This window comes from Zingiber officinale, chromosome 4B (assembly GCF_018446385.1).
Source record: "Zingiber officinale cultivar Zhangliang chromosome 4B, Zo_v1.1, whole genome shotgun sequence".
NCBI lineage: Eukaryota > Viridiplantae > Streptophyta > Magnoliopsida > Zingiberales > Zingiberaceae > Zingiber > Zingiber officinale.
This window is the reverse complement of record NC_055993.1, coordinates 120048134-120120222: the sequence shown is the minus strand read 5'-3', so window position 1 is coordinate 120120222 and position 72089 is coordinate 120048134. Positions and strand designations below refer to the sequence as shown.

General features: G+C 39.3%; 1 protein-coding gene and 1 pseudogene across 1 annotated transcript; one reads left to right on the top strand and one right to left on the bottom strand.

Annotated features, from left to right (window-relative positions):
* The first annotated feature begins 40772 nt into the window (after positions 1-40772).
* Positions 40773-45415, top strand: LOC121976280 (pyruvate kinase, cytosolic isozyme-like). The gene is made up of 4 exons (XM_042528375.1): positions 40773-40923; positions 41108-41370; positions 43528-43989; positions 44316-45415. The coding sequence occupies exons 2-4, from the start codon at positions 41113-41115 to the stop codon at positions 45126-45128; spliced, it is 1533 nt and encodes a 510-aa protein (XP_042384309.1). The 5' UTR covers positions 40773-40923; positions 41108-41112; the 3' UTR covers positions 45129-45415.
* Positions 45416-51070: 5655 nt separating this feature from the next.
* LOC121976279 lies at positions 51071-63623 on the bottom strand (annotated as a pseudogene).
* Between the last annotated feature and the right edge of the window lie 8466 nt (positions 63624-72089).

The following is a 72089-nucleotide window of genomic DNA, read 5'->3' as shown; positions in this document are numbered from 1 at the left end:
CCTTGAACTCTTCCTTAGCCTGGTTTGTGTCGTCTCATGCCTTAGCCAGCTCCTGGCGAGCAATCGCAGTCTTTGCCTTGGCTGTTGAGAGCTTCGCCTGCACAAACTTGAGGGTAGCCCGAGCCGCATCCACCTGCTTTTGAAGGGCGGCCTCCCGATCAGCGTTGGCAGACAGGTCTTCCGTTTTAGCGGCTAGGTTTGTCCTCAGGGAGGCATGTGCCTCTTGGAACTCCCGCAGCTGTGAGGAGAGGTCGGTAACCTCTACATCCCTCGTCTCAAGTCAGCTAGGATTTGAACTCGCTAGTCTTCAGGATGATTTTCAAGGACTGCACCTTCTCCGACTCTGTGTGAGCGGGCGGTTCGAGCTTGTTCCTTTGCCGTTTGCAGGTGAGACTGAATCAGGCTCTCAGGGGTCGTTAGGTTAAAGATGCAGCTCATGGATGCAGGAGATGCTAGCTCTTGAATTTGAGCCCTCAAAGATTCGTTCTTCCAATGTAAACCAGCTACATATTGGGAGAGGCTCAATCCCATGACACAAGTCTATAAAGAGCGCAAGCAAGATTAGCAGTATTCCAAGGACATGAAGAGGAAGCAGATGAAACTTACTGACACTAACCATTGAGAGAATTGGTCGGCCAGACCAGTTAGGGACCAAAATCTGGTCGGTAATGCTCTTCCAGGAATCGGCCAGGGCACCATAAAGTTTCACCTGACCATAGTTGGGAGAAGTGCTGGAGGAAGGGAGGGGACCCAGCACTTGGAGGGATGATAGTTGAAATGAAGAAGTGAAGGCATACCATCCTTTGAGTCGCTCCTTAGGGCAAGAAGAGGAAGCAGGAGTCGAAGGCGGTTGCTGGCTAGAGGATGAAGGAACAGAGGGCGTAGAAATCTCGGGTTGGCCTCCTACTCGGGAGGTTGCCTGCTCCTGGATAGGGGTAGGGATAGGAAAGGAGGCTGCAGCCTCCGACGAAGTGGGAGCGCTTACCCTAATGGGAGTTTTGGCTTTAGAGGATGCCCGCGACATAGGTTAGTACCCCAAACTCTTGTCCCAGTGCGAGTTATAAGTGAGCATACTCTCACGACCAACGACCTCTCGGTCGGGACTCCAGACTCTCATCCCAGCGCGAGTTATAAGTGAGGTTGATCTCACGACCAACGACCTCTCAGCTGGTGTCTCAGACTCTCACCCCAGCGCGAGTTATAAGTGAGCATGCTCTCACGACCAACGGCCTCTTGGTCAGTGCCCTAGACTCTCGCTCCAGCGCGAGTTATCAGTGAGCATGCCCTTACGACCAACGACCTCTCGGTCGGGACTCCAGACTCTCGGCCCATTGCGAGTTATAAGTGAGCAGGCTCTCACGACCAACGACCTCTCGGTCGAAGTCCCAGACACTCACCCTAGCACGCGTTATAAGGTAGCATGGTCTGGTGCTCCAACAACCTCTCAGTCAGGATTCCAGACTCTCGCCCTAGTGCAAGTTATAAGCGAGCATACTCTCACACCCCAACAGCCTCCCGATTGGTGTTTTATACTCTCTCCCCCGCGCTAGTTATAAGAAAGCAAGGCCTTCACTAACTACCTCTCGATCAGTATTTTAAGGTCACCACCTTAGGGGTGATAGATAGGGGCGACCCTTTCCATGACTCAGCGAATTAGTTCTTTTGGGGGCAATTAGCGTCACTATCATCACATAATTCGTGGATATTCAAAAACGCTCTTTCTGTTAAAGATGTCTGCATGAAGCAAGAGAGTTTCATTGGGAAAGGAATAAAGAGACAGACCTTGACACCCGACATTCTCTGACATCGGTCTGGCTCCAGAGGTACATATTGTCATATAAAAAGAGAGGTCCTCTCCCTTGAGCAAGTACACACACACATTCATACTTGTCTTCTACAGTTCTTTTTTCCTTCGTACACTATTCTTCTGGGGAAAAAGACCTGACTTGAGTGTCAGAGGGTCTGCATCGGAGATTTTTTCCTTGGTTTCTGGTCTCTAATGTTCCGTGTGCTTGTATGAGTGTGCACAAGGCCTAAGTACTTCTCATCTCATCACCACTGTCTTTGAGCTCCACGTGGGGATTCGTCTTGCCGGTGCACATACGCTAGGTGTGTCTAGGTCACCTCTCCGTCAACACCAACACCATCTCAGCCGGTCTTCGTCTGACTCAGATTCTGGATAGGATCAGCCGCGACAGAGGCCGATGGAATGGATCACACAAGTTGGATGTGTGCGCAGCGAAGGCCCTTCTTGAAGAAGGCAGTTGATCCTGTCCGAATGCTGAATCAACGGACGCTAGGCACGTGGCGCTCCCGGCTGCTGACGTGGATCTTCGACTGGTTGCATGAACCTCCGGCGAACCTGCAAAGAAGTCGGGCCGGGAAGGGGTTCCCGGCGGCGACCCTCCGACGCTCAAGTCAGGCAAGCAAACAGTGAAGAAAGTGGCTCCAGAGGTCTCGAATGTGTACTTCCGGCGAAGTATGCGGCTCTTTATATAGAGCGGCGAAAGAGCTCCTGCACGTCCACCGAGGCGCATACGTGTCCGCAACCCATACCTCGGTATGTGTCTGTCAGAAAGCTTACCTGACGCCATACTGCTACAGTCCGAGTATGTCCTTGATGGGACAACAGAACCCCTCGTTGTCAGACTTGGAGTATGGCCTAGCCATAGGACTTGACGGCTGTCAGAAGGTGTTCTTGTCTATCTCTACCCACCACAGGTCGGGACGTCCGTCCGTCCGGCTGGACAGGGAGTTCACGCGCCGGCCGGACGGACCTCATCTCACGCCCTGGCCGGACGGAACTCCCCTCCCGTCCGGACTTCCATTTACTTCGATATGCTGGGGAGAATTTTGGTAGGGTGCTATGTAAGGACTGTTAACAGCATATCACCTTCTCTTAGGCCTTCCGCTCGGCTCCTTGCTACTGTTCCACTGAGCATCGGAACCCCGACTCCCGCCGGGGCGCCTCTTACTGTCAGATATTCCTCGATCGACCGGCCGGGAGGTTCCGACCGGCTCAAAAAACGTCTCCGATTGGCCACCTGGCCCTTTGACTTCCGCGGGGCGTTGACCCCTCAAAATAGGGGTCCCCGGTTCTAACCGCCGGATCACTTGCCTCCCCCTCGAATCTAGTCGAAGGAGGCGAAGTCCGACTGACTGGACTGCCGATCTGACTGAGTAATGACCGCTATATTAATCCGCTCGGACAGGCTTAGGGAGGCTCGTCCGTTCGGCTGTATTTTGCCCCTTCCTTGTATTTTCTTGGAATCTATGCCCACTTCTTTCCCCTACTGCCCCTCGCGTGTGGTGCGCACGGTAAGGGGCGCTCATTAAATGCGACCAGTATCATGCTGACACGTGGCGATCGTGCGTTTGTCAGAGTATGGCGGTGGCGTCACTTCCGATGGGACATCCGTCGTTTGAAATGAACGGCTGAATGATGGCCTCGTTTTTCACGACCTGGATCGGACGGCTACGGTCGTTCGACGCGAACGTTATAAATATCGCGGCCTCTTCTCTCCGCCGCCTTATTGCTTCATCGACCTCGGCCCTCACGCGACTCTTTCTGCTCCGGCGATCTTTATTCCCCGTCTGCTTGGTGCGCTCGCCATCTTCTTCCTTTTCTCGATCTTCCTCGTACCCATAAGCCTTCCAGCTACCCGCCTCCTGTACTGCTTCCTTTTGCATTCTATCGGCATTTTCTTTTAGTTTTTCTGTCACTCTCGATCTTCCTCATACCCGTAAGCCTTCCAGCTACCCGCCTCCGGTACTGCTTCCTTTTGCATTCTATCGGCATTTTCTTTTAGTTTTTCTGTCGATTATCGCTTCTGTTTCGCCCATGGCGAGCACTTCTACGCCTACGGTCGGCGCTCCTAGTCTCTTGTATACGACTATGGAGAGCCGATTCGATGAAGAAGACGCATTGCGTCTCATTCGAACGTATGAAATTCCGGCCGACCACGAAATAGTTATAGCCACTCCTTCCGATCGGCCCAATGATCCGCCGCCCGGCACCATTTGCTTCTTCCGTGATCAATTTTTGGCCGGGCTGCACTTTCCTCCACATCCGTTTATCATCAAAATATGCAATCACTTTCGCCTCCCGCTCGACCAATTAGTCCCGAACTCGATTAGGTTGCTGAGCGGGGTGATAGTCCTTTTCAAGTTGAATGATATCCCCTTGGACCCCAAAATCTTCCACTATTTCTTCTACCCAAAACAATCTGAGTGGGGGACCTTCATATTTCAATCTAGGTCGGGTTTCGTCTTATTTACCAACATGTCGAGCTCCAATAAGCATTGGAAGGAGCATTTCTTTTTTATGCGTCTCCCCGAACGGCCAGCCTTCCGAACGAAGTGGCAAACGGCGGTGCCGAATCAACCGGCCCTGGGCAAATTCAAGAGCCATCCGGAGTATCTTCATGCGGCCAACCAGCTGGTCGGCCAGCGTTACGATATTGACAAGTTACTCCTTCCTGGAGTAATGTACATATTTGGCTTGTCTCCCATTGAAGCCGATCTGCCTTGTAGCATGAGTAAGCGATTCTTATTCCCCTTTTTCTTTTGTTCTAACTGATTTATTCTTTGTTTCTGCAGCTGAAGTTATGTGGCGTGCTAAGGCAACAGAAAAGCTCAAGCTGAAAGCCGCCAATATTGAGGCGGTAAAGGACAAAGAGGTAGCCGAACGGGGTTTGGTTCCGACCGGCGCTGCAACTGAAGGGAGCGAGGGAACTCAAGTTGCTCCCGAGGCATCGGCTGCCCGCATCTCCACTGTCGAGGCTGCGGTCAATATCACAACCTCTGCCCAGGGCGAGGAAGAAGGCCGATCGGCTGACGAGACACCTCTGGTGACTCGAAAGCGCCGTCGGCTAGAGCAAGCCGCTCAACAGCCTTCACCGAGGGAACAACTTGCCGAGCGGAGTGATGAGGCTCAAGCGATTTTGGAGGCGGTCTCCTCGGAGCACACTCCGACTCAACTTGACTTGCCGACGACCATCCCTGAGGCGCAACCTTCCACCTCTCGGACTATACGTCGCCTTAGGCGACTGGGCGACCGTCCGGTCCCGATCGGTGAGTCTTCTGGCCATGCCGCTGCATCTCAAGATGATTCGAGCGGCCCGAGGGTGATTAAAACCGTCCTAAGATTTCCCTCGAAGGAATACCTTCAGGCCGCCGATCGGCCATCAACTCCCGAACAGCAGATCACCCTCACCGGTCCGCTCGCCAAAGTTTGGGAGGACGCGCGCTTACGCGTCGCGCTCATGTCCCCCAGTCAGTTAGGGGACAGTAACCTGCAGCAGGCGACCGGGGTATGTCTTTCTGCTTTACTGATGCTTTTTGTTTTAGCTTTTAGCCTAACTGCCTTCGTTCGCAGAGTTGGGTAGAGCAGATTGCGGTCAGCAATCGACTGGCCGAGCTGGAGGAAGAAATGAAAAAACTCAAGCTTTCGGAGGCGAATCAGGGGCAATCCACGGCTGCTCTGGAGAAAAGCAAAAAGTTTTTGGAAGCCGAACGGAAACGAGCTTCCGATCTGGCGAGCGAGGTCGCTCGGCTTGAAGCTGTGGTCAAAAAATGGGATAAAGAGATCCAAATGGCGACCAATCGGAAGCGCCAGGCCATCGGCGACATGGACCGAATGAAGGTGGAGATTAGAGGGCTAGAGCAACGCATCAAGGATTTGGATGCCCTTCTGGCCACCGAGAAGGAGGGCCGCTCGGTCGATCTGCTCAAATTTGAAGGAGATTTGAAGGATCTCCAAGCCGCCAACGATGCTTCCCGAGCCATGCTCAAAGAGTATCAGGATGGGGAGTCAGCCCGCTCTGACCAGGTGAGGAAGGCATTTGTCCGCTCGGATGACTTCGGAGAGAAATTCACTGACAAGATTTCCCTCACTTTCGAAGAGGCGATCAAGGCGGCGGTGGATTACATGAAGACTAAAGGCCACCTTCCTGCCGAGCTGACCATCCCCCCAGAGGACTTGGCTATCGTGATGGGCACCATTCCTGATGCTCTTTTTGATTTTGACGCGTGAGGAGTGTTTTTTATCAACTTTTTTGTATCCTTGCCGTTCGGCAAAACTTGTTTCTGCTGTAGCATCTTTTGTTTACCCAGCGTCTGACTTAAATAGATCATCTTTCTGTTCTTGCAACTTTCGTTTTGACAAGGAATTTTTTCTTTCGTCATGTTTAAGTGTTCTTTAAAACTCCTCCGCTCGGCTTCATACGTTAACATGAGCTCAAGCCGGTTGTTTTCAAAAAACGCCTTTCGCCATGCGACTGCACAGCCGCTCGGCGAGCGAGCATTATTCTCTCACACGCTCCCATCTTTAATTCGTATCAACCATCCTTTGCTTTGCACCTTACCTCAAAGGGGTTTTTTTTTTTATCTATTTTGGCTAAGCGAGCCGATCGGCCGTATGTTGGCCTTAAAGGACCGGATCTGTCGTCGCTCAACTCTTACCGCCGGAATGTATCACTTGGATGGCTATCCGCTCGGACGTTTATAGACGCCGGCTCGTCTCTTGATATTTAACGTCGGAGCTCGACAGTCTTCCGCTCGGACGTTTATAGACGCCGGCTCGTCTCTCGATATTTAACGTCGGAGCTCGACGGTCTTCCGCTCGGACGTTTATAGACGCCGGCTCGTCTCTCGATATTTAACGTCGGAGCTCGACGGTCTTCCGCTCGGACGCTTTTTAGCCCCTGTCCCGTCTTCCGCTTTTTAACGTCGGAGCTCGACGGTCTTCCGCTCGGACGTTTATAGACGCCGGCTCGTCTCTCGATATTTAACGTCGGAGCTCGACGGTCTTCCGCTCGGACGTTTATAGACGCCGGCTCGTCTCTCGATATTTAACGTCGGAGCTCGACGGTCTTCCGCTCGGACGTTTATAGACGTCGGCTCGTCTCTCGATATTTAACGTCGGAGCTCGACGGTCTTCCGCTCGGAGGGTTTATAGACGCCGGCTCGTCTCTCGATATTTAACGTCGGAGCTCGACGGTCTTCCGCTCGGACGTTTATAGACGTCGGCTTGTCTCTCGATCTTTAACGTTGGGGCTTGACGGTCTTCCGCTCGGACGTTTATAGACGCCGGCTCGTCTCTCGATATTTAACGTCAAAGCTCGACGGTCTTCCAGGCTAATTTCAACACGGTCCGAGCGGCACGTGGTCTTCGTGTAGTCGGCCGTTCGGCCAATAATTCCAAAATGCGTTTTATCACTTTGCCTCCTGCATTAAAAGGACACAGGCGACCAAGACACACATAAAATGAATTACATCGGCGCACCTTTCACCCAGCTCGGTACGGCTGGAGGTGGTTCGCTCGGCCATCCTCTTTCCCCTTGAATGCCGATCGGATTGTTATCTCGGCCCCTTGGTGAGATGTTCTCCGGTCGGAACTCGGCTTCCGCTCGGCCTCCTGACTCTGACGTCGCTTGTTGCTCCATCCGCTCGGCTTGCGCCTTCTGTTTCTGTTGCTCCACAAGCTTGGCGGCCCTCAGCTCGATCAGAGCGTCGAGTTCCTCCGAGGAAAGCGTCACCGTGTGTTGTCGTCCAGCCTCGTCCATTGTTTCCGTTCGGATGTAGGAGCGTTCCCACAGACGGCGCCAAATTGATCCTGTCCGAATGCTGAATCAACGGACGCTGGGCACGTGGTGCTCCCGGCTACTGACGTGAATCTTCGACTGGTTGCATGAACCTCCGGCGAACCTGCAAAGAAGTCGGGCCGGGAAGGGGTTCCCGGCGGTGACCCTCCGACGCTCAAGTCAGGCAAGCAAACAGTGAAGAAAGTGGCTCCAGAGGTCTCGAACGTGTACTTCCGGCGAAGTATGCGGCTCTTTATATAGAGCGGCGAAAGAGCTCCTGCACGTCCACCGAGGCGCATACGTGTCCGCAACCCATACCTCGGTATGTGTCTGTCAGAAAGCTTACCTGACGCCATACTGCTACAGTCCGAGTATGTCCTTGATGGGACAACAGAACCCCTCGTTGTCAGACTTGGAGTATGACCTAGCCATAGGACTTGACGGCTGTCAGAAGGTGTTCTTGTCTATCTCTACCCACCACAGGTCGGGACGTCCGTCCGTCCGGCTGGACAGGGAGTTCACGCGCCGGCCGGACGGACCTCATCTCACGCCTTGGCCGGACGGAACTCCCCTCCCGTCCGGACTTCCATTTACTTCGATATGCTGGGGAGAATTTCGGTAGGGTGCTATGTAAGGACTGTTAACAGCATATCACCTTCTCTTAGGCCTTCCGTTCGGCTCCTTGCTACTGTTCCACTGAGCGTCGGAACCCCGACTCCCACCGGGGCGCCTCTTACAGTCAGATATTCCTCGGTCGGCCGGCCGTGAGGTTCCGACCGGCTCAAAAAACGTCTCCGGTCGGCCACCTGTCCCTTTGACTTCCGCGGGGCGTTGACCCCTCAAAATAGGGGTCCCCGGTTCTAACCGCCGGATGAGCAATAATGACCCAAAATTATACAATATAGGGTTTGGATTAAGAAACAAATAATAAGACTATAATTTACAAGCTGTCTTCTCTTCAAACAAGAATATGTTTTCAGGTATTAATTTACTCAACATGTGTGTCTAATTGTAGAACATTTTATAGTTTGGAGTAACCATTGAATCTATACTTTCTATGATTTTCTTTAAGTTGGCATAGTATGGAAAGAGATTCTAGGTTACGTGTTTGTAAAATTGAAAATATTTCATGAAATTGCTATATTTTATTGGTCTATATCAGATTAGTTAATAGAAACATGTTTCTTTCATGTTTGATGAACTTTGTCTTTTGTTTTTGTTTGCAATTAACTGATGCAAATCTTATGAATCTAAGTTATAGTTATGTAGTAAAAGAAGCTTCACTTCTTAGGAATCCAAGTTACAATAAGCTAAGAGTGATGTTGAAATTCATGTTGGGAATAAGATATAATAGTTACAAGAAACATGCAAATGCAAGTCAGCTTGTAGCTAATAATCAGATGGTGATGAGTTATTTATAGAATTGGTATTTACCAAATTTGACTGCCTACGAGGTGAGGAATGACAAAACTCAATCTAAAGTTATGAATGTAATGTGTGTGCTTTTATGGCTGCCTACAAAGTGAGGAATGACAAAATTCAATCCAAAACATTTGCCAATAGAGCCAAATGCCTCTAGTATTGTCTTGATATGGATTTATACTAACTATTCCTTCTTTCATGCTACTTTTTTGCACTATTGTACTTTGAATGCCCTTGTCTTATAACAATTTCAAATATTCTCAAAATCTATCAGTTTTTTTTCAAAGCAAGCTTACTTGTTCAATGGCAAAAAGATCCATTTAAAAGCCTCCACAATTAGTTGCATTGAACTTACCGAATATGATTTTCTTTAGCAGGTGCACATGATTAAGTATTTGGCCGATACCTTTTTGGTTTATAAGCATGATTAACTATTTGGTTGATACCTTTTTGGTTTGCATGCTTGTAAGATATTTAACATTGATGCAGGATTTTAAGTAGAGAGAAGGATATTGGTTCCAACGAAAAAAGATCAAGGAGGAGAGAGGAGAAGAGGACGATAGAGATGACAATGTCTTATGATACTAGATGAGTATCTTTATTTAATGCTAGTTAGTGGTATACAATTTGAATAAATTATTGAGTTATATAATATTTACTTTAATGATGATGTAGGTAGACAACATGATACAATGTCTAAATTTGACAACATATCAAATGAAATATAGGTTCATGAATGGATAAAAAGAAGTAAGGTACCGAAGAATTTGTGGACAACAAATTGGCCCAAGTTAGTACAAGTCAAAATAGTTAATTGTTCATTATTTTTTTATTATATCATGTGGACATTTCACTTATATGTTTTATATTTAATAGACTAATATAAGTTATTGTAATATGGACAGGAATAGTATAGAGAGAACAAAATATTGATCATCACTCATCTTTCATTCAATCTCAAATCATGGTAGAATGAGATAGGTGGTCCATATAAAGGGAGGGTGTATGAATTTGGACACGAACAACATTTTGGATGATCATAAAATGAAAGTTCCAATGAGATGTCCTCTAATGAGAAGAAGAAAGAACTATTGTAAGAAATTGAAGATGTGTGCTCCTAACAAGACGATGGAGGAAGAAATTATTGAAAATAAAAAAATGGAACTTATTATAATAGAAATTAAGTAGAGATGGGATATACAAGTCATTTATATCCAAGAGAATTTTATCTTTATGAATGTCGTGATAGATGATGTAAAGATTAGATTATTTATGGTGATATTTTAAAATTTATATGATTATAGTTTGATTAATAATTAAATTTGTTTGGATTATGTAAATATTTATTTATCTCAATATTAATTATATGATACTTTTTTATTTAAAAATTAGTTGTTTTTAATATTTTAAATTTATTTGAAATGTGAGATTGTTTCTTGTAAAAAATATGTAGATGAGAAAAACAGTAATTCGAATATAATAAAAATTTATGATAAATTTAAAAATGAAATTATATATGGATTTTTAAATAGAATTATAAATGGATTTATAAATCGATTATTTGATGTGTAAATTAGCTAAGTCCAATATACGGGTCAAGACACTCCAAAAGGATATTGAATCTCTTAAGGAGGAGATTAATCCAAGTCCTTTGACTGAGCCAATTCAAAGTAGAAATTTAACCTAAGTCTAACAACTTGAGGAAGAAATTTTCAATTTGAAAACTCAAGTCAAAGGACTTAAAGACACATTGGAACGGTTCACCTTGGGTTCCAAGAACTTTAATCTGATTTTTGGAAACTAAAGAGCCATATACAATTGATCCGGACTCAGATATAAGACTAAACAACAATTTAAATCTCATCTATCTTTAGTTAATCAAACCAATAAAAAACTAGCCCAAGCATTGGTCTCTAAGTCTAACTTGATTAATCAAGTTGGACTTAATCAATATTTGATTCCCAGGGATCAAATCCACTACCTTGATAGACCTTATCGAGGTTATGATCTAGGGGGAGCCAATAAAAAGACCATTTGTATTATTAAATAGAATTGTATGATGTCTGATTTACTGGTTTCTTTATTTATGCTTAGATTAAGATAGATAAGGGCTTAGGTTTGATCGACACTTTGACTAGTTAAAGTTCAAAATTTTAGAAAGAAAATTAAATATCTAATTTCCTTAAAAGGGTTTGTCTAGAAGTGATTGTTGCTCCAATACCCAAAAAGGCCTCGTATCTCGCTATAGCCTGGAAGCCGATTATCGAAATACATATTTAATCGACTAACTGTTAAACCTAAGTCTAACTCAAATATAAATTAATATATCGAATTCAATTTAAATTAAAGATAAAAAATTAACCATCTCATAAAATCTCTAAGGTCCCCTATTTGAAAATCTCGAAAAAGGTGAAATAAATTTAAGTTAAAATTGAAAATTAGCCTAACCAAACAAATTCAATTAAACCTAATTAAACCTAAATTAAACTTAATCAACCAAAATCAAACTCAAACCTAATCAAACTCAATCAAAACATAACTAATTTCAAAACTTAATTAATTTCAAAACTTTATTTAATTTTAAAATCTTAATTAATTTCAAAACTTTAATTAATTTTTAAATCTTAATTAATTTTTAAATCTTAATTGATTTTCAAATTTTAATTAATTTTAAAATCTTATTTAATCTTAAAATTTTAATTAATTTTCAAAATCTTAATTAATTTTCAAAATCTTAATTAATTTTTAAAATCTTAATTAATTTTTAAATTTTAATTAATTTTAAAATTTTAACTGATTCTCAAAATCTTAATTACTTTTAAAACCTAATTATTTTCAAAGCTTAATTAAATTTCAAAACTAAATTAATTTTTCAAAAACTTAATTAATTTTTCAAAAACTTAATTAATTTTTTAAAAACTTAATTAATTTTCAAAAGTAAGTTGATTTTTCAAAACTTAAATATTTTTTAAAATTCAAATGTAATTATTCAAACTTAAATATTTTTTTAAAACACAAATTTAATCATTCAAACTTAAATATTCTTTAAAATTAAAATTTAATCATTGAAACTTAAATATTTCTCAACATTTAAATTCAATTATTTTTTTAAAATTTAAAATTTAATTATTTTTCAAAACTTAATTAATGTTTTTAATTAATTTTTCAACCTAATTATTTTTAAGTATTAATAAACTTAAGATTAAAATCAACTAAAAAGTTAAGATTAACTTAATTTCATTTTAAACAAATTGATAAACTTAACATATTTGATGATATAGAATGAGTGAGATGAAAAATCAGAAAAGTAAGTGTTTATTTTAAAACTTATTTTTTGCGTGCTTGGTTCATATCATTAATTTTATTTTATTTAAAAGTTAACTGTTTCCTCTAACTTAAAGTACTTATTTAAAAAATATTTTATTTTTTTAAAGTATTAATCAAGGGATATAAAAAGGGGTCAAGAGTTAAGTATTTTCAAAAACTTAAACTATTTTTTTTTTTTAAAAAAAGGAAAGCCTTCAAAAAGTTAAGGGTGTGTTTGGTTTGTACCGTTTTCATTTTCATTTTCTGGAAAATGTGCATTTTCTAGAAAACAGAAAATAACTTTTTGTCATTCTCTATTTTTCTAGAAAACGATAGCCAAATTTTTAGAAAACGCACGTGAAAAATACAAACCAAACACCGTTTTTCAGAAAACGCGCGTTTTCCAGAAAATGAAAATGGAAAACGCGCGTACCAAACGCCCCCTAAGTTTTTCAAAAGTAATTCCTTTTTAAAACTAAAATTTTGCTAAGTATTGTTCAAAGAAAAGAATAAAAGCCATCTGTTTTTTTAGAGGGAGGAAAGATTAAATATAATCGATAAATATTTTTGAAAACCTTTAGAATACTCTGAAAATTTATACAAATATTTTGGAATATCTTAAACATTATTCTGAAAAATCTTTTAAAAACTCTATATCTTTTAAAAATAAGGTTTTATCTCAAAAATTATAAGTGTTTCCTATGTTTGATATATGTCAAAGGGGAGAGAATAAGGTTCCTGATTGATAATCTAGAAAAGGAATTTAGGTATTTCTATAATATTATGATATTGTCCACTTTGGGACTAAGTCCTCATGATTTTATTTTTTGGCTCTACCCAAAATATTTTATACCAATGGAGATATCTTTCCCTTATAAATATATGATCTTTCTTATGTATTTTTAATGTGGGACCTTATTTGCAATCTTGCAACCCAACACATAAGTATGACAGTTGGAACTTTCTTGATCTCAATTTAGAAACCTCTGTTGGTTCTTCAGTTGAATCAACGACCTAGAGTTTGTCCCTTCCCGGGATATGACCTCTCGTCGCTCCACTCCAGTTGCTTACCTCAACCTACCTGTTAAATATCGGATCTTCCAGACCTATTTGGACTTTATTGCCTAGCCGTGACTAGGGCTTTCCTGGTTGAATAAAGTTTGCACACTTAGTCAAATCATTAGATTACAACAAGACTTAACTTGAACATTTGACAACATCAAACTCATATTTGATTCTGATGCTTCCTACACCAACACAAACCAATTCTATTATTCAATTTTCAAGAGTGGTGTTAAAACCACTCCTAATAAATTGCTCCTATATGGATGTGTGTTTTTTTTGTAGTGTCAAGAAGGTGGAGATCAAGTAAATTGGAGATGTTAGCATTATGGAATATTCATTTTTAATTTCTACTATAAATCATCATCGAAAAAGTAGATAAAGTTATTCATCCCCTCTAGCTCTCTACGTTTCCTAATATATACAACATTATCACGCGTCCCCTGTTCGAGCATGCTTGCGCTATCGTGCGTTTCCCTCCGTTATTATTGCCCACTGAGACCGACAAAGACATTTGCTGCATCCGGATCATTTGTAATGTAAGATCACCGATTCCATACTATATGATTTCAACGATCCATTGTCAATTCTACTACTAAGTTCAATTCCAATTTAATATTTTCAGATAGTAGGATTGTACAAATCGAATCATGATTTTACAAACTAAGATAATAATGGACTTTAGCTTAGAATGGTAACTAAGATAATAATGGGCTTTAACTTAGAATAGAGACGAAGTTTCTACCATAGTTTTTAAAATAATTCTCGATGGTTAAAGTAAATAAAATAAAATAAAATTGTAAACCTACTAGAAGAGAGACGAAAGAAAACTTAAATTAATACTTAATAAAATTGATTAAATATAGAATAAAGGGTATTTTTTAAATATTAACTCCTGAAAACGGCAAAATGCTAGTTATTATCTATCCTTTCTTTTAATCGAAATTTAATTAATTTACATTTTTTTTTTGTTAAATTGCTGCACAAGTCTGGACTAAAATTACGGAAACACTATTTTTTATTATTATTTTTTCTTGATTTCTATATATATATCTATATATATATATAGTACAAGTTTAGGAGTTATGGATAGCTGCGGTCTTTTTTCCATGGAAAAAGCGGTGGAGGAAACGCAGAGCGCGTACGACGCCTTCGTGGCGGCGATGGTAGCCGTGGTGGAGGCGAAGAAGGCGGCGCCAGGAGGCGAGCGTACGGCCGCGACTGAAGCGGCCCTCGAGGCGTTCGGGGACCGGTATCGGAGCTTCCTGTGCGCGCTGGATTCGCCGGAGGCGACGGTCGACGCTTCGAGGCAGAGGGTCACAGCGTATCTCGGTGGAGGCTTCGTCGACGAGTCCGCTGCTGGGAGGGTCCGCCTGTGCTAGAGCGGGCGGCTCAGGCTTGGATTTGTTCGCGGCGGACGGCCGCGTCTTCTAGAATCAGAGGTCGCCGAGTGGCGGCGCCGGCGACATGGCCATGGGGAAAGGGAAATCTAGACGCGACGTAATTAAGATAGCAATTAATTTTTTTTTTTTTTTTTTTTGGAGAAACATGATTTTGACATAAGTTCACTTTGTTATGTTTTTAAAGGTAAATATATTACGAAATAAAAAAAATGTAGATACGTGTTCAAAGTTCGAAACACACGCGTTTGATCTTAATCAGTTTCCTATCGAGACACTCGAATACTCGATCCAGCATCATCAAAATTATATCTATTCCTAACTTACGTTTATAGATCCCGTCTTAAAATTATGTGTTCTCTCTTTTTCGCTCATCGATGAAACGGATCAAATCATATCTCAAAGATATTATATATATTTTAAGGATATCATGATCGTCTGATCAACAAAAGAACACGGGAACTCATGATTTCGGAATAAAAGATCCGAATTAATTATGTATGACATTATCGAAAGCCAATTGATTAAGGACGGATCCTTTAATTGATCCACAAATTCCGTAATTTATGGACAAGAGGATTCCGCCTACAATTGATTGGTAACTAATTTTGAATACACACTAATTCTTTGAATATATTAGTTAATTATTAGGCATTTTCAATCGATTGGCATAATTGATACTAAATCGATTAATTATTTGATTAAGCATTATCAATTGATTGGATTAATTGATTAACAAAAACTTCACGAGAAAACATAAGGTTATCGAATAGATTGACCAATCGACGAATCGATTAAGCTTGTCAATCAATTGGTAATTGTCACCTATCAATTGAGATTCAAAATAGAATAATCTCAATCGTTAATCTGGAGTTAGTGAGTAATCGATTGAGGTGTTTCTTTCAATCGATTGGTAACGTCCAAAAAATAAAGAAACGATTCAATTTTGAAATGTTTAAAAAGGGATTTAGGGCACGAGAAGAAGTTACTATTCCATTGTTTTTGTTCTACTCAACTTCAATCTCAACCTCTCAAGTGCATCATCTTCAAGAAACCAAGAGGAAGAGACCTCTGTCAAAATTTGTAATCTCTTTCTTTCTTCTCTCTTATCCCTATTTCATTAGGGAAGCTTTGTAATCTTACTGCAAAAAAGTTTTTCCACATTTAATTTTGGTCCAAGAATGACAAGTGATAGTTGAAATAGATAGCTCAGAATGGACCCTTAGAATCTAAGTTGTCTCAAGGATACGAATACTAAATAAATTAAAGGTGTTAACGTCATGTTTTACTTCTGATTTTTACTATAAATCAAATTTATAGAATCAAAATGAGCTATTCATCCCTCTAATTTTCACGGTCCAAAGAGATGTTTCCCCTTGCCCAACAAGTTCTATCCCAATCTCTTTCCAAACTGTGTATAGAAGGATTCCCAATCTGCAGTTTCCAGTTAAGTGTGACCGTTTTCATATGATTAGTATTTCTATTTCCTTCTAAATTCCAAAAGGGTTTCCTAATTTTTGTGTTAGCTGATATAACGTATTAAAATATTTTTTTTTATAATTTCAACTTTAGTTAAAATAAATACTACACTTTTATATTAAAAAAAATTCTTTAACACATTAGTTAAAATTATTCAAATTTAATTAAAATAATTCTGACAGGATCAAAACCATCATAAAAATATTATAGCAATTATTGAATAATTGCTATCACCGTGTAGCATTAACGCAGTCATTTATTGGACGACTATCAGTACTTCAAGTGATCTGTCTACATCGATTCTAGTTGTTTATCTATTGATATGGTGCAACAATAATGTTTTCACAATTACTATTAACTACCACTTCAAGTTTGCCCGTCAACTGCAACAAAAAAGTTTTCACGTTTACTCTACAATTGATGACTACCGCTTCAAGTTTGTCTACATCGACCGACATCTAATTCTAGTTATTTATCTATTGAAAGGGTGCAACAACAAACAAAGTTTTCACATCTACACTACAATTTTTTTTAAAAAAATTAGGCATCCAGCTCATATGATTTAATTAATTGTAAAGATGATCAATCTTGTGTTAAGAAATTTTTTTTGTCAATTATCAAAATAAATCTGGAAATGCAAATGAATCCTAGTGGATAATACAAAATTGAGTTGCCACAATTTACCCCCTTTTTTTTGGGTAATTTAGGTATCTTCTTTTTCAAGCCGATTAATCCTAGAGGTTATTAGTTCGGTTCCACGGTATTTTCCTACCGACCATTAAGATAAATAAAGAAACACACGTGATCCGACATCCAACGACCAATCTTCTTATGTCTATCATTCCATTGAAGGAAAATCACTCATACAATACATCGTAATTAGGAATCAAAGCTTAGATATTTGATACATGGTAGCCTTGGGAGCAAAAATGCAAAATAATTTACTTGCTTTTTTTAATCCATATCCAGCTCTTTAAACCGATTAATCCTAGAGATGACTTGCACGATCCCATATAAGAAACTAAGAAGGTGTTTTATTGCTACACCATTGCCCTATGGAGTGCTTGCAGCGGGCAACCCATCAACCCAGTATTCTTAGGTTAATCGTCAAATAAAAAAAATTATATGTTAATTCGTCGAGACTAAAACTTGATCCTTAAATATTTAGGCTAAGAAGGCCTAAGTGTAAACCCTAAACCACTTTACTTCTTATGTTGCTCATTTTTGTTTAATTAGGATGTAAATTAACTTGTGAAGTATAAACTCTAAAATTAGTTATAAAGCAAAAAAAAAAAAAAAAAAAAAACTGAGTTCCTTAAATGTCTAGACTAAGAATACCCGGGGGCAACCCTAAAACCACTTTGTTCCTTATCTTGCTCATTTTTGTTTAATTAGGATTTAAATTAACATGTGAAGTATAAACTCTAAAATTAGTTATAAAGCAAAAATAAAACTTGAGTGATGTTAACTGGACTCGAACCGGAGTGTGTTAGATTGGCATGATGTCTAACCATACCACATGAATATTTCTATGATTATAGGGAAAATATATCTTAAAGTGTCAAAAAAACAATGTCTTATTTCAGAGCATACAACCCCGCCTGTAAGGGCACAGGGGTCTAACAAACAATGTCTTGAGGATCTAATTACGTGAATTAGGTATGTTATGAGAGTGATTTAGTTTAGAGGGAATGAAAGTGAATGTGCTAGTTTAAATGAAAGGGAGGAGGGAAAGAAAACTAGACTTACGACACCTGGACAGCAGTGAGCTCTGTTGTATTATTGATTACGCAAATACAGTAATCTATTTGTACCAAAATAGCAAGCATGTAATAAACTTGTAAATGAAAAGAGTAAGGTTGAGAACTCGTGTATCTCTGGTTGAAGCGCTGGCGTGTCGACTGTCTTTAGAGAATTTATTGTCGCCCACGGTACAGAGGCTCTCCGGCAAAATTCTCCCAAGATCCGACAATCACTCGCGTCGTCCGTAGGTGCACTCCAAAACGAACGGCGCCGCACTCGGACTCAACCTCAGATCGCATAACCAAGCCTCAGAACAGGGGAAGAGAGGGAAGAAAGAAAGAAAGCAAAATGCTCTGTTTTCTGGAGTGAGTTGAGAAGGAACAGAGGAAGTGTATTTATACACTCCGAAGCAGTGCACGCACCAAAGCGTGCACATCGCTTCGCTTCATCACGCGGACAGAACCGCGTCGCTTCTCTTCCTCTCGCGGACAGGTGCGTCGCGTTGCTTCCTTACGCGGACAGAACCAAACCCAAGTGCGCGCGGGTCGGAACCTAGAACCAGACCAAACCGGAGACTAGCAAAAACAAACAAGGCCGCCTGCAAGTGCGAGGCCCACGAGTTGGGGATCGCGTGCGTCACGCCCGGTTTATGGATTTCCGGCTCGAACCCCCGAAGCCACCTGATTTGGGCTCGGCCCGCGCATGCGTGTATGCCCCCCTTTACTTTGCTAAGCAAGGATGGAAGAGCTCCATATATAAGGCCTTCCGACCTTCTTTGCTTAGCAATGTGGGACTAAATGCATACAGACATGCATTGCCAAAACAACAACTAAACCAAAAAATAGTTTGAATTAAAATACCAAACTCAATAATCCCCCACTAATTCAAATTATTTTTTGGTCGAAAACAAAGATATGTTCTGAGGCTTGGTTGCAATGAGCTTTTAGTGAAAATACCTTCCGGTTTGAATTTTCACCTAAGTACACCAATCTTATTCACATAGGTTTGAAGTGAACTCAGTCTTGAACTTAAACCTTTTATATGTGAAAATCAATTGGTAACAACTCATCATGGGCGACGGTTGAATCCTTCTGGGTTGGTGCATTACAGCCATGCCACCGAATCTTTGTTTTATAAGTGCTAAGGGGAGTTGCCTAGACCCCCCACACTGCGGCCACACAGTTACACTTACATAGGTGAGTTCTCCAAGGATGTACTGCAAGCATCTTGTCATTAAGACCTTGAACTCATTAAGAGCTCCTAAGCTCATCCTTACTAGCAGTCAAGCATCTATCCAGGGAAGAGACTATGAGATTACATCTCAATCAATTTGATGCTTACGGTTCACCCTTATAACTTGTTTGTACCACATTGAACCTACTTCTTGGGATCTCCAATCAGATAGGTTGGGTTGCCGTTATATGTGAAACCAGGATAGGCCTCAGTCTCATTCCCTTACTGGATCTCTTGATTTTCTCAAAATCAAGTCCTTTAGTGAGTGGATCAGCAATATTATCTTTTGAACTTACAAAGTCCAATGACACCACTCCAAGAGACACTAACTCACGAATAAACTTTAATCTTATTCATACATGTCTCTTCTGTTTCTGGTTATACTTGGAGCTTCTAATCTGAGCTATTGTTGTTTGATTATCACAGTGTACTGAAATAGAAGGTATTGACTTTATCATTAAGGGAATTTCAGAAAGAAGACCCTTGAGCCAATCAGGTTCAGTTACTGTGGTATCCAAAGCACACAATTCTGCCTCAGATGTAGAACGGGTTATAATCGTCTGTTTAACATACCTCCAAGCAACTACACCGCCTCCAAGTGTAAAGACATAACCAGTAACGCCTTTACACTCAGCAGTGTCAGCTATCCAACTAGCATCACTATATCCCTCCAGGACTGCAGGGAATCTCTCATACCACAAGCCCAAAGATATAATACCTTTTAGGTATCTGAGTACTCTGTCTAATGCATCCCAATGCGTTCTGTCCGGACAGCTGGTAAACCTGCTCAATTTCGATATAGAAAAAGAAATATCAGGTCTAGAACAATTTGCTAAATACATTAGACTACCTATTATTTGTGAGTATCTTAATTGAGACACTGCCACACCACTCTTATTATTTTAGAGAGTTTTTAAAGGATCATAGGGTGTGACGACAGATTTAACTTGGCTATAGCCATATTTCTCTAATACTCTCTCAATATAGAGTGACTGAAAAATTACTATTCCATCAGTTGAACGAGTCAACTTCAGCCCTAAAATCATATCAGCACAACTCATATCCTTCATATCAAACTTACCACTTAAGAGGGCCTTAGTCTCATTAATAATAGAAAGGTTAGAACTAAAAAGTAGAATATCATCTGCATATAAACATAAGATAATACAATTATCACCTTTCATTTTAGCATACACACATTTATCAGAGTCATTCATTTCAAAGTCAAACGATAGCATAGCACTATCAAATTTTTCGTGCCACTGCTTTGGGGCTTGCTTCAAACCATAAAGAGATTTGACTAACCTACAGACTTTATTTTCATTTCCAGAAACTACATGTCCCTCGGGATGATCCATATATATCTCTTCTTCAAGATCTCCATTTAGGAATGTCGTTTTGACATCCATTTGATGGACCTCAAAATGATATATGAATGTCAATGCTATTAACACTCGGATTGTAGTAATTCTGGTAACAGGAGAATAAGTGTCAAAATAGTCAATCCCTTCTTTCTGTTTGAATCCCTTAGCAACTAGGCGGGCTTTGAATTTATCTACTGACCCATCAGGGTTTAGTTTTTTCTTAAACACCCATTTACATCCTATAGTGGTACACCCAGGAGGTAAATCTACCAACTCCCAAGTGGCATTAGAGATAATAGAGTCCATTTCACTTTTAATGGTCTCTTTCCAGTGCTTAGCTTCAGGAGAAGTCATAGCATCTCTATATGTCACAGGGTCACCTTCTATATTATAGGTGATAAAGTCCTGGCTTAGATCTGTAGACACACGTTGCCTCTTGCTTCTTCTCAGTTCTGTATGCTCACTAGATTCATCTAGTCTAGAGTGACTTGAGGAAGGTGTACCTTCTACGGATAATGGGGTCTCTATGGAAGAAGGCATATCTCTAGTAGGAATACTAGATATAGACTGAGGTGTTCTCGTCTTCATAGGAAATATATCCTCAAAAAATGTAGCATCACGAAGTTCTACAATAGTATTTGCATCTATTCCAGAAATTTCAGGTTTAATAATCAGAAACCTATATGCAATACTATTTTGAGCATAACCCAAGAAGATACCATCTATGGTCTTTGAACCAAGTTTTTTCCTTCTGTATTCAGGTACTAGTACCTTTGCAAGGCACCCCCACACTTTAAGGTATTTCAAACTTGTCCTCCGGCCTTTCCAAATCTCATATGGGCTTTTATCCCTTGACCTCATGGGGACTCTATTTAACACATGGCATGCAGTGTATAAAGCTTCCCCCCCACATGTAGTTGGGTAACCCAGAACTGCCTAACATGGAATTAATCATATCTTCAAGGGTTCAATTTTTTCGTTCTGCTATACCGTTGGATTGAGGACTATATGGAGCAGTTACCTCGTGAATTATACCTGCATCTTGACAAACTTTTTGAAACAGGTTCGAGGTAAACTCTCCACCCCTATCAGACCTTAACCTCTTAATAGTTTTATTTGTTTGATTCTCAGCTTCAGATTTAAAAATCATAAATTTATCTAAAGCTTTATCCTTAGTTTTCAACAAATAAACATAACAATAACGAGAATGATCATCAATGAAGGTAATGAAATACCATTTATGGTCTCTCGTTATTACACCGTTAAACTCACAACAGTCAGTATGAATCAATTCTAAAATATCAGAATTTCTATCAACTGATTTGAAGGGTTTACGGGGTTGTTTATATTGCACACAAACTTCACATTTTTTCTTATCATTTATAGCATGCTTAGGAATCATGTCTAGATTCATCATCCTTTTTACGGTATTAAAATTGACATGTCCTAATCTGTCATGCCATATATCATAAGACTCAATGTTATATGAACAACCAACATCAGTAGATTTATTTAAGATAGCATTTTCTACATTGAGTTTAAATAAACCTTCATTAAGGTAACCTTTTCCAATAAAGGTTCCTAAATGTAATATTACAACTTTATTACATTTAAAGTTCAACTCATAACCAGCACGGATTAACTTTGACCCGCTAATCAGATTCCGACGGACCGCTGGAACATGATGCACCTCATGCAGTGATAGGACTTTTCCAGAGGTGAGCCTTAGGTCAACTTGTCCTATCCCAAACACCCTGGCTGCAGAATAGTTCCCCATGGCCACGGAAGTGCCTTCAATTACCTGATAAGTAAGGAAGGCAGAGCGATCAACACAACAGTGCACATTAGTACCTGTATCAACTAACCATTCATTGGGTTGATAGATCAAATTTAGTTCGGGTTTGAAGGTAACAAACCTATCGCTGGTGCCGTCACTAGCAGTCACAACATTTGCTTATGCCTTGGTGTTGGACATATTGCTCTGGTTCTTCTTCTTGGGGCAGAATTTGGCATAATGTCCAACTTGTCCACATGCCCAGCACGGCTTGGTTCCATTTTTCTTTTGAATTTTTTGTTCTGGTTTCATCTTGTTCTTCATTTTCTGATTTTTGAATGTTTTCTTGTCAGATGAGACTACTACTTTTTCCTTTGGAATAAAATCCATAGGCATTTTTATGTCATCATTTTTATGTTGCTTCCGATATTCTTCTTCGATATTTAAGGCAATCATCAAATCTTCTAGAGAGATTTTACCTCTCCGATGTTTAAGAGTCATGCCAAAATCTTCCCAACTCGGAGGCAATTTTCGATGATAGACAAGACCTAAAATTTTTTGGGTAATGACATATCTCCTTCAGCAAGACCATGAATTTGAACTTGGAATTCATGTATCTGCTCAACCACAGATTTGCCTTCAACCATTTTAAAGTTTAGGAATTTTGCCACAGTGTACTTTTCTAAACCAGAATATTCGGAATTATATTTTTTATCCAAAGATTTTCACAGCTCTTTAGCCGAAGAGGTTGAGCAGTACACATCGAATAGTGCGTCTAAGAGTGCAGACAGGATCCTCCCATGGCAGAGATAATCCCTTTGCTTAAACCTCTATAAGGCAGCACTATAGGCAGGTTCCTCTTCATTAGGTGAAAGAGGATCTGTTTCTATAACGGAGAATAACCCTAGCGTAGTAAGCCAAAATTTCATCCGTTATTGCCAACGTCTGAAGTTTTGTCCAAAAAATTTCTCGGGTCTAGCACTAGCCTCATCAGACCCCATTACCCTATCATTCATCATGTCTACTGATGCTTACAATAAATTCTCTAAAATTGTTGTATTACTGATTACGCAAACACAGTAATCTATTTGCACCAAAATAGCAGGCATGCAATAAACTTGTAAATGAAAAGAGTAAGGTTGAGAAATCGTGTATCTCTGGTTGAAGCGCCGGCGTGCCGACTGTCTTTAGAGAATTTATTGTCGCCCACGGTACAGAGGCTCTCCGGCAAAATTCTCCCAAGATCCGACAACCACTCGCGTCGTCCGTAGGTGCACTCCAAAACGAACGTCGCACTCGGACTCAACCTCAGATCGCAGAACCAAGCCTCAGAAGGAACAGAGGAAGTGTATTTATACACTCCGAAGCAGTGCACGCACCAAAGCGCACGCGTGGCCCACGAGCTGGGGATTTGCACCCCCCCCAATGCGCGTGAAAGAGGAACTGTTTCTATAACGGAGAATAACCCTAGCGTAGTAAGCCAAAATTTCATCCGTTGTTGTCAACGTCTGAAGTTTTGTCCGAAAAATTTCTCGGGTCTGGCACTAGCCTCATCAGACCCCATTACTCTATCATTCATCATGTCTACTGATGCTTACAATAAATCTCTAAAATTGTTGTATTACTGATTACACAAACACAGTAATCTATTTGCACCAAAATAGCAGGCATGCAATAAACTTGTAAATGAAAAGAGTAAGGTTGAGAAATCGTGTATCTCTGGTTGAAGCGCCGGCGTGCCGACTGTTTTTAGAGAATTTATTGCCACTCACGGTACAGAGGCTCTCTGGCAAAATTCTTCTAAGATCCGACAACCACTCGCGTCGTCCGTATGTGCACTCCAAAACGAACGTCGCACTCGGACTCAACCTCAGATCGCAGAATCAAGCCTCAGAAGGAACAGAGGAAGTGTATTTATACACTCCGAAGCAGTGCACGCACCAAAGCGCACGCGTGGCCCACGAGCTGGGGATTTGCACCCCCCCCAATGCGCGTGTGCGTCGCGCCCGGTTTATGGATTTCCGGCTCAAACCCCCGAAGCCACCTGATTTGGGCTCGGCCCGCGCATGCGTGTAGGCCTCCCCTTTACTTTGCTAAGCAAGGATGGAAAGGCTCCATATATAAGGCCTTCCAACATTCTTTGCTTAGTAATGTGGGACTAAATGCATACACACATGCATTGCCAAAACAACAACTAAACTAAAAAATAGTTTGAATTAAAATACCAAACTCAACAAGCTCATCACGAACCTATGGCTAGTGTTTTTAGAATTGTCGTCCCACTAAACTGCAGTATGCCGCAGTTGAAATTCGACTTTTAAAAGTTAACTACGGGACCTAAACCCTAAATCGCCTTGACTTGAATCAGAGACCTTCAGTACGTTAGACTAACGTGATAACCAACTACACCATGATACTATGTTAAGCATTTGAACAAAATCTTTTTTCATATTGAAAAATACACAGTTTCCCTAATATTTTCTTGAGAATCTAATTACGTGAATTGGTTTATGTTACGAGAGTGATTTTGTTTAGAGGGAATGAAAGTGAATGTACTAGTTTCAACGAAGGGAGAAGCGAAGAAAACTAGACTTACGACAGTTGTGGATAGCGGTGACCTCATCAGGAGAAAGCCATAAGCTTGTGGTTAGACGGCCATTGTGAGCTCACAAATAGATAAATTTAATTGATTTTGTGAGGACAGGGAGGGTGCTTGGAGATCATGGCAAAGTTGAGATTGGAAGAAAAGGTTGTTAGCTCATGGCTCTGCGTTGGGCCCGTAATAATAATAATGGACTTTAAGCGGTCACCATAGTTTTTAAAACAATTCTTGATGATTAAAATAAAATAAAATAAAATTGTATAGTTCTATTAGAGAGGAAAGAAATACTCGTTAGAATTAAGGGTATTCCTGAAATATTAACTTTTAAAAAGAACAAAATGCTATTTATCATCCACCTCTTATTTTATTCAAAATTTAATTAATTTACATTTTTTCCGTTAAATTGCAGCACAAGTTTTGCCTAAAATTATGGAACACTATTTATTATTATAATCGATCCGGTGATAAGACGAGGTTTGCCCGGTAGGAAGTCAAAGTGGTCGACATTCGGAGTAGGTGTCCGATCGGGCGAGATACCTTACCAAGAGGCATGAAGAATAGCCGACCCGGTATTTCGACAGCTCGGTCTGACGCCGAGTTTCCGACGCTCATAAGGTGAAGAAAGGGATAATAGCCGAGCGGCCATCTCGCTCGGCTAGCAATGGACACAACATCGACTGAACAGTTAGGGCTCCCTCGATCGACATGGTAGAGCCAGACGTCAAATCACCAGCCGGGCAAGCCTCCAAATTGATCTGAGCTTGACGTCATCGGGAAGGCACCGGCCGAGAGGTTCCTCCGCTCAGCCTGGAGGAAGCGCTAGCGGAGCGGTTCCCCCGCTCGGCCCAGTAAGGAACAAAGGAAGTGGTTGGCGATATCTTCATAGGGATCAGTGCCATCAACATGAGGCATGGTCAGCAGCACGGACAGACAGAGAATCGTACAGTGGAAGCTTCCACTGTCACGTCAGAGATATGCTCGTGCTGCTAAGATAAGGCGACAGACACACTTTTCTGACACATCCATTCCAGGTATGCTTTGAGGAGTATGCATGTCTCGAAGAGCGTGCGCGCGCCTCTGGGGAGCCCTATATAAGGACCCCCAGACTTCGACGGAGGGATGCTCACTTCTTTACTGTAGCTACAGTTCTTGTTTCTTCTTTGCTCTACTTCTTTCCGCCGGAAATTTGACTTGAGCGTTGGAGGACCATTGCCGGGGAACCCCTCCCCGGTTTGGCACTGTGTTTGCAGGTTCACGGCGACAAAGGATCTACGTCTTTAGAGTCTTCGACCAGTCAACAGGAGCGCCACATTCCAGCGTCCATCGACTCAGCTCTCGGACAGGATCAAATTTGACACCGTCTGTGGGAACACACCTGAATCCGAGCCAAGGAGATGGAAGAAGCTGGACGACAGCACACTGTGACGCTCTCTCCAGAAGAACTTGACGCGCTCATACAAGCGCGAGCAGCCAAGATGATAGAGCAGTAACAAAAGGTGCTAGCCGATCGGATGGCGCAGCAAACAACCTCAGCATCTAGAGGCCGAGCAAGAAGACCGGCCAAAATAGCTTTCCATATGGAGGCAAAACAAGGGTCCGACCGGCACGCCGGTGGAGGCACCACCCGCCCCAATTCCATTCCACTGGGCCTTATTCCAGACACCATCCGAAATCGTGTAGGTGAATCGGGACCGGTCCTCATCGGACGAAGCTCCCGCTCAGGACACGAGAAAGGGTAAAGCGCCCCAAGCTGACTCATCCCTCGAGCGGATCAATCACCAATTCTTCAAGGCAATTCTGCAAGATCCTCTACCAAGGCACTACGCGTCTTTGGTGATCGACGAATACAATGGGTCGACTGATCCGGATGACCACCTCGGCAAGTTCGACAACGCTGCAACCCTTCATCAATACACGGATGGAGTTAAGTGTCGAGTCTTCCTCACTACGTTGTCTGGCTAAGCACAACGTTGGTTTCGAAGATTGCGCGACGGGTCGATTCAGAACTTCAAGGACTTCAGGACGGCTTTCCTCCACCACTTCGCGAGCAGCAGACGCTATCAGAAAACTAGCGTCAGTCTGTTCTCTATGAAACAAGGGTCAATTTTTTGATTTGAGACTCAAGTTTGTCTCCAAACTCTTGGCACATTTCATGACCTATTTAGAATCCCAAGCAATGTACACTTGAGATCCATTAACCATGGTTCCCAATTTGACTCTTTGAGCTCCCCTAAAGCTCTTAACCTTAGCCACATTTCTAGGTGACGCATCTACTATGGCTAGACCACTATGTTGCACCTCGGGTGATAATTGATCTACCCATTTGACCTTCTTCTTCTTCTCAACCTTAGACTTTGCCTTGTCTTTGAGTGATCTCTCCTTGTCCTTAAATGACTCTCCCTTGCTATTTTTTTATCTCTCCTTACTATAGTCATATGTCACCTTAGCATATGACTCTTCTCTAGCCATGGAGGATTCCCTTTTTCATTTGCACTTGTAATCATTGCATGTGACCTTCTTTTGGCCTTATAAAACTCTACTATAGCATACTTGCCAAAGTTCTCCATGGGTAACCTCCTCTTACCCTTATTTGATGAAGACTTGTATTCCAAATCAGATCTATCATCATTGGGTCTTTAACTAACCAACATCATATCTAATTTCTTTGATCCAACAATGAATCTCTCAAAGGATTTCTCTAACTTATCAAGATTTTCTCTTAAAATTTGATTCTCCACTTCTAGGTTCCTAATCCTAGAATTAATTTGTCCACCATGAACATTCTTAGATCTACCCTTCTTAGACATGTGTCTCCTCTTCTTGGGATTAACACATAGATTTTCCACCATCTTCCTCTTCTTAGGCAAAGTGGGTTGTTTTTGTTAGGTCTAACGTTAGAGTATGATTTTCTAGGATTATCAACCATGTTAATCCTATTTCTATTGTTATACCTAAATTCAAAATTATGTATGGATAAATAACCTACATTGTTATTTCTAGCATGCATGTTCTAAAACTTGAATTAATATTAGAATTAAATATCAGGTTAGGGATTACCTTCCTACTAACCATTGGAGCTCCCCCTTGACATAAGCATCCACATGGATTCATTCTCCTCCATTGCTTCAATCGCTTCATCTTCATAAGCGCTCCCTTCCTTGGGCACTTTGTATGGTAATGTCCCCTTTCACCACACGTGAAGAAAATGATGTGCCACTTTTTCTTCTTAGTATCACCCTTCCTACAATCCATATTAGATTCTAAATGAACTTTAGTGAGTTTAGGGTTTACCTCTTTTACCTTCTTGAGAGAAGGACACCTACTCTTGTAGTGTCCCATTTTCCCACACTCAAAGCATTTGATGTGGGCTTTAGTACTCTTCTCAATAGATGCAGTTGAGGGTTGAGCTTCCAAGACCTCTTCTTCACTAGTCTTGGACTCTTCTTCCTCCCTTGAAGATGTGGATGGTTCCACTTCTTCCTCCTCTTCAGATGTTGAGCTCGTCTCCACATCCGATTGGTCCTGCTCCTCCTCTTGGACCAATGAACCCTTCTCCTTGGGTTCCTCCACTTCTTATGCTTGTGTAGGATCTTCATGAAGAGAAATCACTTTGCTCTATAGCTCATGAGCACACTTGTACTCACCTACACATGACACAATATTAGAAGGTAATAAATTCAATACAATTCTAATTACCTTTTTGTCCGTCTCCGATTGTAATCTTTTCTCCTTGGTCCAATACAGTGGACGGATGCGCTTCCCTTTCTTAGTCGTTGAAACTTTGAAAGGAACTTCCAATACGGTCCAATAGTCCCAATACATTTGGAACCAAGTCTTCATACGCTTCCTCCAATACTCAGAGTCTTTTTGATCGTATAGAGGTGGGATTCGGATATCCCATCCTAATGGTCCTTCCGACTCCATCTTCTTCCTCTAGCACTTGCTCCTCCCGGCGATTAGTCCAATGAAAAGCGACCCCACTCTAATATCAATTGTTAAGACCTTGATCACCGGCTAAAGGGGGTGAATAGTCGATCACCCACTTAATTCCCTTCCTATACTTGTTAGCACAGCAAAAATACAAATAACAAGTACAAATGCGGAAGCTAACATAAAAATAATGAAGAAAGAAAGCAAACCACAATTATGTGTTTGTTTAACGTGGTTCGAAAATGATGCTCCTACTCCACTGCATATCCGTAAGGTGGATGATCCCTCAATCCGTTGGTGGATCAATCCCCAGCAAACTCCTGCTAGTGAATGACTCCTCGGTGGAGAAACCTTGCCACAATTTTAATCACGAACACTTGGATCACGAGAGCTTAGAGATGTTGGTGCAACATCCCTCAGGTCAAGGTTGACCTGGTTGACCAAGATGAGTCTTGGTTTGAGTTTAGATGTTTGACAATAAGAAATTGATTGAAGAAGAGTCAAGTAGGTCAAGGTTGACCGGATACTTGACTGGGAAGTCCTAACTGGGATGTTAGGTAGAATGGAAGTCCTGGTGAGTGAAGTCAGGCAGAAGGAAAGTCCTAGTGAGTGAAGCTAGGCAGATTGAAAACCCTGGTGAGTGAAGCTAGGTGAAAGTCCTGGTGAGTGAAGCCAGGTGAAAGCCCTAGTGAGTGAAGCTAAGCAGATGGAAAACCCTAGTGAGTGAAGCTAGGTGAAAGTCCTGGTGAGTGAAGCCAGGCAAGGGAAAATCCAGATGGATCAAGGATGATCGGACATCTGGTCCAAGTAGGTCAAAGGATTGACTGGATACTTGGCACGAGGAAATACAGATAGGTCAAAGGGATTGACCAGACATCTGATGGAAGTCCAAGTAGGTCAAAGGGAGTGACCAGATACTTGGCATGAATAGAAAAGTCCAAGTGGGTCAAAGGGATTGACCAGACACTTGGTGGGAAGTCCTAGCAGGTCAAAGGAGTAACCAGATGCTAGGCATGGTGTACCAACAGGTCAAGGTTGACCGGGTGTTGGTTTGGTAGGCTTGGGACTTGGTTTTGCGCAAAAACCAAGTACTGGATCGATCAGTGGATCGATCCAGGAGCTGGATCGATCAGTGGATCGATCCAAGCCTTTCCTAGCGAACAGAGAGCCTCTGGATCGATCCGTGGATCGGATCGATCCAGATGTCCCAATCGATCAGTGGATCGATTGGGACGCGGCTGTTTCGCGCAATAAGCGCTGGATCGATCCATGGATCGATCCAGGCATTTTTCCCAGAGCACAGAGGCGCTCTGGATCGATCCGTGGATCGATCCAAAGCCTCCCCGATCGATTGGGAACATTCGAATCGATCGGGATCCGACCGTTGGCGTCGATAAAGGCCGCAGGCGCACGATTCCTTCGGCATCGCTTCACCGATTCACTCCAGATCTCTCGCCAGCTCCTCCACAGCGCTCTCAAAGATCAGATCGCCAGTTCTTGAAGGATCTTGGAAGCTTTCCAAGTCAAGAGGCGGATCAAAGGCAAGAAGAGAAGCTAGGGTTAGGGTTTTTTGTACTCATTGTAAGCTTTACGCTTGTATTTTGTTTCCCTTTCCTTTCTTCTTGTACTGAGAGTCTTGTAGGGCTTCTCTGCCCTCGGTAGTTACCGAAAAGGAGTGTTTTCATAGTGGAGGGTGCGTGCGTAGTGTGGATCCTTGGATTAGTCACCTCTTGTGAGGTGGATACCAAATAAATCAACCTTGTTAGCGTTGTGTGATTGTTTCTTTGTATTTCCGCTGCACATCTTTGAAGAAACAAGCAACGCCAAGCAACGCCGAGCAACGAGCGAACGCGACGAGCTATTCACCCCCCCTCTAGCTACTTTTGGCCCTAGCAAGTGGTATCAGAGCGAGGCCGCTCTTCACCGGAATCATCGCCGGAAGGGTTAAGCATAACAAGAAAAGCTAGAGGGTGAAGAAGTTGAAGCAAATTCATCAAAAGTCAAAGATTTCAAAGGCTCAACTTCAAGATGTAATTCCAAGATGGACTTGGATTTGACACAAGGGTGGCTCCACCATACACTTCCACGAGCTTCGATTCTTGGAAATCAAGAATAGAAAACTTTCTTATGATGGAGATTGAGCAATGGTTTGCTCTAATGGAAGGATTTGAAGCTCCAACAAACTCGAAGGGCAAGCTTCTCAAGAAAAGCAAATGGAGCTCGGAGCAAGTCCAAAGGTGCGATGCAAATGACAAAGTGACCAAGCTTTTGGTAAATTTATTGCCAAGCACCATCCTTTGCAAAATTGGAGAATTTGAAGATGCAAAGGAATTATGGAGCAAATTGGCCAAGCTTCATGAAGAGATCCCCTCCACTGTACAAGAGCAAGAAATATCCAGAGAGGGTGACTCTTTGGAGCAAGACCAAAAGGAGGACTCCGAGGTTGAGAGATGCTCAACCTCCGAAGAAGAGGAAATCCAAGAAGCTTCATCCTCAAGGGAATGCAACGAAGGGAACAAGGAGGGAGCATACTCCTTGTTTCATATTCAAGATGATGAAGCCTCCACCTCTAGGATTGAGGGGGAGCAATCCTTGGTGACGCCGGATCAAGAAGAAGGAGAAGCTTCTATATCCGGGTCAAGAGACAAAGAGGAGGAAGAAGATTCTACCTCCACAAGTCAAGAAAAATCAAATGGAGGAGAATCAAGGTCCGATCAAGAGGAAGCTTCTACCTCCGGATCCAAAGAAAATGCCACCCCTACAAGCAAAGGTATAAATATTTCAATTAATAATAAAAATCATATTATATGTTTTGAGTGTAGGGAACATGGACACTACAAAAGCAAGTGCCCTAAATTGGCCAAGAAGAAGGGCAAAGTGACACCTAAGGGCAAGGTGAAGCCCAAGGAGATCATCCCCAACACAAAGAAGAGCAAGGAGCATATTATATGCTTCTCTTGCAATCAAAAGGGGCATTACCGAAGTCAATGTCCCAAGGGGAAGAAGGTGGTCAAGGCTCAAGGAGGCACTAGTCAAGGGGGAGCCTCCAAGGTAAAGAAGAAGGTATCTTTTATTGAGCCTACCCCTTTACATTATGGTAAAAAGCATGATAGTTCTAATTTTTATCATTTTAATGCAATTTACCATAAGAATAGAAAGCATGAGGGCTTTAAGGAAAAGCATGTGGCCCTACATGCCAAAACTACCCAACCTAAGGTTAGGAAGGTAGATAGACACTTGGGCGAAAACACTAAGGATAATAGATACATGCCCAAGAACAAAAATGCTCATGGATCAAATGAAAAATCAAATACTAAGGACTTAGTGAGAGAAAATCAAGTCTTGAGATCAAGACTTGATAAAATTGAAAAGACCCTAAAAAGGATGGAAAATATCCTATTAGGGCAAAATGAGCATAGCCTAGGTTTAGGGGTGCAAAAGTCATTCAATGGCCATAGAGGTTTGGGATACAAACCCAAAACTAAAAGGGATGTGCCAAGTTATCATAGGGTTCCGTATAGCTATGGAACAAACCCTAAGTCTAGAGGTCAAGTCAAAGATACAAGGGAAGATATCCCTAGAAGTATTTTTGCAACCAAAGTGACTAAGACTTCTAAGAAGTCTAAGAAAGTCACTAACAAGGTCACAAGGGAGGCTATCCCTAGAGTTGACCTAGAAAATGTGACCAAGGCTTCTAAGAAGCCCAACAAGGTCACTAGGAAGGTATCTAGGGAAGTTATCCCTAGTGAGTACCTAGAGCATCCAAGGAGCACCAATAGGTGTTGGGTTCCTAGGAGCATTTTCTCTACCCCATAAATGGGTTAGAGAGTGTCAACTCCGATTAGAAGGGTAGTTAACCCAACTTTAAGGAAATTGACACTCAAGGAGCATTTTCAAGGTTTTTGTTAACCTTTGAAAATGAAATGGAATTTTTATTTACTCCTTGAACGAGTAAAATGTGCCTAATGGTGAAAGAATTGATTTTAATCTTAAATGGCACATATTGGGAAATTCATAAGAACTACCAAGTTGGGATTTTGGCATGTTCTTAGGAAATTTAAGGCAATCCGGGCCTTAATTTAAAGGTGCTACTCTTGTGGAAAAATGAAATATGCCAACATTTGAGGATATGCTTATTTTCATTTGGCATACATTAATCAAGGGAATTAGAAATGCCAATTTAGGCTTTGACACTTTCCTGAAGCACTTTAGGGCAATCTAGGTTTAAGTTGTAAGTTTAGCTAAGATTTTAAGGATACTTAGATAGTTAATCTAGGTATATTTTATTTAGGCTAAATCTTGCCATGATTGTTTGCCTATCATATGCCATGACATCATGCCTATTTTTGCATTCATGTTTTATTATGCAAAATCCAAAAATACCATGTCATGACATTCATACATCATGTAGTTATAGGAATCTTTCTTTTGAAAGTTATTTTATTTTGATGTATGCCATAACATTATCATGCATTAGTTTAATTCCTTGTAATTAAGGACAAATGGCATTTAGCAACACTTATTAACAAGTGACATCCTAGGTGGATGTCTAATATCTTTAAAAATGCCTAGATAGATATGCATGATCCCTAGATTAGGGCAAAACCAAAATCTACATCTCACAAAGACTATAAGGTGACTTGTATGTGGTTTAGTGCACATTAGATACAAGTGAGATGTTAGGATGATGAACAAAGCTCAAGATGTTGATTTAGTGCATTCTTTTGAGTTTTAAGTTCATCAAAACACATAGTTATGTGTTTCCCATCATTGGGAAAGCTAATGTACAAGTCATGTGCATTAAGCCCAAGGAACATGGTGGGATATTGGTTTTTAAAATGTTTTTAAAATAAGTTTGGAAAACCTTGGTGAAGGTTATCTTTTGATAGTAATCACCATTGAATAGTTAGACACAAACTTGAAGAAAACGCTAAAGTTTTAGCAAGTTTTCAATCTTGTGTCAATCTTTGAAAATATGATGTATTTTCATAGAAAGTTATTTTTCCATGATTAAGTATGCCCTAAATAATGTCTACACGAAATTTCATGATTTTTGGATTTTTGTAGAATTTTCTAGGGGTTTCTGAAGTTGACTGAAATGGAATTTCAGCAACTATCAGAGCTCCGATCGATCCGTGGATCGATTGGAGTGCCTGAATCGATCCGTGGATCGATTCGGAAGGCAAGTCTCCCGCGAGCAGAAGCTCGCTGGATCGATCAGCCGATCGATCCAGGGAGTCTGAATCGATCAGTGGATCGATTCAGAAAGGTTCAATCGATTGGATCCCAACTCCAATCGATCCAAGTTGCTGATTTTGGCTGGGAAGGCCTGATTTCAGCATCTTTGAACCCCTTTGAATCTAGGTAACCATTCCAAACCCCTAAAATACATTTGTATAAATACAAAGGGTGTTTTCATGTGAAAACAAGGATGGATTGGTTAAGAAAGGCTTCATTGAAGTTTAGGTTGAGGTTTGTTTCAAATTTTGAGTATTTGAACCTCAAAACTTCTAAATTTGGGTTTCCTAAAGGTTTAGGGATTCCAAGTCATTGTTGGTGCAATGACGGAAGTTACCACCATGTCTTTAGGGGGAGGGACTCTTTAAAGACATGAAAAATTATTTTTCATGAACCATTGGAAGGTGGTTAACCTTCTGTAAAGAAAATGCTCATGTATGAGTTTTTGAACTTGAAATGGGGAGTGGATATCCTCATTATATCAAGTGGGAACTCACGTGGTTAGAAAATGCTCAAGGTTGAGTATGTGTCTACATTGAGGGAGAAGTTAGGGATAAATGAAGGGTATGGGACCTTCATTATTGTGTTGATCACAACGAGTGATGTTGTGAACAACGATGAGCAACTCTTCAGGGGGAGAGTCGTCAACAAATGGATTTGTTGATGTGTACCCAAAATTGGGGCATGGGTTGATGTGTGCCCAAAGATGGGTTGATGTGTGCCAATAGGGGGAGAATGAAAGGACCTGTGAATGGGTGTAAGTTAGGCTTTCATTACCTAGAGGGAGTGTGCCCTCTTAGGGGGAGAATGAAGAGCTTAATTTATGTGTTCATTGCCTAGTGGCATGAAGATTGAGGCTAAAGGATTAGCCTAACTTACATGTGGTATTGTAAGTGTTATTGTAGTATTGTCAAACATCAAAAAGGGGGAGATTGTTGGTGCAACATCCCTCAGGTCAAGGTTGACCTGGTTGACCAAGATGAGTCTTGGTTTGAGTTTAGATGTTTGACAATAAGAAATTGATTGAAGAAGAGTCAAGTAGGTCAAGGTTGACGGATACTTGACTGAAGTCCTAACTGGGATGTTAGGTAGAATGGAAGTCCCGTGAGTGAAGTCGGAAGGAAAGTCCTAGTGAGTGAAGCTAGGCGTTGAAAACCACGGTGAGTGAAGCTAGGTGAAAGTCCCGTGAGTGAAGCCGGTGAAAGCCCTAGTGAGTGAAGCTAAGCGGATGGAAAACCCTAGTGAGTGAAGCTAGGTGAAAGTCACGGTGAGTGAAGCCGGGCAGGAAAATCCAGATGGATCGAGGATGATCGGACATCGGTCCAAGTAGGTCAAAGGATTGATGGATACTTGGCACGAGGAAATCTGAGATAGGTCAAAGGGATTGACCGGACATCGATGGAAGTCCAAGTAGGTCAAAGGAGTGACCGGATACTTGGCATGAATAGAAAAGTCCAAGTGGGTCAAAGGTTGACCCGGACACTTGGTGGGAAGTCCTAGCGGTCAAAGGAGTGACCGGATGCTAGGCATGGTGTACCAACAGTCAAGGTTGACCGGGTGTTGGTTTGGTAGGCTTGGGACTTGGTTTTGGGCAAAACCAAGATTTTGGATCGATCGATGGATCGATCCAAGCCTTTCCTAGCGAGCAGAGCCTCGGATCGATCCGTGGATCGATCAGATGTCCCAATCGATCGATGGATCGATTGGGGGTTTCTATCAGAGCGCGGATCGATCCATGGATCGATCCGGCATTTTTCCACAGGCGCTGGATCGATCCGTGGATCGATCCAAAGCCTCCCGATCGATGGGAACATTCGAATCGATCGGGATCCGACCGTTGGCGTCGATAAAGGCCGCAGGCGCACGATTCCTTCGGCATCGCTTCACCGATTCACTCCAGATCTCTCGCCAGCTCCTCCACAGCGCTCTCAAAGATCAGATCGCCAGTTCTTGAAGGATCTTGGAAGCTTTCCAAGTCAAGAGGCGGATCAAAGGCAAGAAGAGAAGCTAGGGTTAGGGTTTTTTGTACTCATTGTAAGCTTTGCGCTTGTATTTTGTTTCCCTTTCCTTTCTTCTTGTACTGAGAGTCTTGTAGGGCTTCTCCGCCCTCGGTAGTTACCGAAAAGGAGTGTTTTCATAGTGGAGGGTGCGTGCGTGGTGTGGATCCTTGGATTAGTCACCTCTTGTGAGGTGGATACCAAGTAAACCAACCTTGTTAGCGTTGTGTGATTGTTTCTTTGTATTTCCGCTGCACATCTTTGAAGAAACAAGCAATGCCAAGCAACGCTGAGCAACGAGCGAACGCGACGAGCTATTCACCCCCCCCTCTAGCTACTTTTGGTCCTAACAAGAGACACTAATTAGGAGTTAACTACCTCTAATTTTCGTCACCCAAGACAATCATCCTAAGCTCCATTATATAGAACTTGAGAGAAAAAATCCAAACTATTTTTCCACTACCAGTTGACTAGCCTCTGTAGAAAATCGATCGTTACACCACGACTTGATACTAGTCGACTGGTGCCAGCACTAATCGACTAATACTAGTTAACTAATGAAGACACCAGTCAACTGATGAAGACACCAATCGACTAGTCCACTTCGGTTGAGAGAACAGAAACATTCTGTTATCTCCCAGTCGACTGACCAGTCGACTGATGAACATACCAATTAATTGGTCATCTTAGGCTAAACAAATAGAAGCTCACACTTGCTGTTTCTCAACTACCAGTCGACTGGGACATATATCAGTTGACTGGTAAACCCTAACACTAGGGTTTTTTTCCTCGAGTACAGTCACTCATCACTCATCCTCGCCCACACAACTTGATCTTGTCTTCTAGCCTCCTCCATCAGTCCTGTGTTCCTCAGATGTTTTCTCATCCTTCAAGCTTTGCCTTCAAAAGCTTTCTTCGACTTTATCTTTGTTGCCGAGTCTTCCATTGCCAAGAGGCTCCTTAACTCCGGGACTTTAACTTTATCAAGTCACACTAGGACTTACGTTGTCAAACTACATACTTGGACTTACACTGCCAAGACTCTACTTAAACTTTGCCTTGTTGTACTTGCATCCTGCACACTCACAAGCGCATATCAAATACAACAATAACCTAACTTAAACTTTTACTCAAATATCAAAACCTAGGGTCACACTGATTGCTTTAACAATAAACAACTAGAGGAGAGGGATCCAATAAGGTTGAGTCCCAATGAGACTATATGCGTTGGTCCAACTTAAATCCAACCTAAGAAATCTATGTTGAGACTTAAACTAGATCCTGGTCTTGGTTAGATAGGATCTAAGCCATAAATATAAACTGTTCATGTATATATCTTTCTAATTCTGTGTTGCAGGGATATACGTAGATCTTTCAATTATACACCTGTAACCACCAACAAAGCTTGATTCAGAGCTCTAAATCAAAAGTTATGGTCTCCGAACGATTGCTAAGGTGCCCTAGGTGGTTAGAGTCTCCCTAGGTGGTATGAGGCGTCCTGGATGGATTAGAGGCACCTTGGATGGTTTGGAGGCGCCCCGAGTGCCTTATGAAAGCAACCTACGACCAAACCTCAGATACTCATCATTCTACGCTCAAACAATCTTTGCACTACTCTAAAATTCGACTACGACGCTACAACACTACTCCGACATCGACACTCTACTTTGAATCTTGTTTTCATGTCGATATAATTTTATTAATACATTCATCTTTTTCGTACATATTTTGTAAGGACAGTAAACATGTTACCGCTTCTAATTTTGTATAAATGATGAATTGATAGTGATTGCCCAATTGATGTAGTCCAAGGGATCATGGGCCTTGGAGTAGTAGTCCGTTGGGTCCGAATCAAGTAAAACCAAACGAGTACTTTCTTTTGACTACTTTCGATTAATTATTTTTCTGCTGCATGCTCAAACTTTTGATGAGTGTTTTAAAATGAAAAGAAAAGTTTTAAAACGTGATTCACCCCCTCTCATGTTCTATATGATCCTAAAAGTAGTATCAGAGTAAGAATGCTTAATTTTACTTAATTTTAGTGCAACCACTAAATCAAGCAATTTCTTTTCTTTTTGAGTTCTTTTTTCATTGCAATTATTAACTTTTTTTTTCCTCATCACTACTTACCCCAAAATAAAGTCTTGGGATATTTATTTTATTTATTTTGTGTAAGAAAAATGATGCACAAAGAGATGTTGGGTCAAAGCGTTCATAAACCTTCTCCATACGAAATGGACTACTTCAGAATATGAAAGCATCAGATGGAATGCTTCGTAACGATGAATGATTTCGACTGCAGCATGACATTAAGGTGATCCACTCAAGATACAGAGTAAATATGATGGTAATAAATCAAATTTTAAAGTTATTACATAATAAAGTATTATGCAAAATTAGAGAATTCAAATATGTCTACAACCTTTAGACTTAGTTGATCAAGCTTCATGAGAATCTATCAAAGTTGGAGAATCAAGTCAGAGTCGAATCCAGATATGAGTTCAATCTAATAAAAAAGCTTATATAATTAGGGATTAAGCTTAGAATTAGTACATTTTACTAAAACAGTTCTTTTTCCTAGAAATAGTATACATGAAAATAGTTGTTTTAATATTTTTGAAAATACCATTAGCCATGACTATTTTAATATTGTTGAAAATAGTAAACATGACAATGCTTATAAAAATACCCCTAAAAAATTATCTATAAATTTAATTAATAAAAATATGAAAATTCTAAATTAATAAATAATACTAATAATAATTCTAATATAAAAAATGACAAAATACAATATAAATAATCTAAATAAAAACAATTTAAAAATTTCTGTCCAAAATAAAAATTTAAATCTCATAGATAATTTGTGAGATAAAGATAATTTAATTATTTTTACAAATTTAAAATTTAAGCTAAATCAAAATTTTAAATCTTAAGCATAATTGATAATTGATAAAGGATATTTAATTAAGCTACGAAAAAAATATCACATGTTGCCAACCTAATTCTACGACTATAATTCTATATTATCCAAAAAAACAATTATTAAAATAGTATTTATTATGTTTCAATCTTTTTTTTCAATATCCTTGTTCAATATATAGATAAAAATTTAAGAATTATAACTACTACAACAATAACGAAGAAGGATATTTTGAAAAAAAAAAATAGATTGAAACATGATAAAATATCATTTTAATAATAAATAAAAAAGATTCCCTTTCTACTATTATAATGAAAGAGTTAGTTTTTTCCTATTAAAATTCTATTAAAATAATAAAATCCCAGATGAATTGTGAATCCATTCTTCCACAAATTATATATTAATAAACCAAAAAAATAGTCCTCCCTCCGCTATAGAACATTACAATGGCATTCATGATATTGGATATGCTTTATTATTCATATGTACACTTCGAATTTACATCATGGAAAATTTTCATGATGCCTAATTAATCATCAATTATTCGGTTCAATACATGAATTAAAAAAATTTTAAAAATAAATATATGAACTCGTAAAAGATGATTAAGCTCACTATAAATGTCTCTCATAGTGCATCCTTTCCTAGATTATATAAAAAAAAAAGATAAATTATGGGATCAGTTTATAGTCGACCGTCAAATAAAGATTAGTAAAAAAAAATCTATAAAAATATGTACCCGTTCTTTATAAATAAAATATATTAACTCTCGTACCCATTCTAAGAGCATCCACAGTGTGATGTATTAATGGGGTCTTATAACAATCTTTTGATATTAAATGTAGATCCGCTATATTAACTATCTTTATAGTGTCAGCCCTACGGATATGGTGGGAGGTACATGGAGGTACACATACGTCAGACACATGGTAAGGTAAATCTCAGATCGTCAGCTTATGAGAATTGACCCCTGACAATTATACCAGAGATGTCATATATCTACCATCTATGTTACATCCTGAGAATAATTTTTTGATATTAAAATTAATGTGAATAGGTGTTATAATATCCTTTTTCTTGAACACATTCACAAATTTTGAAAGCGTTCAAGATAACGTGGGGTGGGACCCATGTGTGTTTTTTTATTAATTTTTTATTATTTTTTGGGATGGGTTAGCACGGCACATCCCATGTGTAGTTTTTTAATTTTTATTAAAAAAAATTATTTTAAAATTAAAAATAGTGAGATTACTTTTTTAAAACTGTAAAATTACTTTTTTTTAAGATATTATTATTAAAATTAATAATTTAAATATTTTAAAATATATTTATTTAATATGATATAATTTTAAGATAATTAAATGTAACGTGAGATTCATAATTAATAAATAAATGTTAATATTAAAAATAGGTGAAAAATATATGATATAATTAATACGTGAGAATGGATGGGGAATACTCTAAACGTAGCAATATTGCGACAACAAAAGCATCGTTAATTAAACTCATCAACCACGTGTAATAACTTGGCACCGTTGGTTCCCACCGGCCACCTGTTCTCGTTTCCTAACTGTCGTGATAAATGAACGATCCGATCACACGCCACCTTGTACATCGTACGGTCTACATCGCTCCATGTGCCACCGGCCCCGATTCCCATTGCGCTCTTCGAATCAAAATACGGAAACGCCGTTGCAGTCAACGGAACTCTTCTCCGTCGTTTCCCGTGACCGGATCTCGTATCCCTTCGTACCACCATCACCTCACGCCTTTTTTTTTTAATGGCGCGCACTTATCCCCTCCCCCAAGTCACCGCAGGAGAAGCGAAGCGCCCTTGAGCTCGATCGAACTCCGCGAAGAAGAAGATTCGGTAAGGTTTCTACATCTACCGTCTTTGAATCGCTTGAAATTTGTAGAAGTTTGAGCGATCTTACTTCAGTGATCGAAAATCTCTTGTTTTTATCTGGATTTTTTTGGTTTGTTTTAGTAAACGACCTGATTTCTTCAAGTTCAGCTTACTTTTTTCTTGCTTTGTGCGCGCGCGATTGGTTTAGGATTGATGGCGAACATCGACATCGAGGGGATCTTGAAGGATCTGCCGGACGATGGGCGAGTGCCGAAGACGAAGATAGTGTGCACGCTGGGGCCGGCGTCGAGGTCGGTGCCGATGCTGGAGAAGTTGTTGAAAGCCGGCATGAACGTTGCCAGGTTCAATTTCTCGCATGGGACGCACGAGTACCACCAGGAAACCCTCGACAACCTCCTGATCGCCATGCATAACACTCAGATCTTGTGCGCCGTCATGCTCGACACCAAGGTCCGTTCTTGATCCGACGAAAGTTTGCTGCAAATTTGTTCTTTTAGCTGGTTGATTACCTTGCAGAATAGCTTTAGCCTCTTTTGGATGTTTCGTTGCTAGAGATTTAGAACAAATCGAGCTTATTTGGTTTCAATAGATATGTTCTCGCTAAAAACTCATAGAGTTCAACCTCCCCCAACCTATTTGGCTTTTTCCCCTTCACTATGGAAGCGTTTGGATATCCTATTCTATGATGCTTGCTAATTCTACTATTACTCACCTAAGCAGGGAAGTTGGCCTTATCATATGAAGGTTTGGATGCAACTTGGTGAGTTTACCTTCAGTAGCCTATTTGATTTCACTAGATTAATGGCCAAATGAACACAAAAAACAGCAGTTAGGCAAATTCTTAAAATCCCCTTCTTGTTTCAAACCACCTAAAACAAGATTCCTATCATGCCAAGTTAGGAAACTCCTGGAATGTTGGTTGACACAATCACTACAGGTTTTTCCTCAGGCGGTTGGAGGTCAATTCACCTCTTTGTAGGTGATATCGCAACAAAATAGAAAACAGGAGCGAACCTAAGAGTGCAGCCGACGAAGATAGCTCCACCATTACATACTTTCCTTTAACAGTTTCCTTTGTATTTTGATTTTTAGCTGAATAAGGTGCCTCTACACTGCTACTGCTAGCTTTCATGTCTTTGTTTTTTTGGATCATGATAACAATTTGTTGAAAGAAAGCATTATGTTAGATATTCTTCCAAGTGCAACAAACTATCTGCACTTGTAGAAGACCCTTGCATCACCAAACTCATTATGGTGGTCAATGTTCATTGCCAGGTGCATTTTGTATTACCGATCTCTCTACGGTTCCATAATTTTCCAGTACTATTTATCTACAAACTCTGATTTGCAATCACCCTTGATGTTGTAAGCAGCTCTGTTGCTCAGGTAGTTGAGGATTTTATTATGTTCTTTACATCATTCTGGTAGAAGGAAAAAAAAAATTGTAGGTGAATAAGCAAGCATCCAATGTGGCACTTGAACATTTTATGTTACCAGCTTCCTAATCATCCCTCTGAAAAAAAATGATTTTTCTTAAGGGCTTTGTTGAGTATTTCTTATTTATTATTCATTAATCTTAAATTACAAGCAAGTTCTTAGAATTATATGATATTTTTCCAAGATATTTTCAGAATATAGTTGGTTAACAGTTGTTCTATAAGCGCTCATCTTTGTCTATTAGTATTTTGTTTCGTTTCATACTGTTTATAAGAGGGCTTTCTAGAAAGTCTTTGAAGGATAGAAAACTCCAGTCAACTTATAGACTTGCCATTCTAGAAGAATATGATTTAGCACTTCTTTCAGTTGACCTAATTGATTGGGTAATGTGTTTAATGCAAAAACATTACCACCTAAAAAATGTCACACAGATCTCCATTGTTCTATAGTTAGTGTTTCATCCAGTATTACAATTAGTGATTGTTTAATTCCTCATAACATGCTTTAATTACCGATCTGTTTCAAATATTATACTAACATGTTTAAATCCTTTGAAAGGGAGTGTTCCTTTCAGCTATGTCATATTGAAAGGGTGACTTCCATGGAAGGAATCATAATTGAAATTCAAAGTGAATGACCATTCTGAGAGCTGTGATTATGCCTAGCACATATCATTGGAAGATAAATTTTTGCCTAGGACGGGGGTACAAACATGGTAAACTAAGTATGATGTGCCAATGAAAGTCAAACACTGGAACATTCCTGTTGCTTAGTGCAGGTTTTCTTTGTTCCTTGAACACTCCTAATTGCCTTTTTCATTCAATGAGCTATGAGCCTATCTATGAGACAAGTCCTTTAGTTGATAGCTTGTGTACTGTAGCATACATGGATTCGTCCATTTTTTTATGGTTGATTGCATAAATACTACTGTTGTTTGTTTCATTTCTTGCCTGTTAATCTTGCTTTTCTCAGGTTGATTGAGGCATGTATTATCATTTTTTTTTCTGGTTTATTTACATACGTGATATACATGTCAAGTTCAATCATGCAACTTAGCAGAAACTTGAAACTATCCTTTTGACTTTTTCTCTATTTGTTGTTCCTTGTATATATCATCTCTTGAGATTATCAAGTCTACCTGTGTTGATGGTCTTTATTGTGTTGACATAGGGCCCTGAGATTCGCACTGGCTTCTTGAAAGATGGCAAACCTATCAAACTCACGGAGGGGCAAGAAATTACAATCACTACTGATTACACCATCAAGGGGGACGAGAAGATGATCTCTATGAGTTACAAAAAGCTTCCTATTGATTTGAAACCTGGGAACATAATATTATGCTCTGATGGTACCATAACCTTGAATGTCTTATCATGTGACCCGGAGGCCGGAACTGTGAGATGTCTCTGTCAGAACACAGCAACCCTTGGCGAGAGGAAGAATGTCAATCTTCCAGGTGTTGTGGTTGATCTCCCAACACTAACAGAGAAAGATAAGGAAGACATTATGGACTGGGGTGTTCCAAACAACATTGATATGATTGCAGTATCATTTGTTCGCAAGGGATCAGATCTCGTTACCGTTCGGCAGTTCCTTGGGCCACACGCAAAGCAAATAAAGCTGATGTCAAAGGTTATTTTTTCTCGTCTGCCAACACATTTGAATTTCCTTTTCCAGTGGTAGTTAAGTACAGGAGAAAGTTATAAATTGTTTTAAAAAAATCATTCACCAATTAGTCAAATTGCTCAACTAATTGATTGCTTTAATCTGCATCTTTGTATTCAAGCCTTGTTTACTCATTTGATACTAGAAGTTCAAGAGCACTATTTCAAATTCTGACTGATAGCCTAGAGGATGGATCTGAATCTCTCATGTGCTGTAGTTATTTTTCTAACTGTTGTTGATGAAGAAACTAGCAATTTAAGTTTTCTCTCACTATTTGTCTATATAATATATAGGTTGAGAACCAGGAAGGTGTTATAAACTTTGACGAGATCTTGAAGGAGACTGATTCTTTCATGGTTGCTCGAGGTGATCTTGGAATGGAGATACCTGTTGAGAAAATTTTCCTTGCGCAAAAGATGATGATATACAAATGCAATCTCCTCGGCAAGCCTGTAGTTACTGCCACCCAAATGCTAGAGTCAATGATCAAATCCCCTCGCCCAACCCGTGCTGAAGCTACAGATGTAGCAAATGCTGTTCTAGATGGAACAGACTGTGTCATGCTAAGCGGTGAAAGTGCAGCCGGTGCCTACCCAGAGATGGCGGTGAAGATCATGCGGCGTATATGCATTGAGGCCGAGTCCTCTCTCGATTATGAGGCCATTTTCAAGGAGATGATACGATCTACTCCTCTCCCCATGAGCCCACTGGAGAGTCTAGCATCATCCGCTGTCCAAACTGCAAGCAAGGCGAAGGCCACATTGATTGTGGTCTTGACCCGTGGCGGGACAACAGCTAAGTTGGTGGCTAAATATCGGCCCCGAGTACCAATCCTATCAGTCGTGGTCCCAGTGCTGACCACAGACTCATTCGACTGGTCTGTCAGCGATGAGTCACCTGCAAGGCAAAGCCTGATTTACAGAGGTTTAGTTCCCCTGTTGGCAGAGGGTTCTGCCAAGGCCACTGATTCTGAATCAACAGAGGTGATCCTTCAGGCAGCACTGAAGTCTGCGGTGGAGAGGCAGCTCTGCAAACCAGGTGATTCTGTTATTGCAATTCATCGTATCGGCATTGCCTCTGTCGTAAAGATCTGCATCGTGAAGTGATTGGTAAATTGATGAGACCGGTCCTGCTTATTTATGCCTTTCCTGGTTTGTTATCTCATGCTATGTTATGTTAGTTTCAATGAGAATCGTCGACAAATTGTATTACATTAGGAGCTGAACTAGAAACTGAGCTCCATTCTTTTGTTAAATTGTTTGTCGTCGTCGTCATTGTAATATGATTTAAAACCACGAATGTGTTTCCAGCCAGTCCTTAGATAGGCAGAAACATGGATTTTGCCTTCAGTTTGCGGACGTTATTTTGAATAAAGATGTTTTATTGCTCTAAATTGCTTGTCCTATTCATGGCTTATGTGCTTCGCCTGTGGAGTTGATATCATTTTACCTCATAGATCCTATTGCAGTTTGGCTGTTTTCTTTTGCTGCCATACTTGATGAGAATGAACCTATTTAACTGTAATTTTAATGTTTTTGCTATTATATTTAAGAAATGGAAGAGGAGTTTTGGCGTAACAGATAATAAATTATTATCGTGTGGTCCGGAGATTATGAGTTTGAGTCACAGGACAATCTCGTAATGTAAAATAAAGTTGTATATAATAGATATATTTAGATAATTAATAAATATTTTAATTAGATGATATAAAATTATAATATATGCATTTGAAAAGAAATAATAAAATAAAATTTATTTAAATATAAGAGGATATAATGAGGAATAGAAGTTAATGATGAAAGATTTAGGTAATCGATCTTATATAAGACCTGATTGTAGCTATATATTATTATTATGAATTATGTATTAAGCAATTTCCATTTGATTTGGGTTAGTTATTTTTCTATATCTGAAAACTTGATTAAAAAAACAGAGAGTACTTATATCTGAAGAACTCTATCTAAAATCTGAGGGAAAAAAACTGCAATTTGATTCAGTTTTTTTTACTCGGACCTTAGACTTTACAATGGCTGCTAATGACATATATCATATAGTGTGTATATAGCTGTCCATATCAGACACGATCAGATAACACTAACATAAAAATAAAATTGATCATTAATATTTAATTAATATTGCACGATTTATTTAAAACACAATTAATATAATGTAATATTTTGCTCTGTGAAACCCAAATAATTGATTTAACTCCAGATATAGCATCGGTATTAGTCACTTTCTTCTGTGAAACAAGGTACGACTTTAACATTTGATTTAACTCCAGATATAGCATCGGTATCACTCACTTTCTTCTGTGGAACAAGCTACGACTTTAGCAAATCTTGCAACGTGCGCCTTTTTATTGAAATATCCCATTTTTATCAAAATCATCGCAGTAGTGCTATACTTGTTTTCAGTTTTTTTTAATCAAAAGAACCCATCAACTTTTTTTTTAATTTTTTTATAATTCAGATATCTTGATGTCCAATTAGTGCCCGACCTCATATATCACACCAGACAAATTTGAATTTTTAATTTCATGTATACTTGAGAGATTAGGTGGCGTTTGGTTTTCTCCTAGGAATAAGAATGAGAATGAGTATCATAATATTATGGAATGAGAATGAGTATGAGCTTGGGTATCATTCTTAAAAAATATAATATTTGGTTAGTTGAATATTTTCAATCGAATGAACATAAATTTTCTTTTTTACCCTTAGAGGAAAATAAGAGAAAAAATTAGATGGAAGAGAAAGTTGAATGTGAGAGAATCATATGATAAAAGAGAATGATAAGAGAAAAAGTGTGATGGGAGAAAATGAAGAGAGAGAAAGTGTGATGAGAGAAAATGAGGAGAGAGAGCGTGATAGGAAAGATTAAGAAGAGAAAAAGAGTGATGGAAAAAAATGAAGAGAGTGAAAGTGTGATGAGAGAAAATGAGAGATTGAGGTGAGAAAGTATGATGAGAAAATGTGATGAGAGAGAAAGTATGATAGGAAAAAATGAAGAGAGGAAAAATATGATAAGAGAAAATGAGAAGAGAGAGTGTGATGGAAGAGAATGAAGAGAGAAAAAGTGTGATGAGAGAAAATATAGAGAGAGAGTATGGTAAGAGAGATTGAGGAGAGAAAAAGTATGATGAGAGAAAAAATATGATGAAAAAATGAGGAGAGAATGAAGAGAGAGAAAATATAATGAGAGAGTGTGTGTGATGAGAGAGAATACAAAGAGAAAATGGTAGATAATGCGTGATAAGAGAGAATGAGGAGGGAGAGTGTAATGAAAGAGAATAAAGAGAGAGAATGTATGATGAGATAAAATATGGAGAGAGAGAGTATGATAAGAGAGATTGAGGAGAGAGAAAGTATAATGAGAGAATAAGTATGATGAAAAAAATAAGAGAATGAAGAGAGAGAAAATATAATGAGAGAGTGTGTGTAATTAGAGAGAATGCAAAGAGAAAATGGTAGAGAATGTGTGATGAGAGAGAATGAGGAGAGAAAGTATGTTGAGAGAGAAAATGTGATGATAGAATGAGGAGAGAGAAAGTATGATGAGAGAGAATAAGGAGAGAGAGTGAAATGAAAGAAAAATTGAACAAATATACTAAGAGTATTTTCGTCCAAAACTTAATTTTTATTCCCATTTCATCAAAACCCAAGGGAGGGGATGAGTTTCATCCATACCCAAATTTTTGAATTTCATTCCAAAATCTTGATTCCATTCCCATTAACCAAACACAATGTTTGGAAATAAATTCATTCCCTTATTCCCAAACCTCTAAATCAAACATCACCTAAATGAATACATTGTCATACAACCTTTTATAAAATGGCATAATTATCCTCGAGTATATTATTCGGTTTGTTTTGATTTTTTTTTGTTTTTGGACAGATTAACTTCAAGTTTAAATTCTGAATCCAGTTGTATGAAGTTTACATTATAGTAATTACAAAACTATAGATACTACAATATAGTAATAATTACTATTGTAACAATTACAGTTTCATATATATTACAACGTAAATATTATTGAACAAGATAAATCTATATTATAACCGCTATGAATTTGTAACTAGTATAACGTGCATGTTAGGTGAACATGTCAAATTCGTTTTGCTAAATTACGATTTCGTAGCTATTCTAATTTGTATTATAACAACTATGAAATTGTAATTATTACAATGTGACGTCGTTGAACATTCAAGTATGCTCTATTGATTCAAGATTTAAATTTGAAATCGATTATTAAAAAAAAATCAAAACTGACCGAATAGTGTACTTAAGAACAGGGATAGATCCAAAAATTAGAAGTGGACTGGGCTGATCTCGAGTTGGTCTAGTCCACCATGGAAGAGGTCCAATTTCACTTTGCATGAGCACACTACCAACTTATTTTCTCCTATATTTCATCCAATTTTAAATTTTTATTGAATGATTTTTTTTCAATTTAATATTTAATTTGTAGACATTGAAAATTCAGGGGCCATGGCGGATGACCTGGTTGCTGACGCTAGAGCGTGTCGTCAACGGTGAGGTAGAAGTAGTTGGTTCAGAAGCTTGGCATGAGACTATGCTCGAGCATTATATCTTGTTTAAGACCTCAATCTATAGATGCACGCCTCCTACGTTGGCATAACTATAAGAGTACGCTAATTTGGAGGACACGTTGATCCGGTCATGGCAACTGCGGTTGAGGACAGCCAAGTCGATGACTACGCCTCCGAAAGCGAGGACTTGACCATGAAGAGAGTGGTCGTGACCGCGAGTGGTGACAAGGAAAGGACATGAGAAGAAAAATACAAGAAAAAAGAAAGAAAGAAAAAACATAAGAAGAAGAAGCTAAGTCGATGTGTGGAGTCAAGGTGGTTGGAGCCAAAAAAAATAAGAAAAAAAAGAAAAAAAAGACGAGAGAATATGTTTTTTCAAAAACTCTCTGATTTTTTAAATTGATTGAACTAATTTAATATAATTAAATTTGATTAAGTAATAATATGATCAAATCAAATCAACATCAATTTCAATCAACATATTTCTTATTTCCGTATCTAAATTTTGTTCGACCTCAATTTAATTTTAATTCAATAATTTATTTTATTAAAAAAATTTAATATTTAACAAAACTTATATAGATATTTAATAAAACACGGGAGTTGGTGCAGTGCAACATGGAACACCATAAATATTACCTAGGATCGGTGTTGTGGGCCTCACGGTGAGAAATTGACAAACTCACTATTTGTATTCAGTTTTCTATTTAACAAAAGTTTAAAAAATTAGGGTGGTCTATAGCGGATTGCTCTAACCTTCCTATGTTGTCTCTGCTTAAGAATAGTTGTGTTATTTTACAAAGAGACCAGTGAGATAGAGCGTATTTTGATAGAAAAATATAAGAGGATGCCATTGTACTTATTTAATTTTTGCCCTAGAAGAAACTTTGCAATTGTGAACGAATGTCCACAAGGAATCGTCAAGTTTGCGTACAAGGATTAATTGAACCTTGTTGTCATATTATATATATATATATATATATATATATATATATATATATATATATATATATATATATATATATATATATATATATATATATATAAACTCAATTAATCTTATTGATTAGTCTTGAAGTAACTAGTTCGGCTCCATAAAATGTTTCTATTAGTCATCAGGTTAAATTAGAAAATATTCGTGATGGGCAACCAAGAAACTCAACTATAGATATTTAAATGATAATCTGAATATTTTACCATTGTACCATAGCTCGAGGGTATTTTTAATTCATTGAAACCTCGTTGTCATTGTAGCCATTCTCTACGCTTGCTCTAATTATTTTAATTAATTGATGACAGTAGATGAAAGCGTCTCTCCTAATAAAATAGATAATATGATGGTAGAAAACTAAAATAATAATAATTAAAAAAAACATAGAGAATAGGGCCCATGTAAACTATATCATATAATGAATCAAAGAATAGCTGAGAGGGACCGCCGCCAATAGGATAAGAGATGGAGAGTCAAACAGTGTAGATAGACAGATCAATAATTTTACCTGACTTATAAATTAAATTCATCTTAATAAACTGTTAAATTATTGTGGTTGTCTTTGTACACATGGAATCCAAATGAAAATTAGAATAGAATAATTGTTCTCTTTTTTTTTTCTTTTTCTTTTTTTTTGCAAGAATAAAATGATACGACGTCGAGTAAAGTACTTTAATCTATATTAAATACTTTTGTTTGTATAATTCTTCCGGCTAATTTAAGGTGTCCTTATTGTCATTATCCTCAAAGAGGCATCTTCTTCTATTTTGAAAACATCCTTATTGAAACTAATTTAAGATGTCCCTTATTTTCATTATCATCAAAAAGACCTCAAAAGACATCTTCTATTAGGAAAATGTCTATAGCTACTTGAGTATACTTATATTATTAAATAAGAACAAAATTGATCAAAACTACTATAATTTGAATAGTTTTGATTGAAATTGCTATAATATTAAAGTAATTTTAATTAAAAATTTTACAATATAGAACAATTGATCAAAATTACTTGAAGCAAATTTGACGAGGCCCGCTACAACAACATTGAATAAGAGTATTTTCAAAATAAGATACTTTTATTTTTATTTATTTATTTAAAATAAGCCACTCTTTTAATTTGCACCCATAACTTCATGATCTATGACATATTTAGATTTTGAGATGCACAATTAGTTCGCCAAGTCTGCCTAATCACTATCAGAATGGCTTGCCCTGCTCACCCAACATCTTGCATAAAAGTTTACTCAATGTTTTAAGAACATCATTTTGCCCCCAAGAGATTCCAACTCATTTTATTTCACAACATAGAAGGGTGATTTTATTTAACAAGTAGGATGAAATGAAATAGATTTGGGAAAAAAAAATTGATATAAACTAATGTTTTTCAGAATGAGAGGTGGAATGAAAACTTTAAAACCTTTGAGGAGCTTTCTGTCAACATAAAAAGAGGATAACTTGGTTAATGATGCCTAAACTAAAAGAGGAAAAAGAGAGTTCCAATGTACTATAAGAATTGCTATCACTGTGAATACAAAATTCTCTAGTTCCTTTAAGAATTATATGCAAATTCATTTCGATTCCCTCAGTAATTCATTGGTGGAAGAATATTAATTCCTCATGTAATTAATTGAATCAATAGAAGATTTAAAAAAAAAATGGAACGAATATGAATGGGATGAGGGACTCAACCTTTAAAACTCTAAATTAACCAAACCCATGAAAGCCAACAGAAGTATGAGAACTTGAAAGTGTAGGTAATTTTAGGACTGCAAGAATGCCACCTGCAAAGGAGAAGATGGAAGGTAGGGCAAATGCAGGAATATTGCCTCCTCCGAAGAGAGCATCCCACGGTCCCGCACCAATTGCCACAATCATCTGTAGTAAAAGCCAAAGTTCATCATCAACAACGTAAGCAAACTTTTCCATTACACCAAACTTATTCTTTATTAAACTCTATACTACGCAATATCAATGATAATTTTCAAAATAATTAAATTATTTTCATTAGATTGACTAATATTTACTTTAGCCTTCCATTCACTCTAAAAGGTGAAGCTATCTAGTGAATGTAATTGCTTTTACTTGAATTAGTAGATGAGGTGTACTAGAGAGAATTGATAAAGTAAATAAGAAGGTAGATGGCAAAAGTAAAGAATAAAGTGCATGGAAGCTATGGATCCACTAGAGAATTAGTAGATGGCATGTACTAGAGAGAATTGATAAAGGCCACAATGTTTGGATTGTGTTCACTGTAGATGAAGGAAACACAGGCATAATAAGTGACAGAAGAATCTATCTAGTTGAATTTTTTCCGCCTTTTGTGTGTGTGTGTGATTTTTTTTTTCCAGTTTGACGCAGATCATTTTTGCCTGGTTTGGACAAAAAAAAACACTGTTTTTGAGTGCAATGGAGCTCAAACCCTTTCTATCTCTTTAGGGAAACATGGAAAGGAAATCGTACCCTCAAAGGAAACTAAAACTAGGGAAATATTTTCCTAACCTTTTCCCCTCCTATGATTTTTCTTTTTTCCTATCCTCTTTCTTTCTCTAGTTATTTTCTTCCTTTCATAGGAAAGTGGACTAACTCTAGGATTGAATGTCAAATGTATTCTTGTTCTTATCATCATATGTGCCACATAAAGATGCATATGGGAAACTAACCTGAGGAACGACGATTGCAAGATTCAAAACCCCGGTAGCCAGTCCTGAACAAAGAAATTTATCACACAAGTTTAAAGTGCTACAACTGGACATGTACAGAGCAAAAAATGTTGCAAACAAACCTTGTCCTCCACCAGTGCCGGCAGTCAACTCAGCCGTCATAGAGAAGGGCACACTGTATGCAATCTGCCGTGTAACATTGTACCAAAAAACATGTATAATTATCCATTTTATGGGAGCATCCAAATTAAGTCGCTGTGTACTTGTACTTACAGCTAGAGGGAAACCAAGAACAGAGAAAATAACCAGGGCAGCTGCTTTAACTGTATTGTTGCCTCCAAGAACATGTTGACTTGCAATGGTGTCCTCGTTAGTAGACACCAAATTTAGGATTGTAGTAGCAGCCATACAGATGAACACTGCAAAGTTGCTCATTGCCCACACTAGTTTCGCACCCATTTTGCAGCACATGGTATCGACAAAAGAATGAGCTAACTCCCAGAACAATCTGTTGAAATTAAAAGCTTAACCAGAAAGCAAGTCATGAAGTGAAAAGAGATCTTATGTTTTATTTGTAACATCATAAGAAATAAATATTTAATAGTTATCACAGTGATAAAAATCTCTTGAAATATTTTGCTTGACTCGTCTAGCCCGCATGATTTATCTACTCCAGTAGGACAGGTATATCATACCTAACAATCCCCACTAACATTGACTCACTAATCTCACCTCCATAGGGAATAGAATATTCCTATGAACTAAAGTAACCCCTTAATCTGTATAAGAGGGTATAAACTACCATAACTGTGAAACCATCATCTTTAGCTAACAAGCAGAGAATTTATATTTTAAAACAATATTTCAACCAAAATTACAATGTTTTGGAAAGTTTCTTAAGTTTAGACAGGAAATTTATTTGCAAAGGAATAAACATAATCATGTCAGAAAATCATGACTAATGAATTTATCAACGACGTCATTTAAAAGCCCCATGAAGTGGAATTAGACCTGTAGTGAACTTAGATGACAATGTATCGGTGGTAAGGCACGCACCTGCTCAGACTGGAACGTTGTTGCATTCATGAAAAAAAAAAAGCATGCAGCTTCACTACGATGTGCCAAACATAAAACTAACAGGTTTAGTAGGCTATATTTCATTTGAGAGAGAACATATATTTGGAGTAAAAAGGCTAAAATATATTGCTTATGAGATCTTACCGAATTCAATAGCAAACCAATTGCACCTTCTCTGACACCAGTTTGATAATCGGTACGTTCAGTAATGTCTCCCATCGGATCCCCATGGTAAACCTCTCGTCCCATCCAGTCAGTGTCAAAAAGGAAAAAGGGGAACCATGATAACTACAAATATTGTAAAAGTAAGCAGATCAGTCATGGGGGATGGAACATATCTGCAAGCCTAAAAGAAAATTGGTATCGATGAATGTCAACTTCTGATGTCATTCATTACCCAAGAAAGGCTCATAACAAGAAGCACTGAATGCATTCCAGGTGGCAAATGCCTCAGGCTTGTTAGAATGTTAACCAATACTGAAGCAGGTCCATCATTGAAGGCTTCACTTTGGTCTCTATTTTTGCGGTGCTCAAGATCCAAAGAATTGGTCACTCCACCTTCGCTGCCCATTTTATTAACATGCAAAGTGCCACTATCAACCTTCTCCGTTTCATCTCCTTCAAATTGGCCTAGGTATTGTTCAGAATCTTTCAATAGAGGCGAGGAGTCAGACAAATGTTGCCTAATTTTTGGTTCTAGGGGAATTTCTTTGGCAAAATATAAAGTCACAGACATACAAAGCAGAAGGAAAAGCTGCAAAATTTGAAGTTAATAGAAATTGTCAAGATTTGCCATTTCATAAGTATAAAACTTAAGATAAAAAAAAAGTGTCATAGTGTTGAGAACTTGAGAGTAAAAGATAAACAACAGATTGTGGAAATATTTACAATTTGGTCAACTATAAAACAAAAAAAAAATCAAAATCAAAATTCAGCTTAAGGTTGACTTGGGCTGGCACAAATCAGCTGATGAGTATAGAAATGTTGCAGGAAATCAGATCAGTGGCAAAAATGATAAAAACAATACAAATAGCTTTTAATAACAATCTTAAGCAATGCATTACCAACAAATTGTTCAAATAATGAAAAAAAACATAAAACACAGCCTAAGTGGAAGGATTCACTCGGTACCATAATAGAGCCATTGAATAGCGAAGTCATCTGGTAAAAAATTTACAAAATCCCAGTTAGAACTGCTGTAGACACTTGGCAGGTAGCAGTACAACTTGCTGATACCATCATTTGAGAATTGCTTGTTTTAATTTAAAGTGGAAAGTGGTTTGTTGTACTGATCATCTAGTAAAAAAATATAGTGAGGATAAAATCACACAAATTATAAGGGTGATGTTTCTCTGTGAGCCCATCAGGGCTGTGATAACTCCTAAAAATTGTTGAGTGCTAATTCAATTATAGATAGCATGATTCAGTATCTAACCCCTTTATAGAAATTGAAGAACAACCAGCCCTATGTTTGCTTCATTTCACTGCCAACAATAGAGGATCGAATGGAAGGAACAAAATTATACCCACTAAAGTTATTGGCTTATTCTTTTCCTTTTTGTGCTAGCAGCAACAGTAGTGCATAAAAGAAAGCATGTAATTTACAAGTCTTCTAAAATTTTGAACAAGTCACAAGATCAATGTTTAATACACACACGCACACATATATATTATAAACTCACCACAGCAACAAGAAAAGCTGCCTTCAGATTCCCACAAACTTCACAGCAAGCTTTTGATGTCAAAAAAGGAAACCACCTGGATGAGAAAACTGCTTAAGATTATCATGAAGGTGGATGTGATCAAGATGGACAGTATTGGGTTTGCATTAATTGGTGTAACTCAGTTCCAAAACAATTGTTTGTTGTTTAGGTTTTAAGGCTATATGTATGCCTTGCTCGAAACATACAAATAGATATTTAGGTCAGTTAATGGCCTTTTTTTTTGTTCAAGTAGCTTCAAAGCTTTCCCTTGATTTTAATTGGAGAGAAAGAATAGAAACGCTGCAGTTGAAGAAATCTGAATTTTCTCTTGATCAAAGATTTCAGCACAACAATAAAATTAAAACCAACCGAAGAAATAACTAAAGCATAAGGCTCCCTCACTGCATGGTAAAGAAATAGATTCGTATAGAGGTGACAGATATTTAAGAAATAAAGCTGTTAGCATCTAATGCTTACTACTACATGTTCGTACACAAGAACAACAAATACAGTGGTGAATCTTGTATCTCCAAGAGCAGGTAAATAGTTATGTATACATGTGTATATACATATCCATCTATGTAGCTATATGGGTATGTGTATTCAGTTTACCAAACCTTCAACCACACAACAAAAGTAAATACAGCAAGAAATGCATTAGTACAGAATTTGACAAGCATACTTGTGCCAAAGGCCACTTGCACCAGATGCAAAGCCTAGTATATTTCCAAAAGCCATCCAAGAGCAGAATATTGAATTTGCAGAATTACACTGATCAGGACCTATCGCAATACATGGCATTTTGTTCAACTGATGTTCTCATCAGTAAATGAAATAGACAGTAATGCTGATCGGTCAGCTAGTAGAAGAAAAGAATATTAACCTGAAAGATCAGCCAGAAGTGCACGAGTTGGACCCTAAAATTCATTCAATAAAAGGTATCAATAAAGCTCATCAAATTTAGTACAATATGGTCTCAAACTTGGTTTCTTCTGCTAAAGGTGAAAAAGAAGTGATGTGGCATCCTTGGCCAAAGACTTCTAGTTTTACGATGCAGTAGATTGATAGTAATGTCTTTAGTGCTAACATTTGTCCATTGTCAACTCATACCAGGGACGGATTTAGGAATTAGAGTTGAACTAAGCTTTGGGTGTGAAAGGGATGAATTTTAATGGGCTAAGTGAAAAATTTACATATATAACTTTTTTTTTTAATTAGAGAGATGTCTTATATAGAATACAAGTAGGATGGTTAAAATGGAGAAGAATGTATTCTATATGATCATAAAGTACCGCTAAAACTTAAAGCAAACTTCTACAAAATAGCAGTTAGACCTGTTATTTTATATAAAGTTAAGGGGACGTTTGGTTCTCTCCTAGGAATGGGAATGGGAATGAGTATCATAGTATTATGGAATGGGAATGGGTATGAGCTTAGGTATCATTCTTAAAAATGATGTTTGGTTAGTTAAATATTTTCAATCGGAATGAATCTAAATTTCCTTTTTTACCCTTACAGGAAAATAAGAGGAAAAATTAGATGAGAGAAAAAGTTGAATGTGAGAGAAATATATGATGAGAGAAAATGATGAGAGAGAAAGTGTGATGAGAGAGAAAATATGTTGGGGGAAAATGAAGAGAGAGAAAGTATTATGAGAGAAAATGAAAGAGTGAGGAGAGAGAAAGTACGATGAGAGAGAAAGTGGGTTGAGAGAGAAAGAGTGAGGGGAAAAAATGAAGAGAGATAAAGTATGATGATAGAAAATGAGAGACTGAGGAGAGAGAAGAGAAAAAGAGTGATGGAAAAAATAAAGAGAGAGAAAGTATGATGAGAGAAAATGAGAGACTGAGGAGAGAGAAAGTATGCTGAGAGAGAAAGAATGATGGAAAAAATGAAGAGAGAGAAAGTATTATAAGAGGAAATGAAAAAGTGAGGAGAGAGAAAGTATGATGAGAAAGTATGATGAGAGAGAAAGTAGGTTGAGAGAGAAAGAATGCTGGGAAAAAATTTAAGAGAGAGAAAGTGCGATGAGAGAAAATGAGACACTAGGGAGAGAGAAAGTATGATGAGAGAGAAAGTAGGTTGAGAGAGAAAGAGTGATGGGAAAAAATTAAGAGAGAGAAAGTGTGATGAGAGAAAATGAGACACTGGGGAGAGAGAAAGTATGATGATAGAGAAAGTGTGATTAGAGAAAATAAAGAGAGAAAGTGTGATGAGAGACAATGAAGAGAGAAAATGTGATGAGAGAAAATAAGGAGAGAGAGTATGCTAAGATATATTGAGGAGAGAGAAAGTGAGATGAGAGAGAAAGTATGATGAAAAAATAAGGAGAAGGTGTGTAATGGGAGAGAAAGTGTGATGGAAGAGAGAGAAAATGAGGAGAGAGAGTGTATGATGGGAGAGAATGATAGAGAATGTGTGATGAGAGAGAATGAGGAGAGAGAAAGTATGTTGAGAGAGAAAGTATGATGATAAAATAAGGAGAGGGAACAAGGAGATAGAGTGTGAAATTAAAAAAAAAATTGAACAAATATACTAACGGTATTTTTGTCTAAAATTTAATTCACATTCCCATTCCATCAAAACCCAAGTTAGGGGGTGAGTTTCATCCATACCCAAGTTTTTGGGTTTCATTCCAAAATCTAGATTCCATTCCTATCAACCAAACACAAGGTTTGGGAATGAATCCATTCCCTCATTCCCAAACCCATAAACCAAACACCACTTAAATGTTAAGCTATGACTCGAGCATATGAGCAGAAGATGAGAGTTGTAGAGATGAAGATATTAAGGTGGATATGTGGACATATGAGGATGGATAATATAAGAAATCAGAACATTAAAGAGAAAGTCGGAGTTCCATCTATTGAGAGAAAACTCCGAGAAACACATTTAAGAAGATACAAACATGTACTTAGATGACCAATAAATGCTCCAATTAAGCGATGTGAAATTATGACAAAGATGCATATTAAACGAGGAAGAGGAAAAATAAAAAAAAAACTTGGTTAACAATAATAAAATAATAAAATAAAATGTATTTAAATATAAATGATGATACAGTAGGGGATAGAGCACAATGGCTAGAAGAATCTATATAGCCGACTCCGCGTAATGGGATAAGACTTGTTTGTTGTTATTGGACTAAAGTCTAAAATATTGTTAAAGGACCGGATACTATTAGTTCACTAAATCAAATTGATTAAGAGTAGCAAAAATATTCTTGGAAAATAAATTTGATCAAGAAGATAAAATGATATCTATTTGATTCAAAGAAGATTTTTTAAAAAATAAAATAATATTTTTAAAAATAAAATATGTATAAATATATATGAAATAATTTACTTGGCTAGTTTAACATAAAGTCAAATTTCTTTTCCTTCAAGTAAAAAATATTCTATATCTGGACTCTTCTAAGGCTTAACATGAACATAGGAGTTGTCCTGGGCTAGGCTATAGCCCAAGACTCTTATGTGGGTCCGTCTCTGTGCAGTACTAAATACAAGTATATTGAGTCATGTAGCTTAACTATTGACTTAATAGTTAATACTAACTCAACATTTAGACTGACTAGAAATCTAGTCTTATAGCATTAGTATGTCATATATTTCAGTTACATGTCTGCTACTATTCTACCATTTATTTGTCAACTCATTGGTGCTATGCCATACCAAATACTACATTGAGTCATGTAGCTCAATTATTGACTTAATACTAACTCAACATTTAAACTAACTAGGGATCTATGTTTGCACTTGATAAATTGATAATGCATAATTTGTTGATTTGCAGTTTATTGTTTCAATGTACTCAAATACAGCCTCCTTTGTTTTTTTTATTAAAGTTTTATTTATTTACTTCTTTACTTGCATATTAAACCTTAACGTACAAAAAATGTGGCAATAGGATACCAATGATTGTATCTATTAGAATAAGCATTTGATGCACATGCATAAACAGAGGCATAGACAAACTTTCATACTTGCACTGTGTTGCTAGACAGATCCAGCAACCAAAAACCAATCACAAAAACAGCAGTCGCTAGCGGTCGTGGACCCTTAAAAGTACTGCAATTTTGTAAAGGTTTAGATTATAATATGGAGCATTCAGCATCATTATAGACGTTACTGGCCTGCAATGTTTATCAGTATCGCCAAGAAAGAAGCCAATATCTGCTGAAAAACCAATCAAGATAACCTGGATTTAAAAAAGGTTAGGCCTAATAATGAAGTGCAGTAACTTATATAAGCAATAACTGATAGTGTCTTACAGCAAAACAAATCATGAGGCAGCCAAGAAAAATGAATGGTCGCCTCCTTCCATATTTTGAGTGGCATTTATCACTCCACATGCCGACACAAGCTTGAACCTGGAACCAGGAATTAAAAGAGGTAAACTTCAGATTGAAACTATAAGGTTTCTATTTAAACCAATGGCACTAGTCATCTGGTTCATATAATATTTCCAGCATGATGGTAGTTTATGCTTATACCAAAATTTGAAGAATTTTGTTAAGAATATAAATGTACAAATTGGTCTTTTTTCATAAATCTTATGCTCAGTAATTTAATAAACATATCCTGGGTTTAATTCAGCCCATGTGTTGGCTTGGGAGTACATTCTAATCCAATCCATTTGCTAACATACATAAACCAAAGTAATAAAAATATATAGATTGGTCACTATACTTACTCAGAATTCTAGGAAAACTAACACTTAGTCCAAATAGTAGGGAAGAAAAACCATACAATGATGGAGTGTGAAATAGTTTGTTTCAGTTCTAAAATTGAACTCAACAAGAAATGCAAGACAGTAAGGCCATAAAAATAAACATTGAAAGCTAAAACATTATGTTAGACCTCATCCAAGAATCCCCTAAATGGATTGGGCGCAAATAGTTGCTTCAAATAAACATGACAAAAATTCATAATCCTCTACAATGAGATTGCCTAAGCTACAAACAAAACAACTATAAAGGAAGGAAATCAAAGGCTCTCAAAATCAAAGATTTTAGAACACAATACCAATTGCTAAGAATCAAAAAAATCATGTTATAGTACCAGTGCATAAAAAGTAATCAAAACTGAAAAAACAAATTTTAATATGAGATAACAATGATAAACACACAAAGAAAATCCTTACTTAAAAACATTGTCACAGTTAATCTGCAAAAGCTTGTAATAAATTTCAAAAAAGGCTAAAGCAATCATTCACATTCTCATAGTAGATGAGAAGCCTCGCCGATAGGCTATAGCAAAAAAGATAAGTGAAATCATAAAAAAGAACCCATGAAATGAGATTTATATAATTCTGGAACAAAATTGGCAATATCAATTTCGTAAAAGAAAATTATTAGCTAGTGTAGAGTGAAGAATGAAAACAACAACAACAACCAAGCCTTATCCCACTAGGTGGGGTCGATAGTGAGGAATGAAAACACAGAGAACAATTTTTACTAAAAATAAAATCATGTTTCGCACATAAAACAGTTTATTGTACGTAGAAGTTAAAAAGTTAAACTTGTGCACAGTAGTACATCAAGTAATGTGTTTAGGAGTTGAATGTCCTCCTAAGCACAATGAGAAGTGAGATAAAGAGAAATGAACAAAAACACAATGTAAGCAAGATCCATATCAAATGAAATTTTTAAAAAATTGGCAAAATTTATATCTATGAGTACATCGAGAAAGATTTATAATTTCCTAACAAATGTGGATCATACATCAGATGACTTACCACTCCTATAGAGCAAGGAGTCTAAAACATCCATAATATCAGATTATATAAGATCAGACAAACTATATTGCATACAATTGAGAACATGTAGGCAGCACTCAAGGTCAGCATGGGCATCTACTTTTGTTCAACATAAGAATGAAGATTAGGCAGGCCACGAAAGTCACAAACCACGAATTAGTTCATTAATCTATGTAGCATGTCAATCAGGCATATTGCACATGACTCATAATCTTTAAGCATATAGCTCAAGGATTATCCATGGGCAAAAACTTATAAACTAATAATTAAAAGGAATTGGGTTTTACCTCCCCTTTTGCTGATGAGTTCTGAATTTATTATTGTGAAACATCAATAGTTGGTTTTTATACAACTACTGATACATTAATAGTTAAGTAGTTTTGAAGGCATGTCATAGTTGTAATGATTGTTTTTAGAGAATAGTAATTACATGGATGAAAAGTTATCTTGTGAAGGAAAGAAGAGTTATATTGGCAAAACAGCTCAAATACACCTTAATAATGTGATCATAAGGAGAACCTGTTGCAATCAGGAATAGAGCACAATAGAACAATAGGTCTCTAGAAAGTAAGAGAGGAAAGTCCACACAAATATCTTATCCATGAGTTTGAGAAGTGGCAACTAAGCACATGAACAAAATGAAAGAGTCGGGAAAAGGAAATTCAGCAAGGTTCAGTATAATCATCAAATGATGGAAAGATATGGTTTTGCCACAGGAAAATCTATGAGACCATTAACACATGTAAAAAACTTATATGATAAAATGGACCAGTTTATTAAACTTACAAAGCAAAAGGCATCATCTTTTGTCTTCTCAAAAATCTGTCTGATATATGAAAAGATGTTGATACAAACATGAGCATCGGCTGAGTTCAAGAAACAGTTCATGACAATGGGCTAGAATAGTTTTGTCGTGCATAAAGTAAGACAAATATTCAAGTGTTCCCAAAACCAATGACTGCTGGTAAATTCCTACTAGGACATTCATAGAAGAAGCGATCAGATAGAGACAAAGTTGACTAAATTAGATCAGCAATAACATATACAAATTCTGCATTCAGACAAAGCCATCACTACATAAATTTAGAGTACTCACAATGAAGCCAGTGATAGGTCCACAAAGCCAAATGAATGAAGAGAAGGCATGTTCTATGCCTAGTGTCTGAAAGAGAAAAGGTTGGCACCATCAGAAGATACTGAGATAATTCAAGCAAGAAACTAAAATGGAGAATAAATTATGAGAATAACAACTGAAAGATCATGTTATTAGTTAATTATGATCTGAGCTTAAGAATTCAATAACAACCAAAAAATCATGTTAATAGTAAAGTATGCTTTCAGCTTGGGAGTTCACATCAGATAAGGGAAACTGCAAAGAAACAACTATAGCAAGTTTTGACTTTTAATAGTAGTAATAACTTCTTTTGAAAAATAACTGCTCATCAGTATCAAACTATGCCAAGAAGAAAATTATTTACCTCTGGCAGATATTTTCAGAAAACTTATCAAACCCTGCCAGGAAGAAAATAAAGGCTACTGAAGGATCAATAACTATTTTCCCAATGCTTTTCTTTAGTCCTTTTATATAAATAGATGAATAGACACTAGCAACAAAAGACCACATGTTCATGCTTCAGTCATCCTTTACATCATACAAATCAGTCTTTCACTCCTTTGGTACTTAAAATTTGTTAAATTTAATTGGTTTGTTCGATAGATTCCTTATACTATGATATTTTAACACCTGCAAAGAATTCTTCTTTTGGAACTTCAGTAAGACTGTAGATGACTGAACTTGCTCAGCTGAACCAAAAAAATTTATACTTATACAGTAATCTTGCATTATATGGTTATGTACTAAAATTTTGGATCCATTTTGTTGCAACTTCACTAATTATAAAGTTAGTAATGTGCATACTATCTACACAATTACTTGCACGTGATCAATTATTCAAGTTACGGTATTATTATGTATATGTCCCAGTAAATTTAGAAGCAATAGCAAACCTAACAGCAACTCCATTTTCAATTTCCAGTTATTTCATTCCATAGTCCCAGAAAAATTCTCTTGAGCTTTCTTTTCATCACTCTGTTTATTACATTAGAATATGCACCACTTTAGATATCAAGCCGAGGTATTATTTTCATGAGCTGCACCCATAAAACAACCACTCATTTGAACACAACCTCAGAGCTCCTCCAAATAAAATCTCCCAAGTATAAATGAAAGCGCAAAATCATTCAGGCATCAGATTATAGTGCTAGTTACATCTTGCCAACTATAAGAATGTCTCTTCGTATCAATCCAAGAATATAGCGCACCCAAATCCATGAGGAAGTATCACCGTTTAAATACTCTAAAATAAGCTAAAAAAGCACCTAAAGTTTTAAAAGTTGTTAATCGAACATCATAATTCGATGCGTTATCCTTCCGATCCAAGTTAATGGCTCATACCTGAATGTAGGGCGTCAGAAGGGACAGCTGCAGAGCCCACCCGAACTGGACCCCGGCGGCGACCATACAGCAAAGAATCAGCGTCTTCAAGCTACTTCCCTTCTTGGGGGGTCTCCTTCCGCAGCGGAGGGGACCCCAGATCCGTTGGTGCGGGGGGCCGTATCAGGGCCGAGATGAGCGAGCTCGACGTCCTCTTTATCAAGGTGGCGGTTTAAAAGGCGGGCGGGGACTGATTCGGAGGCCATGGCGGACGGAGATCAGAAATCGAGCAAGCGTGAATGGGTGGGATCAGCATCCAGGAGAGCGAGAAGAAGCTGCCGACATTGGAGGGGTGTAAGAGGAAGAGGAAGACGAGGGAGATGGCAATTTTCCCGCGGGTTCGGATTGGGGAAACATCCGAAGCGTGGCGGGCTGGAGATCGGATTCGGATTCGGATTCGGATTCGGATTCGGGTTAGAATTTTTTTTTTTTTAAATCCATACAGCTGGGACTGGATGTGGGCATACTATTCCATTCCTGAATCCACCCGATATTCTCAATAATAATAATTAAAATAATTTTAATAATGTTTAAGATTTACGTATTTACAAGTAAAAATGTTTAAAAAACAGATATTTTAAATAGGGAGGGGATTTAATCCAAGGTTCGGGGATTTACCTCTATCTCCATCCCATTATCATCCGCCGGTGAATATGGGGACGGAGATTTACTGATTAAATAAAAAAAAATCAAGTAAAGATGAGGATAGGGACAAAGACCGAGATGAGGACATGGATTTACTTTGAAAACTTGGATGGATACGCTAAATTCATTCTTGACCTTGGGAGAAGACGACTAAGAGCAAGAAGAATGAATTTTTTTTATTTTTAAAAAATTATAGAAACTTTTTTTTCAAAATTCAACAATTAAAATTTACTTATAATAGAAACACTAATAAATCCTACAATATATTTTACCAACTACTTTGATCAACAACATCATCAGCAGGGACAAGCTCATCGTGTCTTTACCGGACGACGTCTTAGATTACATATAGTGAGCTTAGCTTGAGTGATGTTGTACTCCTCCCTTTTTTGTAATCTTCCAAGTATAATGCACTACCGCCCGTTCGGCGTTACTTTCTTATGTATTCGTCCTGTTAAAATACGCCCGCTTGGCGGTATTCTCACTACCCCTAAACGATATCTTTTCGGTCGACGATTAAAAGCTATAGCAGAATAGCCATGTCAATCGGTCAACATATCTCGAGTTGCTAAAGTCCCGGGTTTAACGTCGTCGCTCGACGCTTTGATGTAGACTTGCATTTAACATCGTCATTCGACGATTCAATGTAGACTCGCGTTTAACGTCACCACTCAATGATTCGATGTAGACCCGTATTTAATGTCGCCGCTCGACGATTTGATGTGAACTCGAGTTTAAGGTCACCGCTCGATCGTTAGTGAAGACCCGAGTTTAAGGTCACCGCTTGACCGTTGATGAACACACGCATTTAATGTCGCCGCTTTACGATTTGACGAAGATTCGCGTTTAAGGTCGTCGTTCGACCATCGGTAGAGACAAGAGTTTAAGGTCGCCGCTCAACCGTCGATGGAGACAAGGGTTTAACATCGCCGCTCGATGATTTGATGTAGACCCGCGTTTAACGTCATCACTCGACGGTTCGATGTAGACTCGGATTTAAGGTCGTCGTTCGACCGTCGGTGGAGACAAGGGTTTAACGTCGCCGCTCAACGGTTTGATGTAAATTGGGTTTAAGGTCGCCGCTCGACCATCGGTGGAGACAAGGGTTTAACGTCGCTGCTCGACGATTTGATGTAGACTCAGGTTTAAGGTCACCGCTCGACCGTCGGCGGAGACAAGAGTTTAACGTCATCGCTCGATGGTTTGATGTAGACTTGGGTTTAAGGTCGTCGCTCAACTGTTGATGAAGACACCCGTTTAAGGTCGCCGCTCAACGATTTGACGAAGACTCGGGTTTAAGGTCGCCGCTCAACCTTCGGTGGAGACAAGGGTTTAACGTCACCACTTGACGATTTGATGAAGACTCGGGTTTAGGGTCGCCGCTCGACCGTCGGTGGAGACAAAGGTGTTGGAACCACACCAACAAAAGGTTTAACGTCGCCGCTCGACAATTTGATGTGTCATTCGGCTCAAAGTGTAGAAACCTTTGAGGCGCCCGATCGGAGCTTTTACACGACCTTGAAAGGTCCTTCCCATGGGGCCTCGAGCTTGGTGACGTTATCGACTGGCTTCACTTTCTTCCAGACAAAGTCGCCAACCTGGAAGGATCTTGGGATCACTCTCCGGTTGTAGTTCTGCTTCATCCGTTGTCGGTACGCTGTTAGCCGAAAGGCTGCTTTAGCACGCGTTTCGTCCACCAAGTCGAGCTCCATGTACCTCCGTTCGGCGTTGCTTTCATCGTAGTGTTGTACCCGATCGGACTCTACTCCGACTTCTATGGGAACAACTGCTTCACCGTCGTACACCATAGTCATGCTGATCCCCTCCGTCGGGGTAGTGCGGAGAGCCCACAGCACACTCGGGAGCTCGTCCACCCAACTGCCTCCAACGTAGTCGAGCCGAGCGCGTAGCACTCAGAGAATCTCTCGATTGGCGACTTTCGCATGTCCGTTGCTATGAGGATAGGCCACAGAGGTGAAGGTTTGCTGGATGTTATAATTTTCGCACCACTCTTTGAGCCTCTGACTACGAATTGCCTTCCGTTATCCGATACGAGTCGGCGTGCTATGTCGAACCAGCATATGATGCTCTACCACACAAACTTAATGATCATCTACTCGGTTATCTTTACAAGTGGCTCGGCTTCTACCCACTTCAAAAAGTAATCCACTGCCACTATTAGGAATTTCCGCCGGTTGGCCGCTATGGGGAATGGCCCTATGATGTCCATGCCCTATTGTTCGAATGGACACGATACTGTGAACGCCTTTATTTCCTTGTTCGCCACTTTGTTCTCCGATCGGGGGATCTTCTGTATGATAACCTCCTTCAAATTGGCCTTCAGCTTTTCGAAGGCTTCCGTATAGAGTCGGAGTCGGGCATTGCTGATCTCGAATGACCCGGACAACTACTAAGCGACCAACTGAGAATCCGAGTGGATAAGGACTTTGACGGCTCCCACATGCCGGGTTGTCTGTAAGTCGACTATCAATGTCTCATACTCAGCTTCATTATTGGTGACTCTATAATCCAACCGAACGGAGAGTTGAATCTAGTCTTCTCATGGTGATATGAGCAATATGTTGATTCCGCTGCCATGCCGAGTGGACGAACCATCCACGTATATCCTCCAAACAGTTTCTGGCTCTAGGCTTTGCACCTCGGTGACAAAATCTGCTAAGGATTGTGCTTTAATGGACATTCAAGGTTGATACTGGATGTCGAACTCACTAAGCTACATTGTCCATTTAATCATCCGTCCGGATGCCTCCAGATTGAGGAGGACTTTTCCCAAGGCGCTATTGGTCATCACAATTATTGAGTGTGTGAGGAAGTACGGGCGGAGTCTCCATGAGGTGAGTACTAATGCATAAGTCAGCTTTTCGAGACCAGTGTAGCGGGACTCAGCATCTTTTAATATATGACTCAAAAAGTACACAGATTGTTCTTCGTCGTTCTGCCTAACTAAAGTCAAGCCTACCGCATACTCGATAGATGACAGGTAGATCCGAAGCGGCTCTCCAACACTTGGCTTAGCTAAAATAGGTAGGGAGTTGAGGTACTCTTTAATCTCTTCAAATGCTCAATCGCACTCTGTGTCCCACTGGAATTTGGTAGCTCGGTGCAGTATCTTGAAGAACAGCAGACTCTAATCTTATGACTTGGAGATAAATATGGATAGCGCCGTGATCCGACCGGTCAACCACTGAGCTTCATTCAGGTTCCGAGGCGGCGGGATGTCTTGTAGTACTTTCACCTTGCTTGAATTAGTTTTAATGCCCCGCTCAGTGACGATATAACTCAGGAAGCAGCCACTCTTCGCGTCAAACAGACATTTGCTCAGGTACAGCTTTATTCCGTAGGTCCTCAGCATCTGGCAGGTCTCTTCGATATCTGCACACGGGTCAGCTGCTCGGATGGATTTTATTAATATATCATCGAGGTATACCTCTATAGTATGATCGATCTACCGTCGGAACACTTTGTTCATCAGCCTCTGATAAGTGGCTCCGGCGTTCTTGAGTCTGACGGCATGACATTGTAGCAATACGTCTCATCGGCCGTAATGAAGCTGACCTTCTCCTGATCTTCACCGGCGAGCGGCACCTGGTGATAGCCCTGGTACACATCAAGCATGCAAATCAGCTCACACCCTGCGGTAGAGTCCACTATCTGGTCGATCCGAAGCAATGGATAGGAGCCCTTCGGGCATGCCTTGTTCAAGTCGTGGAAGTCGATGCAAACCCGCCATTTGTTGCCCGGCTTGGAGGCCATCACGACATTGGCTATCCAGCTCGGGAATTGAACTTCCCTAACGTGGTCGGCCTCCAGGAGCTTCTCTATCTCTGCCCGGATGATTAGGTTTTGCTCCACGTTGAAATCCCTTTTTCTTTGCTTTACCAGACGAGAGTCCGGTCTGACGTGAAACTCGTGTTAAGCCACACTCGGGGAGATGTCGGGTAGCTCATGCATCGACCAGGCGAACACATCTTGATTTTGTTTGAGGCAAGCGATCAGCTCTGCCTTCTCCTCCTCCTCTAGGTCAGCGGCAATAAAGGTCGTGGCTTCTGACTGGCTTGGGTGGATCTGGACCTCCTCCTTTTCTTCGTATACCAGAGTGGGAGACTTTTCAGTGATAGCGTTTACCTCTAACCATGGAGTCTTCCAAGCGGTTTTTGCCTCGATCTTGACTATCTCCACATAGTAGCTCCGAGCGACCAGCTGATCGCCCTTGACTTCTCCTACCTGATCGTCCACTGGGAACTTGATTTTCTGGTAGTAAGTAGATACTACCGCCCGAAATTCGTTGAGAGCCGGTCGGCTCAATATGACATTGTAGGCCGACGGCGCCTCCACCACGATGAAGTTGGTGGTCCTGGTTCTCCTTAGTGGCTCTTCACCGAGCGAGATGGCCAGACGCGCTTGTTCGAGTGACAGTACTTCGTTCCCTGTGAAGTCGTACAGCGGTGTCGTCATGGGCAGCAGCTCACTTCGATCAATCTGCAGGTGATCGAACAACTTCTTGAAGATGATGTTCACCGAACTCCCCGTCTCAACGAAAGTCCGGTGAATGGTGTAGTTGGCGATCACTACTCTGATGATCAGAGCATCATCATGAGGGATCTCTACGCCCTCCAAGTCTCTAGGACCGAAGCTAATCTCCAGTCCCTTGGCCCTTTCCCTGCTGCATCCAATAACGTGGATCTTGAGTCGCTGAGCATTTAATTTTCGTGCTCAGTTGGAATCACTGCCAGTCGGCTCGCCAACGATCATCCCTATTTCTCCTCGAGCGGCATTGCTCATGTTTTCTTCCTCCCGAGCAGAATGCCTATTTCGTTCGGTCAGGACTCGGGAGGGATCAATGTTATCCATCCGATGTTGTTGATGGTGTCGCTTGGCCGACCTTCTTTCATCCTCTCGCCGCCCAATGGATCGGTGTCGATCTCGTTGATCGGGAGATGGGGAACAACGGTGACATCCTCTTGGCTACAATTGGCTCATGATTGGCGTCAGACCGTGACAATCGCGCGTGTTGTGTGTCGTCGACTGATGAAAAGAACAAAACATTGGCTTCCATACCTTGCCTCTAGACGCCTTATGCCGACCGACAAACACATGTTGTACAACATGTGTCCGGGTCTCCTAGTGTGGTCGTGCTGCATCGGCTATTGGCCCTTTGGGCGGTTGGTGACTGCTCGTCTGACGCCGCTCGGGTGTCGGTGTGGGCTCGGCAGGCATTTCCTTCTTCCTTGCCGCTTGAGCTTCTTCCACATTTATGTACTCGTTGTCCTTTCTGAGCAGGTGGTCAAAATCCCTGTGTAACGACCCAAATTTCCTCATTTCGAGTCCTAATAGTGCTTAAAAATAATTAGAAATGCTTTAGAAATATTCTAGAGATTTTTAGGAATTTTTAGATTATTTTTATGTAATTTTTAGAGTTCGTTTGGTATTTTTACCAAAAGGCAGAAGTTTTCAAAAATAAATAGGTTCGGCCGAGGTTCGAACCCGCGACCTCCGAACCGAACCTTAAGCGAATCCGGCTGACCAAGTGTCCAAGCGGGCCATGCTGATTAAGGAAGGAGCGGATTTTATTTAAGTGATAGTTATTAACAGAATACTGGGTTATAAAAAGAGAACTTAGGTTTTCTTTTTTCCCGTGACCGAAAAACCTCCCTCTCCCCTTCTCTCGAGTTCGAGCGGCGTTCAGTGCTTGGGCGAAAACGAAGCCGAGTTAGGGCTTCTCTCCGGTGGCCGGCCAAGGACTCATCCGAAGGTTTCTTCATCTCCTTGTGATCCTCTCGTCGAGGGGAAACTGTGAGCACGAAGAGGAGGTCGAAGCTTGCAATCTTCGAAACCCTAGAAACCCTTCTTCCTGGCTGTGAGTTCAAGAACACAAGTAAGTTGCTTCTCACCTACGGTAGGAGTAGTTTCAGATCTTGTTCTCTTTGAATTCGAAGTATGTTGTAATATTTTTTTAGTCTTGAGATTTCTGCCGTGGATTTCAAAGGAAGAAAGTAGTTAGATTAAGCATGTAGGTTTGTGTTTTGTAGATTCCTGCAGAATAGTTATGATTGGGTTTGGTTTTCCTTGCCGTGGTGCTGAGCATGAAGTATGGTTATATTCGAGTTGTGACCTTGCTGTACAATTGTGTTTGTGACCTTGCTGTGCAAATCGGGTTTGTGACCTTGCTGTGCAAATCGGATTGGTGCTAGGAAAAGGGGCATGAACAATTCCTTTGAAGCTTGCTGTACATATTTGGGTTTTGTGCCATGCATTGGGTGTGAATAACCTTAATTTGGGAGTTCTGTTGGATTTTAGTGACTTTGATAGATCCTTTGGATATTAGTTGATTAACATGCTGTTAGACCCCTTGTGTTATTAGATCTTTTATTATCAGTTTTTATATAAGCAATTTTAGATTGGCATGTGGTTTAGCAGTTCAGTTGTGTAGTAAATTTTGTTATATTTGTAGTTTTAGATCCAGTGTTTCGTTCCTTTAAATATGCAATTCTAATCCCTTTGTTGTTGTGTATTCGGCGTGGGTATCCATTTAGTAAGAACAACCCTTATAATTGGCCTTTCAAACTTAGATTTCCTTATTACCATGAGCATGCTCGGATTTATATGTAGCCTTGAAGTTTTAGTTTAATATTTGCTAAGAAAAAGGGGCACAAACAACCCCATTCCCCTTGTGTTTGCAGCAAGCATGAATAGCTCTATTGGAGCTTAGAACAGCCCCCTCTTTGGAGCTCATTCCAATCCAGGTTTCTTTGTGTTCGCTGCAGAAACGAACAACTCTGTTTAGAGTTTAGAACAACCCTTTCAATTTGCAGTTTTAGCAAGTACAGATTCAATTTTTAGTTAGTTTTCTTTGCTGCTGTACAGAACCTGAACTGCCCTCTTATTCCGAGTATATAGATAGATTTCTTGCTGATTAAACTAAATTGTTGCATGAATAGTTTCTTACCATGTTTTCGGACTTTTGTACATATGCATTTATAGGTAATTATAAGCAAGAAAAGACCAAGGTCTTGATTTGATCCCAAGTTCCAGAAGTTAAGGATCAAAGGCACGCTTAGTGCATGAAGAAATGTCGAGGCATTATATATTAGAAGTAATAAAAGATAACAAGTATTTTATTTTTGAGAGGCTAGTACCCCACTTCCGAGGTTGTCGTTAAATAAATCCAGGTGACCGTTTCCGAGGTCTCGACCCTGGTAAGACCAAGGTCTCTACCCTCGTAGGATTGGTGGCTCGCTACCTCAGTTTCTATTAGGGAGCGCGCATTGGTACTAAGCCTGGGCCCAAGAGAAAAGTTTATTATTATTTTCAAGTATAAGATTATAAGTTTTTGGAACAAATGAAACGAGCTTCACTTATGTTTAGAGTCAGCAAGTTTAGTTCCTTTTAATTCGAAGCATGCAGTATTAGTTTTATTTGTTTCCTGATTAGTATATTGAGCATGATTAGCCTTGTCTTCCAGCATGCAGTTTTATTCTTGTATATCATGAGTATGCAAATTTTAGTGCTTTGCTATTAGATGAACATGAGTAGTTTTCTTCTTACAGATTCAGTTTTTAGCATTGATGTATTTATATGCACATTCGAGTTTTTGTGAGTTAGACAGCGCTTACTAAGAATTCGCTTATAGTTTGCATTTCCTCTTACTACAGATAAAGGAAAGGAAAAGTTATAGCAAAGGAAGACGACAAGGAGGTGCTCGATGATGTGTGTGATGCCAGGACTATGGGAGAGACTTGGGGCATTATTAAGTTTCCGTGCTTTAGTTGTTAAGAAACATTTGAGATTGTACCTTATATTCCATGTCATTTGAGATTATTCTTGTTTTAGATCGCATGCTAAGATGAGTTCAGTTTAGTAAGTAGGTACTTTTGTGTTTGCATTGAGATATAGTTTCATATGTTTCTGCTATTATGAGTTATATGTGCATGTCAGAATTTGGAGTATTGTATTGTATTCTAGTCCTGCTGAACTGCATATACTCCGCCAAAATTTTAGGTTTTCTGGAAAAATTTAATGTACAGTTTGTTGTACTAGTTAAGTAAGAATCTATAGTAGTTATGTAACGGTCACCTTTAGTGAGTAGTGAGAAGGGTGGTCGTTACACCCTGGGCGGCTTCCTGATGATCGGTCGGAAGAATTCTCCCTCGACAAGCCCTTGGGTGAAGG

What these genes read in the sequence shown, in the direction of transcription:
- LOC121976280 (XM_042528375.1), top strand. Translation starts at nt 41,113, where the DNA reads ATGGCGAACATCGACATCGAGGGGATCTTGAAGGATCTGCCGGACGAT. An exon ending in CCGTCATGCTCGACACCAAG is followed by an intron (nt 41,371 to 43,527) that starts GTCCGTTCTTGA and finishes GTGTTGACATAG; the next exon opens with GGCCCTGAGATTCGCACTGG. An exon ending in AAATAAAGCTGATGTCAAAG is followed by an intron (nt 43,990 to 44,315) that starts GTTATTTTTTCT and finishes TATAATATATAG; the next exon opens with GTTGAGAACCAGGAAGGTGT.